General features: G+C 45.6%; 3 protein-coding genes across 3 annotated transcripts in view; all 3 read left to right on the top strand.

The window, feature by feature from the left end:
• LOC118772126 (coatomer subunit gamma-2) overlaps positions 1 to 9,202 on the top strand; it is a 12,136-nt gene extending 2,934 nt beyond the window's left edge. Inside the window, exons 8-23 of the mRNA XM_036520392.1 lie at positions 150 to 236; positions 860 to 1,017; positions 1,409 to 1,542; positions 1,759 to 1,826; positions 2,018 to 2,206; positions 2,632 to 2,727; positions 3,301 to 3,544; positions 3,907 to 3,982; positions 4,331 to 4,434; positions 4,728 to 4,853; positions 5,466 to 5,534; positions 6,064 to 6,375; positions 6,707 to 6,804; positions 7,195 to 7,333; positions 7,632 to 7,730; positions 8,075 to 9,202. Of these exons, the coding sequence (XP_036376285.1) occupies positions 150 to 236; positions 860 to 1,017; positions 1,409 to 1,542; positions 1,759 to 1,826; positions 2,018 to 2,206; positions 2,632 to 2,727; positions 3,301 to 3,544; positions 3,907 to 3,982; positions 4,331 to 4,434; positions 4,728 to 4,853; positions 5,466 to 5,534; positions 6,064 to 6,375; positions 6,707 to 6,804; positions 7,195 to 7,333; positions 7,632 to 7,730; positions 8,075 to 8,205 (2,130 nt within the window). The 3' untranslated portion in view covers positions 8,206 to 9,202. The remainder of the gene's footprint in view (positions 1 to 149; positions 237 to 859; positions 1,018 to 1,408; positions 1,543 to 1,758; positions 1,827 to 2,017; positions 2,207 to 2,631; positions 2,728 to 3,300; positions 3,545 to 3,906; positions 3,983 to 4,330; positions 4,435 to 4,727; positions 4,854 to 5,465; positions 5,535 to 6,063; positions 6,376 to 6,706; positions 6,805 to 7,194; positions 7,334 to 7,631; positions 7,731 to 8,074) is intronic.
• Positions 9,203 to 29,802: 20,600 nt separating this feature from the next.
• On the top strand, positions 29,803 to 48,407 carry LOC118772031 (decorin-like). The gene is made up of 8 exons (XM_036520269.1): positions 29,803 to 29,999; positions 37,647 to 37,962; positions 42,198 to 42,310; positions 43,940 to 44,153; positions 44,841 to 44,954; positions 45,216 to 45,309; positions 46,240 to 46,378; positions 46,758 to 48,407. Exons 2-8 carry the CDS (start codon positions 37,683 to 37,685, stop codon positions 46,956 to 46,958), a joined length of 1,155 nt encoding a protein of 384 aa, XP_036376162.1. The 5' UTR covers positions 29,803 to 29,999; positions 37,647 to 37,682; the 3' UTR covers positions 46,959 to 48,407.
• An 11,054-nt stretch (positions 48,408 to 59,461) lies between these two features.
• On the top strand, positions 59,462 to 63,735 carry LOC118772078 (lumican-like). Its single transcript, XM_036520330.1, has 3 exons — positions 59,462 to 59,612; positions 60,926 to 61,817; positions 62,796 to 63,735. Exons 2-3 carry the CDS (start codon positions 60,947 to 60,949, stop codon positions 62,957 to 62,959), a joined length of 1,035 nt encoding a protein of 344 aa, XP_036376223.1. The 5' UTR covers positions 59,462 to 59,612; positions 60,926 to 60,946; the 3' UTR covers positions 62,960 to 63,735.
• The last annotated feature ends 7,141 nt before the right edge of the window (positions 63,736 to 70,876 follow it).

Here is a 70,876-nt window from a genome sequence, read left to right as displayed (position 1 = left end):
ATTTTTTTACAGCTCTGTGCTGATGTCACTCGTGAGCATGAAATAAAGTTTAGATTGCTGAAGTGTACATGAGCTTGCGTGTAAAATGAGTGTGTTGGAAGGGTGACGTGCGTGCACGTGTGTGTAACATGCACGCTGTGTTCCTGCAGCACATGGTGAAGATGAGCTACGACGTGGTGAAACGCTGGGTGAACGAGGCACAGGAGGCAGCTTCCAGCGACAACATCATGGTGCAGGTGGGCGGGACTTCCTCCCGGAGCCAGGCCCTGGATTTTACAGCTCTGGAGTCAGTCACTGTCAATCAGTCATTCATGGCTTCACAGAGACCAGACCTGTTGGACGCATCCTCTGTGCCGATCATCAGTGCCTGCTCTCAGTTTCAATGTCCTGGTTAAAACAGCGTCATTGACACTGGCCTTCACAGTTTAGATCAGGGTCACAGTGTCGTAGCAGCACCACATTGTGAAGTTTCATTACATTGCATTACATTACAATCATTTAGCAGATACTCTTGTCCAGAGCGACTTCCAGCACAGTAGAGCATGAGTGTATCCAATGACCTTTCCCTGAGCTGCAGGGTACTGTACATTGAGTGTGAATCAGGATTTTGTAGGTCATCATGTCCATAATTGCTGTTTCATATTTAGCAGTAGCATTTGGTAAGTGGAGTAAAATCTGTTACAGCAGTGGTAAAAGCTTTGTGTCTCTTTTTGCTTCTTTAAAAGGATGTACTGGAAACTGTGGGTGTGAACATGTGTTTTTGTGCTGTTTCCCACTGGCGATGAGTGAAAATGTGCATTTTATGGCTGACATGTTTGCCGCCCCCCCCCCCCCCCCCCCCCCCACCTCTCCTGTGCAGTACCACGCCTTGGGCCTGCTGTACCACCTGCGGAAGAATGACCGCCTGGCCGTGTCCAAGATGCTCAACAAGTTCACCAAGTCCGGCCTCAAGTCCCCCTTCGCCTACTGCATGCTTATCCGCATCGCCAGCCGGCTGCTGGAGGAAACCGAGGCTGGGTGCGTATGGGGGGCGGGCGTGGCCCTGTGCCAGGCGTGGCCATGCAGTGGGTGTGGCCCTGTAGTAGGTGTGGTCATGTCATTGGTGTGGCCCTGAAGTAGGCGTGGCCCTATAGTATTGTATAAGGAGCAGCTGTATGGACCATTTGGCAGGGCTGCAGGGGACAGTGGTCTCTCATTAGCATGATCTTGCCCCTAAACAAGATTTATCGCCCTCTCAGTATCAGTGGGATAGCCATTTAGAGGCCAGTTAGTGGAATTTCTCCCTCCTCAGAGATGGGTGGATATTCTGAGATCAGTTGTCAAAACTCCTTGTGCTCGGTTTCATGTACTGAGTTTATTTCTGTTTGTGATGTGATGGCTGTGTGCTGACTGACTCTGTCGTTGGCAGGCACGACAGCCCGCTGTTCGACTTCATCGAGAGCTGCCTGAGGAACAAGCATGAGATGGTGGTGTACGAGGCAGCCTCCGCCATCGTGCACATGCCCAACTGCACCGCCCGAGAGCTCGCCCCCGCTGTCTCAGGTGAGTCCCCTTTACCTGTCTGCCCCACACTCTCAGGTGAGTCCCCTTTACCTGTCTGCCCCACACTCTCAGGTGAGTCCCCTTTACCTGTCTGCCCCGCCCTCTCAGGGGGTCCATTTACCTGACAGCAGCATCGGGTCTGTGAAAGTGATGTGATTAGGTTTGCGCGCATATTAGACAGCCAGTTCCAAACGTCTCTCCTGTGTCTCTGTCCAGTCCTCCAGCTCTTCTGCAGCTCCCCCAAAGCAGCCCTTCGCTATGCGGCTGTCAGGACCCTCAACAAGGTACGTCTAGGCCCATTACATCATGACATTACATCAGCATTACATCGCATGATCGGTGCATTACACTGCTGGATAGATGTAGGAGACACTGAGGCACTTGAATGGTTGAACTCTACAGAGACATGATACTCAGTTTGCTGGTGTGATATGGCCTGTCTGCGGGACTCTGCCATACCCCGCGTCCCCTGCAGGTGGCGATGAAGCACCCCTCCGCCGTGACGGCCTGCAACCTGGACCTGGAGAACCTGATCACGGACTCGAACCGCAGCATCGCCACGCTGGCCATCACCACGCTGCTGAAGACGGGCAGCGAGAGCAGCGTGGACCGCCTCATGAAGCAGATCTCCTCCTTCGTCTCCGAGATCTCCGACGAGTTCAAGGTCAACTGTCCCTCTGCCTGTGTCACACCTGTGCGTGTGTGTGTGTGAGAGAGAGAGAGAGAGAGAACGAGAGAAAGAACAGGTTCAGTGTGTGCTGTCGTGGGCAGATGATGCCCCTGTTTCAGGCTCCCTTAGACAGGAGGAGGATTTAAAACAGAATTACTGGAGTTGCAGGTACAATGGAGGTTTATCAGTAGAAGTGGGCATCTTGCATCTGTGTCCAGCCGGGGAAGGCCCTGGCTGGGATTCTCAGGCGTCTCTTCTCTCTTGGTTCATTCACGCCCTCTGAGGCGGTATTTCGTGGAAAGAGGAGTTGTTTCACTGGACCGAAATGCCCTGTGACAGCGCTGTTCATGAGAACATGAGCTCGATTGGCTGATATGATGGATGCGTCTGGTTGGCTGACTGTGCTGTCTGTCTTTCAGGTGGTGGTGGTGCAGGCCATCAGCGCGCTGTGTCAGAAGTATCCCAGGAAGCACAGCGTCATGATGAACTTCCTCTCCAACATGCTCCGAGACGACGTGAGTGTGCTTATGGCTCGGTGTGTGTGTGTGCTGGCATGATTGCTATAACACTGGGCCGGTGTTGAGGTTTAAAACCATTCATTAAAAACAGTTTAGACCAGTTGGCAATGATTCAGTTCAGTTGTCCAGATGCCTAAACTCAAGGTTCTAAGTTGATTGTAATTTTTCCATTCATACATGACGGCAATAAGGAGATGATACGAATGGGCTTTCTCAATGCTCTGGAGATTCACTGATGTTTATAGCATGTGGGTCAGATGATGTTTGAGGGCTCAGAGAATTTGGCGGGCCATTTAGATCAGTGGTTCTCAAACCTCTCTGGTGGAATATTGAGAAAATAATGTGTGTCTGTTTATTATGACAGGATCGTTAACCTCATTAATTATGGCATCTACACATACATTTTCTAAGTTGTATCAGATTTTAAAAACACAAATCTACATCTGCTGGTGGCCCACTTGGATTACATTTGCAGACATGTGGGCTGCAGACCACACTTTGAGAAGCACCCATCTAGATGATATAGAGATTGGTTGTCCCAGGTGATTGAGCCTCGTGTTTGCCCTGCAGGGCGGCTTTGAGTACAAGCGGGCCATCGTGGACTGCATCATCAGCATCATCGAGGAGAACCCCGAGAGCAAGGAGGCGGGGCTGGCGCACCTGTGCGAGTTCATCGAGGACTGCGAGCACACGGTGCTGGCCACCAAGATCCTGCACCTGCTGGGCAAGGAGGGCCCGCGCACCCCGACGCCCTCCAAGTACATCCGCTTCATCTTCAACCGCGTGGTGCTGGAGAGCGAGGCCGTGCGGGCCGGTGAGCCTGTCACTCAACGCTAACCCCTCCCCCTGCCCGTGTGCTGGCTCCGCCCCTCTCTGAATACACTGCTGCCTTTTTCCCATCACTGGCTCCAACCCCCTGTTTGTATCTCAGCCACTCCCCTTTCTGAATACATCCCCTCCCTCTTCCTGCTGACTCCTACCCCTTTACCCATTCTTAACTCTAACTCTTCCCATTCAGTCCTTTTCCTGTCATTAACTCATCCTTCTCACCCTGATTCCCACTCAAGACTCCACCCCATCTGTTCACATGGCCTGTCTCATATTTCATGTTCATACTTGCTCAGATGTGAATAAATGAATTAACCAGGTTGCTCTCTCTCTCCCCCCCCCCCCCAGCCGCCGTCAGCGCCTTGGCTAAGTTCGGAGCCCAGAACGATGACCTGCTGCCAAGTGTGCTTGTGCTGATGCAGAGGTAAGTGTCAGATCACATGATCAGGGGAAATGTGGGGGGATGGGGATTGTCATCATCAGGTCACATGACCACAGTAGAAAGGGGGGGGTAGGGTGGGGTTGTCATTAGCTCGTGTGGCCACAGTAGAAGGGAGTTCCATGTTTCCACCATGTTTACTTGTCCGAATGTGTCAATAGTAATGAAGCACACTCACAGGGGAATTCAGGTAAAGTTCAGGTGTCACTGCTGGATTAAAGCAGGAGAGGAGAGCAGTGGGTATTACAGTGTAAAATAACCCCTAGGAGGGTTGTGTGTTTGTGATTACCTGTGCAGGTGGGTCTAAAGGTCAGCCTGTGTTTTGTCCCGCAGGTGTATGATGGACAGTGATGATGAGGTTCGAGACCGCGCCACCTTCTACATGAATGTGCTACAGCAGAAGCAGAAGGCCCTCAATGCTGCCTACATCTTCAATGGTAATCCAGTTCAGTCCTTTTTATGATGCACCAATGCCATTAATTCATAAAACTGTAGCTTCTATTTTCAGTGCTACTTTGCGCTGGATGATTGATGATGACAGTGTATGGGATTGTGTTTGACATTTTCAAAGCCACTGGCTGTTGTGCTTTTGATTTTTTTTCTGGATTAGAAGGTCATGGTCATGTCTCTTCAAGTTTACTGCCAGTTGTGGTCATGTTTTTCCACCGGAATTGACCGTTGTGGTCATGTATTTCCAGTTACATTGATTGCTGCGGTCATGTATCCCCAGGTCTGACCGTCTCTGTTCCCGGTCTGGAGAAATCCCTTCACCAGTACACTCTGGAGCCCTCAGAGAAACCCTTTGACATGAAGACCGTTCCCCTGGTAACCGCGCCCATCACAGAACAGAAGACAGGTATGGCTGCCTTCACATCCTTGGAGAGCAGGAGACAGGGCAAAAATGGTGAAATCTACAAGCTTGGTTTTACTCTAAGTGCATTTTGGGGGATTTGTGTGTAATTGTGTCGCTGCCTTAGTGAGAGAGATGGCTGAAAGTCCAGCTAGTCATCTTGATTGGGGTGGACACCAGCATTCAGTGTGTGGTTATGTGCTTTGCTCTACTTGAGGGTAACTTAGTGGAGACACAACTACACTGTACCAGGATCAGCTCAGCAAGTCCAGCCCTGTAGTTTTAAAGGCCTATGGGGTGCACCTGGGCCAGTTGACACACAGGAACTTGTTTGGCCTTTGTCCTGCCATGTGTAGAAATGGGTATTTACAGTGGTGAGTCTTTGAGAATGAAACCCTGGGAAAGAGTTTGTTTGGACAAGTGAAGGATGGGCCACCTGCTGCTAAGTGCCTTTTATCCCCAAACGGTGAAGCCGCCTCACTAATCTTACAGTGACTCAGCCACTGCGTGTTTGGCCCTGAGGGGGCGGAGCATGCTGTTGCCAGTGGCAATGCCACGCCCTCCATCCTCCAGAAAGCAGTGGATTGGTGCATTAAAGCTACTCTGTGCTCCTTGCAGAAATCGCGCCGGTGGCCACCAGCAAACTTCCAGAGAAGCTGGCTCCCTCACGGCAGGACATTTACCAGGGTACGCTGCTTTTCACACAGCACCGGCATTTTCTTCCTGCCAGAATTCACTGTTTCCCTTCTCTGCCTTCATCACTATGCTCACATGACGTCATCAGTGTAACTCTTAACCAGATAGATTGCTGACTTTTCTCCTGTGTTGTTATATTACATGACACTACATTCATTTAGCAGATGCTCTTATCCAGAGCAACTTCCAGCACAAAACAACAGAAGAGTATCCATTCGAGTTGAATGAGCGGCAGTGTCAGACCAGACTAACAACGCTCCCAAACCAGCGAGTGTGACAATAACACTGTTCACTCACTGTTGGAGGATATCCACTGTCCTTTTTGCACACTTAATCTCTTATATTTACATTAAATTACATTATATTCATTTAGCAGGCAGTCTTATGCAGAGTGACTTCCAGCACAAAAGAACAGAAGTGTGTCCATTGAATGAGCAGCAGTGTCAGACCAGCCTAACCACACTCCCAGCAAAACATGTAAAACATTCAGACACCTTTTGTCTCTCTCTCTCCGCTGCAGAGCAACTGGCCGCTATCCCAGAGTTCCAGGGCCTGGGGCCGCTGTTCAAGTCGTCGGAGCCGGTGCAGCTGACGGAGGCGGAGACGGAGTATGTGGTGCGCTGCGTCAAGCACACCTTCGCCGGCCACATGGTGTTCCAGTTCGACTGCACCAACACGCTCAACGACCAGCTGCTGCAGAAGGTGCTGGTGCAGATGGAGCCGTCAGAGGCCTACGAGGTGGTGGCCTACGTGCCCGCCGCCAGCCTGCCCTACAGCCAGCCGGGCTCCTGCTACAGCCTGGTGCGCCTGCCCGAGGACGAGCCCACCGCAGGTAGGGGTGTGTGTGTGTGTGTGTGTGTGTGTGTGTGTGTGTGTGTGTGTGTATGTGTGTGTGTGTGTGTGTGAGTGTGCATGTGTCTGTGGGTTTCTGTGTGTGTGTGTGTGTGTGTGTGTGTGTGTGTGTGTGTGTGTGTGTGTGTGTGTGTGTGTGTGTGTGTGTGTGTGTGTGTGCGCGTGCGTGCGTGCGTGTGTCTGTGGGTTTTTGTGTGTGTGTGTGTGTGTGTGTGTGTGTGTGTGTGTGTGTGTGTGTGTGTGTGTGTCTGTCAGTGGGTGATCCGTGGCTTTGCGTGCAGGTTTATAATGGTTTTCCCCTGTGCTGCCAGTGTCCTGCACATTCAGCTGTACCATGAAGTACCTGGTCAGAGACTGCGACCCCAACACAGGAGAGCCGGATGACGACGGTTACGATGACGAATACGTGGTACGTGGTCTTAGACACCGTCACACGTGCAAAAAACCTGCCACATTCATCTGTGCTTTTAGTTGCATCTTCTCGTTTTCACATCCATTCTTGCTCCCTGGTATTGCTGTGGGTTTTAAAGACACTATATTGTAGCATTTTTAATCTTTATAAAGCAAGGTGAAGGCAGTAAGCTTTATGCAATGATTTTTGTAATGCAGCTGTATCATATTACCCTTCAAACTCTCAGTCTTCCCCTTGTCTGTGTTCCTCCCGGTCTGTCTCTCTCTCTTGCTTTTTATCTCCAACTTTTACTGGTTCCTTTTTATTAAACCGTTTCTGTCTTCCTTGGTTTCTTTTTCACCGACTCCCTCTTTGTGACTGTCTGTGCTCTCTGGTGCCCCCTGGCAGCTGGAGGACTTGGAGGTGACGGTCGCAGACCACATCCAGAAGGTGCTCAAACCCAACTTCAGTGCCGCCTGGGATGAGGTGGGCGACGAGTTCGAGAAAGAGGAGACTTTCGCCCTCGCCTCTGTCCGAACTCTAGAAGGTAATCTTTCCAAGTGACAAGTAAACACCAGGGATGTGTTAGGAGCGTCAGGGGTTACTGGAATAAGAAGAGAAGGAGGATGGTTTACTGTTAGCTTCATGGATACCATTTCACAAAATGAGTGGCACCAGGAGCCTACAGCACCAGGATAAGAAAACATGAGAAAACATTTTGACCTCCCGTATGGTTGTAATTGTGCATTGCTCATCAAGACTTCCCCATAAAATATTTGCAATGAGGGGGCACACCTCCACTTGGGTTAAATTAACACTCTACACTTTGACCTTCGACCCTGCAGAGGCCGTCAGTAACATCATCAGCTTCCTGGGCATGCAGCCGTGCGAGCGCTCGGACAAGGTCCCCGAAAACAAGAACTCCCACGTCCTGGTGCTGTCCGGTAAGCCCCGCCTGAAAGCACCGAGCAGAACTCGGCTCCTTCCTGTCACTCCCAGTTTCTTCAATGTCTGGGAATTAGGCTGTATTAAGCAGCTGTTCTTTATGAACGCTGATGAGAGACAAGAAGAGGCTAGGCTGTTGTTTGGTTAATTAACAGGCTTCATGTATGACTGAGTATAATGAACCAATCAGGGTGTCTCATTGTTTGAGAGGGATGCATTTTGATTGGTTCAGCTTTGCCTTTGTGTGTCAGTAATGTTTGCTCAGTGGTCGGCGGAGCCCAGTTCTGCCCAGCGACAGCTGAAGCCCCGCCCCCGACTGACAGGTGTTGCTCCTGTCGCGCAGGTGTGTTCCGGGGGGGCCACGACGTGCTGGTGCGCTCGCGCCTCGCCCTGGCCGACGGGGTGACCATGCAGGTGACCGTGCGGAGCGGGGAGGAGACCGTCGTCGACGTCATCCTGGCGTCCGTGGGGTAGTCCCGCGGCAACCCCAAACCACGCCCCCTCCCCCATCCCTGGTGAACACGGCCTCTGTATAGCTTTCAAATCAGTGGTTCTCAAACCTTTTTTTGGGTGGTGAGCCATTTTACCAGTAGAACTGCCCCTACCCCCCCTGGAAGTGCATACATAAAGAAATACTCCTGCTTATTTTTGCAATGCAAACTCAGCTCAAAGTGATTGTTGTCAAATAATTTTCTTTAAAAAGCAGCTAAATGGCGCTTAGGTCCTGACTTGCAGCCAGGTGACTTGCAGTGTGGAAAAGTCTCATTGGTGTGTGAGCGTATCAGAGCATTCCTTTCACCACACCCTGCTCATGTTTGGGTGCATTGCTCACGATGAGGTGACAGTGTCCTTCGAGCGAAATTCCAAAAAATGGGCACAGAAAGGGGGGGGGGGGGGGAGCATTAAAAGTGGTTAAATAGTTGTCACTGCTCTCACCCTATCCTCTCCCAGTTGGCATCCAAACAGACTGTGCTTTGAGAACCACTGGTTTAAATAAAGAGATTTCCTTTTTCACCTTACCCCCCCCCACCCTCATCACATGCACCGTCCATCGTTGTGTTGGTGTTCTTTGGTTTGGGGACTGTGCTGTCTGGTGGGACAGCACTGAATGGGTTGCCATGTTACCATACAATTTAGTCATTTTCAAAAGGGATTGGTGTCTGACATGGCAACCACAACAGACTTGGGATGTTGTGCACCTGCCTGCATGGGAAAGGTGACCAGGGCCATTGTCACTGAACCCCCCACCTTCGATCCCCCTCAGAAAAGGACTTTTGGCCAAAGTTTCAGTATGACACATAAACATGTCCTGTTGCTCTGAACTCTGCAGTGGTTTTGTATGGCAATGTGACTCTGGATTGGTGTCCTTCCTAAACTCTCTCCATCTGTCTTTTATCATGTAATTGTGACCAGGGAAGCAGATGAGTCTTTCTTGGGGTCTGGAGATGTTATTAAAGTTCTGCCACATAACTGGCAGAAATACACAGAAAGTTTGCTTTGTTTGTAATTTTGAGTTTGTGTTATTGAATTTTCACTTGTGTTATACAGGTATGTCATAGAATGGAAGTTTCTCACCACTCAGATGGTAACTTTGGCTTCATGTCTCATACACAATACTATTACAGCACAATTAGATGGCTTTTGCTCAAAGTGTATCTCCACGACATAATATAAATTCTTTATGAATGAATTTCGTTTATAAAATGAAATTAATTGGAGCGTGAAATTGAAATTAAAAAAGTAAACTTGATTGGCTAGGATGAGATTTCAAACTCCTCGCTCCAGCTTGACACGCTACACTTACAGATTCTGAAACGGGTCAGGGTTGTTACCTGGCATGCCTGCAGTTCATCAGAGGAAGCACTCCCCTGATCTTGTGTGTTGTGAACGGTCACACACCTGGATGTGGAAATGGCCGCCCTCACAGAATGAGGTGAGTTTGGAGCTAAAGGTATGTCCTCCGTTTGGGCAGCAGGTGGCACCAGTGGGCAGCTGTGCCCTGCCAACACCGGCTTGTAAAGCCCTGCTCTCCAGGCAGCCAGTGAATGTGCATCTGTTGCAGGCCTGGCTCACACCTGGCACAGCTATTCCCACTACAGTACAGGCTAAAACAGATGCCATCCAAATGTCTGGGTGGCCGCATGTCCAACACATCAGTTATTTGTTACAGTTTCCAGTATTTCATAAACAAGCAAGATGCCGTGATGTTTTTGAGGTTTCAGTCCCCTTGTCTTCACAGTGTCCAAGTGAGGGTTTTGATTTGGAGTTCCCAGATGGAAAATTACAAATTTGAGCGCTGTTTTAAAGCTGCCCTGGATTGCGCTTGTAGTTATCTGACCACTAGATGGCAGTAATCTGTGACAAAGAGGAAAAGGGATGCAAGTCAAACAGCACCAGCCCTGACATGATTTGTATGATATGTGCCTCAGTTTCTGTATAAATATTGATGCTATTATTTCAGTTCCACCAGTGTATTTATACAAATGATGCACAGTTACAACGACCATGGCTGCAGGAATCCAATGCTCTGATGCTAAAGCCTGCTTTAAATTAGCTTTGAATTTGAAGAGTTTTATACATTGTGACACCCCGATTCCACACCTGCACATGTCTGCTTGTTTACTTGAACAGTCTCAAACACACACACGCACACACACCCTCATGGAGGGATCTGTTGAAATGTCTTCACAGTGAGATCAGGAGACTGAAGAAGAGGTCTTACGATCGGCATGCGTGTGTCGGAGAGTGCAAAAGAGAAAAAGAGGAGGCCAGAGGGGAGAAAAAATAAGATGAGACACACAGGCAAATAAGGAGGGGAGAGGGTGAGTGTGAGAGGAAGCAGAGAGGGAGGTGACTGCCTGCAGGTGTTCAGAGCGTCCAGCCTCTCGCTGCACGGTGGTTCTTCTCTGTGACGTGGCGCGGCAGGTCTGCATTCCATTCTCTCGCACCCTGCTCCTGCCAGCACCCGCTCACCAGCGCTCCGTAGAGGTCCCAGCGGACCCTCAGACTCTCTGTAAAGCCCTGCTCCCCTTTGCCCCGTCTCTCTCTCTGAATGAGGATGCAAATGAAGGGGTAAAGGACATAAATATGTAAAAAGAGAACATTAAAGAATATGCACAGCTGAGTTCTGTGAATTCTGCTTTGGGGATTTTTTAATTTCTTGGTCTGCACAGATAACACTGCTCTTTACATAAAGGGCATTCAGAAATCCAAATTTCTGCCCCTCTCCTTTTTTTCGGTGAGTTTTCTCTTGATGTCTCTGTCTCCCGCTGGTGGGAGGAGCTTTCCAGCGGAATCTTCCGTGTATTCCTACCGCCACTGGGCCACAGGTGTGCTACAGCAGACAGAGGGGCAAATATCCATAAGGAAACAGGAGTGTGGCAGCTCTGGTAATCCCTTCCCCTGCCCCTAGGGGGTGCTCTCATACCATTCACAAAGAGAACCTCTCTAGTGCTGGGATAGGCCACACCCCTACTCACACACTCATTTCACTTTTTCTACTGCAGAAAAAAAATTTTGCACACTCACACACACACACACACATATACAGGCATATGTATATATGTATGCATGTTTGTGGATACATATGCAGTTAATTTTAAACTTACACACACTAATAATATTGTGCAGATGGGAGAGGGCACAGCTGGTACCCTGCCTGGTTAGGCCTCTTGTGTCTGTCCATTTACCCCCCGCCCCCGCCCCCCCGCCCCCCCTCCCCATGTTGTTAATTCCTGTGTTTATTGGTGGCAGGCAGATGCACAGCATAGATATATTGGCCTGTAGTAGCGAGAGGAAGACAAGGTCCTGGTTATATATTTTTGTATTGTTTGTGCTGAAAGTGTCTTACTGAAAACAGGTGTTTGGCGACCCAAAAACATGAGCCTGGACTCAAGCTAAAGGCACCGCAGGGGCCAGCAGATCCACTGTTACCGGTGCCTGTGCTGAATCTGAAAAACTGAAATCACAGGTCTGAAATGAAGCATGCCTGCAGAGATGAGCTCTCACCCCAGATCTCCCCAGAGGCAGGTGACACCTTTGTGATGAGCCACACATGTGCTCTAAAGGGAATATAATGCGCTAATGTGGGCTCTGATCCCCTACTGGCTGGAGGTCCCCAGCTGGCTGTGTGAAAGTCCACAGCAGGTCCTGTACAGCACCAGGGACAAGTGCCTCAGCCGGGACAGTAGGTCCTGTATAGAGCCATTCATGAGTATCCCAGCTGGGACAGTAGCTATTGTATAGAGCCATGCACAAGGCAGGTCATTCAGTTCAGGAAAGCAACCCGCAGGGACACCGGGGATGAGAGAGGAAATTAAAGTGGTGGTACTGTGAGGAAGCCGTTATCAGAGCGGAGAGGTGCTCCTTCACCCTTTGGGGGAGATGGGAAGTGTGATTTCACAGCCCAGTTTCCTGAGGGGAGCCCTCTTCTGACTGCCTGCTGGAATCTCCAGAGGAATGCCTCATTTTTTCCCCAACTTCTTTTGAATGTTAATTCTGTTTTTGTGTAGCTTTGTATTTTGATGATCCCAGTAGAGTTGAAAGGGTATGTTTTGCAGAACCTGCACTATTCTGTGAGAGAGGGTTGTTGACACCCCGTGCTAGGGGTTGGGGTCATGGTTAGGGTTAAGGTTAAGAGTTGGGATAGGCTCAGGATTAGGATGAAGAATCAGGTTAAGGTTAAGGCTAGGGGAAGGGTTGGTCTGTCTTCTTTTAGTTGTTGCAGCTCTGCTGCATCTAGGTCGTTACCCTGACCCTGCATGTGCTGTGTCCTTGAAAGTCCTGTCCTGTGGAGCTGCTGTGTGTTGGGCTGGCTGACCTCAGACCTGTTTTTGCACCTTTGACTGATTGAGAACAGAGAGAGGGCTCATGAGCACCCCCTACAGTATGTAGACATGCCTGAGGTATGTCATTCGTCAGTAAATCTAGCAAATACAATGTGCCATTGCATTGCTATGACAAACATCTAAATCAGTTAGTAACACTTTTAATTTCACTGTCACAATTTTGTTTTTATTAACGCTATAGGCAGAAGCAGTGGTTAAACGTTGTGTTGTTGGATTTTGTATGTTTGCAGACTGACTCCCACAGAGTAAAGTTCCAGAAGCACAGAGCACAGATAGGAGAGAAACAGGTAAAACTGTGTCTTCCTGTGTGTGCAAGAGGGGGCGCTAGAGTCAGCAGAACTGCAGGGAAAAGGAGAGGGGGGGGGTTGAGGGGGGAGGAAAGCAGGAGAGAGAGAGAGCCATGGGAGCCAGGCGGACCTCCACACACATACACACCGCTGTAGTCCCTTACAGCCTATCCCAAATGCATTAATTCACACACACACCCACACTCAATACTGCCTCACACACATACACACACACACTTCAGTGCAGCTTGTGTCAAACACATGCACGCATACACACACACACACACACGCGCACACACACGCGCACACACACACACACTCCTTTAAAGCCTTTCTCAAGCATAGGCACTCACACACACTTGCATGCAGACATACACACATATGCACACACTCACATGCGCGTACACACACTCCTGGATGGGGCGGGTGGGATTGGACCATGTGTCAAACTTGGGATCTGTAATATCTCCGCCCGTGCAGCTCCAGAATTCCTCCCAAAATAGGACGCTGTGTGTGTGTGTGTGTGTGTGTGTGTGTGTGTGTGTGTGTGTACGCGTGTACGCGCACACGCACGTGCATGCACATGCATGCATGGTTGTGTGTGTGAGAGAGAGGCATTAGGTCAGAAAGAGACATTGTGTGTGAGAGAAAAATACAGAGAGGGTGTGTGTTTGTGTGTGTGTGTGTGTGTGTGTGTGTGTCTGTGTCTGTCTGTATGTGTGAGAGATGGAGAGAGAGTTTGTGTGTGTGTGTGTGTGTCTGTGTCTGTCTATATGTGTGAGTGTGAGAGAGAGTTTGTGTGTGTGAGTGTGTGTGTCTGTGTCTGTCTGTATGTGTGAGTGTGAGAGAGAGAGTTTGTGTGTGTGTGTGTGTGTGTCTGTGTCTGTCTGTTTGTATGAGAGATGGAGAGAGAGAGTTTGTGTGTGTGAGTGTGTGTGTGTGTGTGTGTGTGTGTGTGTGTGTCTGTCTGTATGTGTGAGTGTGAGAGAGAGAGAGTTTGTGTGTGTGAGTGTGTGTGTCTGTGTCTGTCTGTCTGTATGTGTGAGTGTGAGAGAGAGTTTGTGTGTGTGAGTGTGTGTGTCTGTGTCTGTCTGTATGTGTGAGTGTGAGAGAGAGAGTTTGTGTGTGTGAGTGTGTGTGTCTGTGTCTGTCTGTCTGTATGTGTGAGTGTGAGAGAGAGAGTTTGTGTGTGTGAGTGTGTGTGTCTGTGTCTGTCTGTATGTGTGAGTGTGAGAGAGAGAGTTTGTGTGTGTGAGTGTGTGTCTGTATCTGTGTCTGTCTGTATGTGTGAGTGTGAGAGAGAGAGTTTGTGTGTGTGTGAGTGTGAGAGAGAGAGTTTGTGTGTGTGTGAGTGTGAGAGAGAGAGTGTGTGTGTGTGAGTGTGTGTGTCTGTGTCTGTCTGTATGTGTGAGTGTGAGAGAGAGAGTGTGTGTGTGTGTGTGTGTGTCTGTGTCTGTCTGTATGTGTGAGTGTGAGAGAGAGAGTTTGTGTGTGTGAGTGTGTGTGTCTGTGTCTGTCTGTATGTGTGAGTGTGAGAGAGAGAGTTTGTGTGTGTTTGAGTGTGAGAGAGAGAGAAAGGGAGAGAGAACCTCAATGTAATTTCGCTGTGGTTTGACATTTTCAGGGCTTCTTAAACGGGATTAAGACGCCATTTATGTTTGGCGCTCAAATTCTAGCCTCTCACCTTCTGAGCCTGCCGAAAATGCTGTTTGCTTCCCTCTAGATACGGGATATAATATGCAAATACAATTCTCAAAATTGCATTAATTATGCAAGGAAGCAGCTCATTGAAGAAGTATTGCTAATTTGTGGTATCACGGGACTGCCAAAACCCGAAAAATACATTGCGTCCAAAGTATTGCTTTGTGCAAGCCCTGCTCCATGTGCCCGAGCCAGCACTGGTGCAAAGCTGCTAGATCATGTTACAACCTCAGTGCCGATGCTAAATGTTTGGAACTGTGTGTTCGTCCAAACCAGTGCCGCTGAAATGTCCTTGTACACTTTTAAAATCCTTTTTCATGAATTGGTGAATGTATTAGCAAATGTTCTTGTGATTACAAATATATAGAACAATAACTGTGTGTTTAAACAGTAGCATCAGTTAGGGGACAGAGAATTTAAGGAACTAAATTGTGATTTAGTCAGACTGTTAATGAACTCTCATTACAGTATCATAACCACAGTTAAGATATCATAACATGTCATGCAGGGGTGTTCATATTGTTGACAACATCATACATATTTGACTTGTGTACATGGCAACACTGAGATGTCATGTTTTGCCTGTAGGGGGCAGCCTACCCCCTCTGTCTTTATGTGGAGGGGCCAAGCTCGTTAAAAGGCTGATTAAAAACCCCACTACCTCATAAGATAACTTGCCAACGTATTTATATTTTATGCATTGCGAGCAGCTGGTCCAGAGTTCTAGGTGTCCAGGTGCATACTCCCTTTTAAAAGGGTCAAGAACTCAGAGCATTCCCTGGAGATTAGAGCCACTTCACAACCAGCAGGGACATTGACAGCTGGGGGAGTGGGGGGGGTAAGACCTGTCCACTTCCCCTTAACCGATAAGCTCCCCTCACAGGTTATGGGTTAAACCCTCCCACTCGCCTTCCTGAGATCCTGACCCTCTGAGCCTGACTGACAGGGTGAGATATGAGGTCCCCTTCTCATTCTGCCAAACCGCAAGACCGTGTTTCTCTCCACTGTGTTGCCATCCTTCACAGGGGGGGGTTGCAGAACTGTGCAATATGGCAACCCATTTACTCATTGTGTCTGTTTAAAGGCCAGTGCAGACTCAGCGTTCATTGTGCTGGCTGAGGGAAGCACGTATGAACTATTCTAAAATTAAAGCCACGGCAAATCTGCCAGCCTTACACAGACACTCAGATATAAACATAAGTACTGTATGTGGTTAGATTCATGTTTTGAATTATATGGTTAAATTGACCCCTGCTCAAGCTAATGACCTTTCGAGGCACCTGGCGTTGCTGTTACAACAGATTGTGATGCAGGGTAACCGAGTGTGAAGCAGGGATATAAACTTTTCTTGTCGTTGTTGGAGTGGCATCTCAATGTTAACTCTGTCCCAAGAAGACAAATCAACACCATTAAGTATGTCAGTCTAGGAAGCATTTTGGTTCAGCTTTCCTGTTGTGGTGATGCCCCTCATCAGTGTCTTTAATGGGTATGGTGCCGTAGAGAGAAGTGGAAAATATTTATCCATGAAAAGTGACAGTAATTAAAGGGTCTTGTTCTCTGTTTGTTGCCTAACAAACTTTCTCAGACCAAATCCTTTCCGTTAGAAAAGAGAAGCTGTTACCAGAGCACTGCATGTACCGCGGGAGCAGACGTTAGCTAAGACTTTACCATGACCCCATTTTGTAACCGTTGAGGAGTCCAACTGTCTGTAAAGAGAAACAGATGAAACGGAGGCAGTCCCTTTATGCGACGCTGCAAACCGTGGCTGTATGACAGTGTTTCTGGAAGACGGTGTTAAATACCCACTCCTTACCCAGGAGTCACTAAAACAAAAGGATTCTTCCATCTCAGTCTGCAGTGTCCCCTGCGTGGTTTCATGACTCTGTGATTGATGTAGTAATGACATTTAAATCAGCAGTTAGGATGGCATTTGACAAATTATAGGTGATGGTTTAACAGGTCAAATTACATCCCAGTGTTTAAATGTTTAAATGTATGCTAGCAGTCTGAGAAGCATTTGACTAATTAAAGGTGTCGGTTTTAAACGTCAGTTTAAGCACTGATTTGTTCGTGTTATACACGTTTATGTGAACAAAACATTTTTGTTGTGCCTGTGTTGTGCTTGGTCCTTTGAGAAAAAGAGAAGAGTAAAGCCCAGTCAGAACTACACAGAGCACAAACAGAAATCATTAAGTGTTTTAAAATCTCTCACAGAAGGGCAAGAAGTTTCATTTGTACATTTCACATGTTGTCACATTTCTCTACTCTGCAATGTGAAGACTCCTTAAATCCATCACTGCACTGTAAATCTATCAACACCTGACAGAAGGTCCAACCGTGACCTCAGTATTATTTTTTTTTTCGACACCACTTTCACACCAATCGCTCTCTGAGGTACACACCCTCACAGCTGACGTGTCAGAGTCATCAGTGCCCTCTCCATAATGCGACCAGATATTTATTTTCCAGAAACTTCATATTTGCAGTGGAGAGTGAGTGAAACCAGATGTGTCAGGGGAGTGGTGTGTGTTGGATATTCGCGTTTGGGTTCGAGGCCAAGCTTGCGTGGTGTTTCTGAGGACACGGGGACCTTGCTGAGATAAGCGATGATCAATCACACACTGAATGACACAAGAAGTGGAGAAATGATGCACCTATTTGCTTAAATGTAGCCATATTGCAGACACATGCACATCTAATTGACGCCCACTGTCTCCTCTATATTTAGATACTAACCAATTGCGTAACAGCTCCGAAGGCTTCATATTGACTGTCGTGTGGAAAAATTCTAACAGTGAGAGCGATTCATTCAAATATTATTTTTAAATGAGCTTCTGTATCCTTGTGGAAGAAAACTGTAGAGCCAAAATGAAGGCTGCTCTTCATGGGCTCCAGGAACATCAAAGTCACACACGGATGTGATCAGGAAATCTGGGCGAGGGCAGCGGGGGACTGTGACACCCTCCTCCCCCTGAAAGCTCTCCAAATGGAGACCTGACAGGGCCTGTTTAGCTCAGGGTTCTGCCTTTAATTAGGAGTTTATTCACTCTCACAGAGCGCGTCAGCCTCTCCGTCTGCGCTCCCCTTCCTGTGGGTTCGGTTCCAGTAAATAGGATGTGTTTCGCTGACTCAGTGATTTCCCAGCGTCCTTTGCAGGTCACCTGCCTGTTGAGTCTGCTGTGGCGAGGCCGTAAACAAGAGCAGCCTAAAATGGACTTCATGAAAAAGAAAGGGCTGCTGTAACCTCTCAGTGAGGGGGCTGTGTCTCTCTCTGACTCACACAGCAATACACAGCATCTTCACAGAGAGGTGACTATCACTGTGAATCCACAACCCCTCTGTGCGAAGGCTGCGTCTCTCTGACTCCGTAACCCATAGCCCTCAGAGGAGTCTCTCTCTCTCTCTCTCTCTCTCTCTCTCTCTCTCTCTCTCTCACTGATTCTCTCTCTCTCTCTCTGATTCTCTCTCTCTCTGACTCTATAACCCTATATGTAACATAGTGGTCAAGGAGCAGAACTTGTAACTGAAATGTTGCCAGTTCAATTCTCCACTGGGGCACTGCTGCTGTACCCTTGGGCAAGGTACTTAACCCAGAATTGCCTCAGTAAATATCCAGCTGTATAAATGGACACTATTTAAAAAAAACTGAAACCAATGTAAGTCGCTCTAGATAACAGCATCTGCTAAAATGCCAATAATAATCATAACTCATCTGTGAGGAGACAGTGTCTCTCTCTGACTGCGTAACCTCTCTGTGAGGAGGTGGTGTGTGTCTCCGACTCTCTGACTCTGGGGGAAAATAATCAGGGAAGAACAGGGTGAACACTAAGGCAGCTTGCAGCAGCTGCTTTACAGAGGAGTCTAACACTAAAATAACCCTAAATTAAAACGTGTTTAAAGAGCATTCCAAAGCCACAGTGAGGAGGACTGATAATAGCTGATTGTGTTCTGAGTGGGACCTCTCCTTTTCCAGCAGTGAGCTCAAAGTAAGGACTGCTCTGTAAACAGTTTAAACTGAGGTAAAGAGTTTCAGGGGGGAAAAGCAAAGTGAAGACCCTCTGATTAAATTATATTGTGTGTTGCTGATGTTGCCAAGGCTTTGCGATTTTGCCTATTTGGTATCTCTTGTTTTTTTCATGCATTTTCGCCTCTGGCTTACTGACCAGCTTTGGGATGTTGGGATCAGTTTGTATGTAGTCGGTATACTTATGAGCCACTATTTAGCAGCCACTTTTAATGGCTAATGGCTGCATCATTTCACCGGAATGTGCTGTGCTCATCCGGCTGTGTGCCGGCTCTGATGTGTCTGTGTCTGCCGTGGACACCCCTGATCATGGAGCCCTGCTGTTGACTTACTGGCTGGCTAGCAAGGGCATCCGTCCTGTGTGTTTCATCCCCCGACCTTTTCTCCAGAGCCCCTCGGGATCCTGTCTCTGCAACGCTGAAAGGGCCGGAGAGTCACCCTGTGTCACAGTGCTCGTAACTGGCTCTGTACTTCCCACACTCTGCCTCACAACCACCTCTGCCCTGCTGCAGGCCCATCCATCCAGCCCACCAGAGAGCAACAGATGTGGTAGGTATAAAAAATTATAAAAACACAGGAAGTCTTTGTTATAATTTTTTTTTTAATTTAAGATAAGTAATAGGATTTGTAACAAGAAAATAGGAAGGCTAATGGGTTTTTACTCCCCTCTTCCCAGCAGCCCTACACCCCTGGCCCAAAAGTGCCATCTATAGGTAAAGTGTGTTGCACACTGTTCACCTACTGGCTAAGAGTATGCATTGCAGCCTTAGATTTATTCCTATATGCTGTATGGCACTCTAATCACACTGCACCTCACCACTAGGGTCCACCAAGGCCCCGGTCATGACCCATACTGAGACAACCCCCATCCTCCCAGTTCTATGCCAGGAGCAGAGCTATTGGGGAACACTTCCCCGCACATGCATGGCATGCTGTAGGGAGGAAATCATTTCTTTCCCATGTCCATCCGTATCCCACAAAGATCCCACATTCCTGCTGTGCGCACAGAACAATGTTTCCAAGCTATACATGTGGATATTAGCTAAATATGCCTGGAAACTTTGAACATGCGCCATTATAGGTATAATTATTGTTTGCGTGTCCTAAAAAGAGTGGGAACACAAGTAGGAGTTTATGCAATTATATAAAAAGCTGAAGGAAAGGGCTGGTAACTTTGTGTGATGTACTATGGCAAATAAATGCAGACAGCTGCTCCTTTTTGAAGCTGGTCTCCTCAGACCACCACCACATGTCAGGCTGGTGGTCTGAGAGCACAGTATTTGGCCATGAGACGAAGTCCAGACTTTGTCGTGAAAGGGAGGCTATCAGAAGAGCTGATCGGGATAAGAATCGCCGCGGTCCGTTAGCGGTAAGACTGAAGGAATGTTGAGTCATGGCCCTCACATCAGGCGGGACCCGCAAGCCTGCAGAGAGGGGGACGGAAAGCGTGAGACTCAGAACAGGTTGGGGCGAGCCCGGTTCTGGCCATTATCATCCATACGCATGTCAGACTTCTGCAGGATACAGTAACAAAACCAAGATGAGCAACATTTGAGCATATAGACATATTCTCCGATGACGTTTTTATTTACTTTAGTTTTCCTGCCTCTGTGTCCAGAGAAAATTTCTCCGTCTGGACCTTGACTCTGTGGCTCTGAGGTCTTTTCCCTTCCGGACATGAAGAATAGTTCACTGGTGAGGCTATCTGTGTGTGAGTGTTTTTCTTGGCACTTCTTTATTTGTTCTTTTCATCAGGCCAATGTTGAGTCATAAGCAGTTGTGTGCATATTAAAGGCTAATGTCCGAGCTTCAGGGGCCAAGACTTACCCAGAATCCCCCTGTCCATCATCCCACAGATTGACCCTCAGTTGACCTATGGCTAGGTCATGTCAGATGACTTCCACGTGCCTGTTAGACTATATAACACTTATCCGTCTGAGTCAAGCATGCTATCTGCGTGTGTGCGTGTGTGCGTGTGCGCGCGCATACAGGGGCCATCTGTTAAGTATGCATCGCAGAAAATATTCTCTCCAGTAAAGAAACAGAACAGGGGGAATGTAACCACTGCAACCCGTAAGAGAATCTTTCTTCTGTTTCCTTGGGCACTGCAGAAAGAGTTCACCTCTCATCATGCTGTATTTTTCCCCGAATAGACAAGACTTTCATCCTAGCAGCCACAGGACAATAACCCAAGAGCCGGAGAGGAAAGGGAACATGTCATACGGAGTTTTACGAGCCCAAGAAACATTCTCTCTCATGTAATGCAAAGAGACCAGAAAGAATACATTTACCTCTGGAATATGCATCAGGAGGCATTTTGTATGAAATGTGGTGTTAAGCCTCACGTTGTACCCTTTCCATTAGTGACTTGTAGGAATAGGAGCAACAGGAGGCTGAAAAGAGAATACCTGACCACAGTGGAAAAGTCATAAATAAAGGAGCACCCTGACAGAGTGCGGGTGGCGACGGGCAGACCTGGCAACCCGGAGAGTACAGGCAGTGCTCCCACTGTCAGCGCCAGGGAGGAGGGGCCAGAGCAGTGAAAAATAAGGAAAATAAAAGGAAGTCTTTCCCGCTAAAAAGTACTTTGGTTGTACCCCAAATCCCACCCTTTTGTATTTGGAAAGGAAGCAAACAGCACAGGCTGTTACCACTTTCCACAGCCAGCGCCGACATTTTAAACCCACCTCTGCACTGCATAGTTATTTATTCTTCATTCTTCTGTTAACTATTATTATCAGAACTAGTAGTTGTGGTTTCAATACTGAGATCAAAAGCAATATTACCATTACCGTTAACGGGATCATGGGTTTGTATCCCACCAGTTTGGGTGGCAGTGTAGCATAGTGGTTAGGCAGGCTGGTATCCAGAAGGTTGCTGGTTTGATCCCCCAGTGGGGAACTACTTCAGTACCCTTGGGTAAGATAGATACCCCAGAACTGCCTCAGTACATTTTCAGCTATATAAATGGGTAATGTGTAAACATCGTAACATATGTGAGTCGCTCCAGATAAGAGCGTCTGCTAAATGACTGTAATGTTCCACTACTAGTGGTAATAATTTTAAGTAAACAAGTTTGTTGTGTGTAATCTGACAGTAAATCGTTGGCCTTTGTCTATTAACTTTGGCAATATATTCAAATATGTCCTGACGTTAGGGCAGAGAAAAGGTCATGCAGAGGGAGACATTTCCAGCTGCTGTCTCAAATAGCCAAAGTCAAACCCACCCGCCCCCACCCGCCACCCGCAAGCTGGGGCCGTGCATTCTGCACTGTGAGTGCACACCTGGGAGAGGTGATACCGTGCCATCCTCCCCCAGAACCAGAGAAAAGATCCGCTGGGATCAAATGACTCCAAATCAAACAGGAGCCGAGCCCTAATCTCTCCAGCACCGTGGGGTGCGAGGGTGAGGGAGGGAGGGGGGAGGGGAGGGGGGGGCCGGGCAGCTTTGAAATGACTCAGTTTGGAAATTAGAAGCTGAACGGTTAACACTGCTAATGAAAGAGTGGTGAAACGAGGGTGGCTTTGATCGCCCCCCTTTTCCCCGCCCGTGGCAAGCTGATCAGAACGGAGCAGCCGAGCCCGTCACGTGTAACGCCGCTGCCTGGCACATAGTGAATACAAAGCTCTGTAATGTACTGAAGTGTGAGGGAATAATGCACCTCTGTTATGAAGGGAGGCCTTCACAGTGCAGATGCAAGCGAGCTGTACAGACCTTGCCATCTCAATCCTTTCAGCTTCCAGCTGCATGGACCACTGTGCTGCCATGGGCCAGGCCTGTCCTGTCAGGCCCCACCCCAATGAGGCTCGGCCACAAAGCTTGGCTGGATACCAGTGAACAGGGCTGGAGGGTTAGCACAGAACAAAGAATCCATTTGAATGATTAGATTGGGCTAGGCTCTAACCCTCTCATTGTTGGAAACGGCACAGGTGAGCCATTTTGTTTTACAGTTGTACTCACTGTCCCTGTGCCTGCATGCGTACCTGTGCCCCCCTTTCACATTCATATGTATAGCAGTCATATGTGGCAGTCATGATGCAAGCATGTAGAGGTGGCCCTCTTCCCCTCTGATTGGACGTCTCTAGAATCATAAACATTACGTTTATAACTATCTATTACTTAAAAAGTGGGAACCCAGGTAACGGTACTTTGCTTAAGTGAGAACCTTGCAGAAAAAGAAGTCTTCTGTGGCAATGTGCATGGAATTATCATCTGACAACAGCAGGCCAACTCCTGTTCTAGGTTGTTTTGTTTTTTTTTTTTCTTTTAACTTACCAGCATGTTGTGGATAGATTTCCTGTGGCGGATGTTTTAGTGCTAAACGGTTGCTGTCTTACACTGATCGGAAATTCTTGTTAATAAGAACAATATTTTTGAGTAGAATCTCAAATTTTTTCCCTCCCAGATAAATTCCTGTTAGGTAACATTGGAAGTGTGCATATGGTGTGGTCTTAATGGCATGTCTGTCTTAGAACAGAGTGTTCCTTTTGGTATTCATAAAGCCTTCTTAGGAAATGGCAAGTGGAGAGTTAAGAGAGAGAGAGAGAGAGAGAGAGAGTGTGTGTGTGTGTGTGTGTGTGTGTGTGTGTGTGTGTGTGTGTGTGTGTGTGTGTGTGTGTGCGCGCGCGCGCGTGTGTGTGTGTGCGTGTGTGTGTGTGTGCGTGTGTGTGTGTGTGTGTGTGCGTGTGTGTGTGTGTGCGTGTGTGTGTGCGTGTGTGTGTGTGTGCGTGTGTGTGTGCGTGTGTGTGTGTGTGCGTGTGTGTGTGTGTGTGTGCGCGCCTATGTGAGTATAAGTGCGTGTGTGCACGCATTTGTGTGTGTGTGTGTGAGAGAGAGATTGTGGGTGTATAGGTGTAAGTGGGATATGAAACAGTTTCAGGAGTTACACCACACAGAAGCAGAACCATAAGAAGGCCGTCATCTTGAGGTGAACCATCCTACCAGCAGTAGTTTCCCCTGTGTCGGTTTCCTCTGTGTCTGACCGCATTCCTGACGGACACACTGCACTAACAGGGATTCTGGAGCACGGCCCTGCGTGCGGCTGTTTTTGCGATTTTGTCTCTCTCTCTCCCCATCACCCCCTTGACTCTCTTCCTTCTCCCACCCACACCCACAATGATTTGAATAAATGTCCCACAATTGCTTGAAGCAGTACATTCCAGTCTTGCAAAACTAAAAAAAAAAAAAAAACACCCAACATATTTGCAGTACTTGTTGATAGGGCCAGGAGGAACATTCTGTTTTATTTTCGTCATCACCACCTGCCTTTAGGATGTGATTGCTTTCTCTTTGTAATGTTTTTCCCACATTTGCTCCATTTTTTTGATATATCATGACACTGGGTGCTGGGTGTAGTCCTCCAATACATTCACACACATTGGGCGACCATTTTTTTATACTACAAGCCCCACAATGCACTGTATGCTGATTGGAGGATGGGTGTGTCTCCTATGGTATCGCATTAGAGGCTCATAGCTGCCTGACAATTCACAGGGTACCTTAGAGCAATCAAACAAGGAAGTCTTCCCAACAAACCTACCCCTATCTCTGGAAGAATAAATGTTCTGCCACTTTGGGCTTCCGGTTAATGTTGCCTACATGCATGGGTGGGCTTGAACCCGAGCCATAGGGCTCAACCTGCACTTGGGACAGGCACCTTAGATGAATAACGACCTTACTTTTTAATCACAATGATGTATTTCGTTCTGTTGCCAAGTCAGATACATAATACTGCAGCTAATTTTTGGGGTACCTGTACTCCACAGTGCCAGACATCTTATTTCAGGTGAATTCAGGTGAAGTGTCTTCTTTTGATTAGCTTCAGTCTGGCTTATATAAGGGAAAATCAAGCGCAAAGTTTCTCCACAGAAGTACAAAAAGAAGAGCCATCTTGAGGTATAATGCAGTCAAAGAGATCTACTTTAATTCATATTCACAGTCCATGTGAATTCCAGAAGGTTTCACCCAAATATGCCAGCAGAAACAATGATTTAAAAGCAGCAGACTGCAGCAGTTTTCATGTTAGCTAGACGTTGGATGAATAATCATTTTGAATCAAGGCATTATACTGCTCAATTTACTGTTCACATTGGAAATAAATGGCCTGAATAATGAACTCTAATAAGCATGAGCTTAGACACTGGTGCTGTTTTACGCTTTTGATTTGATGTTGTTAAGCAAATGCATGTCTTAGCAAAGCTTTGAGGAAGTAATCCCTAATGTTACTGAGCACCTTGATAACATTTGAGAAATGCCGTTAAATCGTCATGACAAAATGTGTTGGTGAAGGTATAAAAAGGCGTCTGTCTTATTGAATTAGTAGAATGCATTGCAATATGTGGTGCGGGTTATCCTGCAATTAGAATGATTGAAGGGAAATGAAGAAGCAACTTTATGAGACGTAGTTTTGATGTTTGGCCGTCTTTGCATGGGGTCCTCTGAGGTCTGAACCCAGGGCTGAAAGCCTGCTGCTTGTGCTGTGTGAACACTGTACAAAGGTCTGTGTGTGTAAGGGGGCAGAGCCATGGCTTTCTGCTGGGTCACTCTCACGAGGCCACAAATGAGCATGCTAGTCTTTTTACTGCCCGTCTGGGCATGGTTAGCGTGACTCTGGTGTCTCGCTGTGGCAGCAATCTGACATACCGTCCAGTCTTGGTTTGGCTTGTGCATACATGGTGTCCTAACCGTGAAACCCCAATTTGGAGCGATCACAATGCTAACGCTAATTAGCACATGAAAAAGGCACGGTCTGTGGATGGGGAGGATGGAATCTTTTTCCCGTAGCCATGTTGGCTCTGTGCTTCTGGTTTCCTCTTCCTCAATACTCGGCGTGGCAGTTGCCTGCCGCTTTCCATTTCGGAGCCAATCTCCCCCTGCTCGCAGTCGCCTTCGGAAATCTGTTTTGTCTATCATTCATGGCTTCTCTCCCAAGACTTTTAGATGACTTTAACAGAGTTACTGCACTCATCTGCTGCCAGATTGCGTTCCTTTTTTTTTTTAAGGTATTTAAAGGCTGGATATAAACGACAGGCATTCTTTACAACCACAGAGCTTCAATCTACAGGAGCTGAAAGGAATTTCAGTCAGAGAGAGCTGGGAGGATTTTCTCTCCCGAGGTCTGACAGGGGTTTCAGTCACCAAGTGAAATAAGAGGAGTATCACTTACCACTGCACAAATCTCAGTCACTCGGACCTGAGAGATTCAGCTAGTCAGAGAGAGCGGAGGTTGAATTCAGTGTTCAGGAAATGACACGAGTTTCATTCAGAGGAAGAAACGAGTGGATGTTTCACCCACAGCTGCAAAAGGAGTTTCAGTCACCAGGACTTTCAGTGAGGGAGCTGGGAGTAATCATGCACCATAATGCTGTCCAGGCCCTACACAGAAGTCACTTCCAGACCTGCAGGTGATCCAGCTGGCTCTGCTTAGAGAGACCACAGCCCTTTAGGCAGCAGGCAGAACTCGGCCACATCAGAGATGATTCACTTCCAACAGGAGCATCAGCGTGGACTTGCTGGGAAGCAGCATAGGTGCAGACATCCCAGAAATCCCCTCTGATGACCGTTGTACCACACACTCAGGGTGCGCCCTCCTTTGCGAGGGCGAGCCCCTCTGCATTTCCTGTCTAAACAAAATCTCGTTGAAAATTTGCGACCCGCTCCACAATTCTTACTCGGTCTGCGTACCCATAGTGAAATGCTTTCCTTTTTCCACTCCGCTACACCTCTCTGTCCAAACGGCTGCTGTTAATGGAACTGATACAGGATCAGTTTCTGAGTGTGAAATATGCGTTGGAGCACAGGAGGCTCACTCATTATAGTGCTGCTTGTGAGGCAGAGAGCCATGATCTGTGGGCTTTATCATCACAGAGGTGGTTTGAAAGGCAAGCTGATATTATTGACACATACAGGGCACGTTATGGATAGGACCCTTCACATAATTGAGAGCCACCATTAGAGGAAGACTTGTGGATGTCTGACCAGGAGACGTCCCATGATGCTCTCTGGTCTGGAGTCACGGCCAACACACGTCAGAGCTGGCACCCATCTCCTCAAATCGAAGAAACGAGCCAGACAATCATAACAGCACCGGACCACAGGAAATCGAAAGAACAAACAAGGAACAGTCACGTCAGCACACGAAACACTGCCATTTGGATTCCACAAACAGCTTTTAATTTACCACTTCTCTGTAATCAGCAGTTGGATGGGCATAGTTTCGCACAAGTACATTTTTGGAAAGACGAGCAGAGTGCGAGGATATATCCTGTGGTTTCAGGCATCTGTGATCTAGGACACAAACTCTGAAGAAGCGCTCCTGGCTTAAACTTTAATTTCATGTTTCGGTGATTTTTGATGAGGCACTGTGCCTAATAGACTAAATCTGCAGATACTCTTTACCTGGTGTTAGTTACCAAAATGAGCCCTGACTGTCTGTACAGAGACCAGTGTTGGCAAACAATCTCTGCCATTCAGTATGGAATGGGTTTAAAGGTGTTTATTTGAGACATTTCCTGTTTAAGCAATGTGGCAGATCTAGGTGGTGTTTATTTAATGTAGACTTTCAACAAAACACAGGGCCCCAGAGATAAAATATGTCTCCTATGTGTCTGTGGTGCAACGCCTTTTTCATCCTGTCATTACATTGCTGTATATTACATTATATTCATTTAGCAGACATCCTTATCCAGAGTGACTTCCAGCACAAAAGAACAGAGGTGTACCCATTCAAGCTGAGTGAGCGACAGTGTCGGACCAGGCCAACAACACTCCCAGACCAGTGAATGTGAGCACAACACCATTCAAACCCTGCCACACACTAAATTGTGCAATCTGACTAGACAACGCAAGCCAAGTATACTACCATACATCACAGTCACTAGATCACAGAATGCAAAACACATAGCAATACTACGTCACTGTAGCTTTTAAAATAATGACAGGCAATAGTCATTTTGGCAGATTAGAATGTGTTCCCACGGATGTGTATCTGTATCCACAGATGTGGGCCCGTTCCCACTGGATTTCCATCCGGATGTACTGGTGGGAAGCAGCTCAGGAGAGACCATTTGGCTCCCTAGCAGCCCATCCTGCTGAAATGCAGATCGGTGGGCATGCTCTTGTCTGAAATGAAGTGGCATTCAGTACAGCCATTCTGAAAAGCAGACATGAACTGGATGGCAGTGTCATGCTTGCAGTGGAGCCCTTGCTTGGATTTCCCCTATCCTTTCCAACTTTGAAGTCAAAATGTGCTCTGTGCGGAATGAACACAGAAGACCTCCCCCTCCGCAATAAAACTCTTTATAACTCCACAAAAAACACAATAAATCACATTTTCTCAAGACATAGTTTAGAGTAGGTTCAGGGTCAGTTTGTGCTTTGTTTAATATGGGGCAATAATGTTTTTTACTGTTATTTGCCAAAACACTCTCATCTTGGACCCATTAAGTGACTCTCTCTCGCTCGTCCTCCTTCTGTTAAAATTCCAGCCCTGATTTCCTTTTCCTGGAGCGAAAAGGGGACACACCTGGACCCGGCCAGAGTGGTCAGTCCTGAGCTCAAACCTGGAGGACCCCCTGTGACCGCGCTGCGGGTGCGTCCGAGGGAGTGGGGGGTCTCAGAGCCAGTCTGCAGGACTCACTCTGTCCTCTGTGAGGACAGAGTGAGTAAAGGTAAATATTTCTATCAAAGAGATTTTTCGGGATTTTCCCTCAAGGCACCGGCATTGGAAGGTGTGACTCACAGCAGGCTGAGGTGTGGTGAACCACTCTGTCATGTGTGGCACAGGTTGGCACTCTCAGGTGTCAAAGGTCAAAGGTCAGGATCCCAAGGAGCCCCCACGCCTCCCCCCCGGTCGTTTCCTGAAATGCTCTGCTGTGAAGTTCTGTCCCACTCTGTGGAACTTTGAGCAAAGCCACAGATTTGCAGCGGTAAGTAAATGTGACTGACATCGAACCGCACTGGGGGGTGACTCGGGCTCTGTTGTGTCAGAAGAAATCCGAATACAGTTTAAGTGACGTGTGGAGTGTAAAAATCTCAAGCCAAAAAAAACCTTTCGTTTTCAGTAGGATCAGCGCTCCTATACTTTTATGCTTTTTTAATGCTTTTCTGTTTAATGTGTGTTATGGTTCCCCATCATTTCCGTTAATTAAACAGCACACACATCATTAAAATGCACATTTGCATTTTGCATAGGTGGTATTTTATTTTGGTGTCTGGGTAATGTTGTTGTCCTTACAGTCTGTAATGTCACCTATTACATTCTAACTCAAAATGAATGCCTGTGATCAGTCATCTCAATACCTGTGAGGTCTGGAAAATGATGTATTTCCATATAATGTTTAGGTGATTTTTCTTTGGGAAGGTGATTTCACAGCAGCAGTTGTTTGCTCCGTGCTCCAAGTGAAGTACTAAAAAGCACTGGCTGCACATTATACGACTCCATGAGTGTATTCAAACCTCTAGCCTCTCTCAGCCAGTTGAATTTAGTGAGCCGATTCTCTAAGAGATGGATGCGTCCACTGAGTACAATGTACTGCCTCTTACCAGCAGCTGACCCTTTTGCACAGTTTGATTCTGAGTCTGAGTGTAAGCTGAAGTGTTTGGTGAGCGTTAAGACCATCGTCAGCTCTCTGATCTGAGAATGACATGGGTACAGGAAGACTGGAGCAGAGAGCAGGTCCTGACAGCGCAGGGAGAAACCCATGCCACAGGCAGCAGTTTCTTAGGTGGTCCTGATTAAGAGCGAGGACTCCCCCTATGGCTTTGTGTAAATAAACAGAAGGAGAGGGGGATGGGGCCCAGATTGAGTAGATCTGGGTTCAGACAAAAACGTGGGCTGCGAGAGGGGAAGCCTCTCTGGATAAGAGCGTCTGCTAAATGCACGTAATGTAGCAGTGTAATGTAAGAAAGAGCGTGTGGACCCGCCCACAGGCACAGCCCGAGCAGTGGCACGCTGCCAGCGCAACCTCACAGCGGCCGAGCAGGGGTGCAAGCTTGCCTGTGCTTCTCTCCTTTTGTTCTCCTCTTTTTTTTTTTTTTTTGGGGGGGGGGGGGGGGGGTGCAGAAACTTTTCCCTCAACAATTGTCTCATACGTTCAGGAACAACATAGTAATGGGACCCTCCCCCTCCCTCTCTCTCACTTTCTCCCTCCCTCCCCCCCTCTCCCTGGCTCTCTCCGTGTCTCCCCTTCTCTCTCTCCCTCCCTCTGCCTCTCCCTCTCTCCTTCCCTCCCTCCCTCTCTCTCTGTCTCTGTCAGCCCCTGCCTCTTCCTCTGGTGACTGCACACACCTGCCTGTCTTGGCCACGCACGTTTTTGAGTGCCATTACCCCAGAGCCTTCAGAGCAGCAGAGCAATCCTCGCCCCCCACTGGACTTTGGGAGTCACACTCACCCATCTCTAAGCAGCACAGGTAGGCATCGGCTAACGCTGGAAGGAGGGCAGGGGAACCGAGAGGGAGAGAGAGGGGAAAGGGAAGGGGAGATCTCGGATCTGAGACCAGTGGAAGACTGACAGTGTCTGAGGTTTGGTTCCTGTGGTTCTGTGAGGGGAAGATGCAGAACGTTTGGATCGCGCTGCGAGGCTTGATGCACGATTTGCAGACAGAGCTGACGGGAACAGAGGCGCTGGCCGTGCCTTCTGGGTTCGCTTAGCGACGCGGTTAGAACCCATCCTGTGCTGGTGCTGTAACAGTGCAGACCTGATGCACAGCAGACCGGTACCCCCGTGCAGGTGTGGCGTGTGTGTGTGTGCGCTTGTATGTTGGGAGGGTGGTACTGATGTTGTGCTGGTTTCTCTCAGTGAGTCAGCTGAGAGTGTTATGTGTGTTTCTCTGCCTATAGGTTTGTGATCCACACCCACACACATGGCTGATAGTGGTGCGGTGGCAGTGTGTTACTGTGCGGGGGGGAGAGGAGTGTGAGGGTCGCTGCTTTTATCCCATTTCGTTCTTCAGTTGCTCAGTCTGAGGCAGAGTCATCAGGTGTAAATGTGTTCTCTTTTTCCCGTCACCCGCCTTGACTTGTTTAGACGTTTTCAGAAAGCCAAGGATTTCTGTGTTCTATTTTGTCTTCAATAATTACTGAACTGTTGAGGTTGTCCGTGGTTATCCATGATGTGTCTGCTGTTATGGCAACATCAGTGCATCTGGAGATGAAACAAGATCTGTAATTAAACGCAAAAGAGTATCAGCCGTGTAACGCAGGGTTCTGTTTGGTCGTGCTCTGTTTAGTTTGCGGTCTGTTTCATGCCTGTTTCGGCCCCGTTCCAGCCTTGCTTCGTCCTGCTTCGTCCTGCTTCGTCCTGCTTCGTCCTGCTTCGTCCTGCTTCAGCCCTGTTCAGCCCTGTTCAGATTGCTTTCGCTTTTCTGTCTGACAGCAGTGGTGCCAGCGTGTACCGCCCCCGGCCACTGGCAGTAAAGAGGGTAAGCTCTTTTGAAGTAAATGAAGAAAAATCCCTGGCACCTGTGTCCCATTAATCCTTTAATAAGCACCGCTTCCTGTACAGCTTGGCTGAGGTTTCGGGGCGAGATGGTAATGGCCTCGCTTAACGTAAAGGGGAGGGGGGGGGGGTTCATCACAGCTTCTACACGGGACATTGCAACTCTAGGGAAATGCCCCGTGTTCGCTTGCCCCCCCCCCCCCCCCCCATCTGATTGGACAGGAGGCTGGGCTGCAGTTCGTTTTGGCAGACCATGCTGGACCACGGCTTTCGGGGGTGGAGTCTGAACATCGCCCCGCGTGGATGGGAGCCACGAGGGAGTCTTCCTTCCACCCCCCCCCCCCACTAAAATAATAGAATTTTCCAGAACCTGGTGCGTTGTGAGAGGGCTGATATTGTTGCAAAGAGACATACCTGAAAATCCTCTATTCTGGAATGATGGGGATGGAAAAAGGCAGCGTGACAGTGAGGGAAGGGTGATGGTGGGAGAAGAGAGAAGAGAAAGAAAGAGAAGAGAAAGGGGGGGTGAGGGAGGGGGGGCGTGGGAGGGAGGCAAACAGAGCTCGAGTTGATTTCAGTCCAAACTTCTCTGCAGATGACACAGCTGTGGCTAATGATAAGCTATTTCTTGTGGAATGTTCCAGAAGTGCTTTAACCATTCAGGGGTCTCCGTCACGTACAGATTTGTTAAAAGCATAACATTCCCAAAGCAGTGAGATGACCTGGGCACACAGTCTCTTCTGGCGGGAAAAACCCAATACCTGCTCACCGTGGCTGTTGTCCCATGCTAATGGATAAATGTTCCTATCCTGCTGGGGATTGTGCAGGACTCTGCATGCAGTGAATGAGATTCAGTGAATGACTCAAAACACCAAAAGCTATGCGCAACAAACCAGATTTTATGGAACAACTGCCTGTAATGAACAAACAAATACCCTGTTGAGGAGTTTGCATGGGGTCACATGGGGTCTAACAAGTAACGTGACTGAGTGACACTGTCAGCTCCTTGGACAGGGCGGGGATGTGGGCGTGGCATGCCTGGGCACAGCTGTATGTCTGAGACTCACACAGATGCTGACATAAACACACGTGCACACACACGCTCACACACACACACACACACGGTCATATCAGCTGTTGGACTAAAATGATGTTTCCGTCATTTTCCAGTGACATTTATTCAGCATTATGCCCATACAGACAATGCTTACAGGACATTCTGGGTCACAAACTCCACTGCTACAGCAACATTTCAGCAATGTTTTAATGACAGATATGCTGGGAGTTTGAATCATGTGTTCCTTACCAATTTCAGACACAATAAACCCCATGAAATGATTTTGCTCTAGTGAAAATGTTCATTCCAATCCAGTAGGATAGTACTGTCTGAGAAGTATGGGAGCAATGCTGCTTATTCCACAGCATGGTGTAAATAAGAGATCAAAAGAGAGGGCTATTGCAGGATGCTGGAGGTTCCATGAAGGAGAGAAGCAGTTAATCAGAGTGGGGTCCAAAGGCAGCATAACCTCACCATCTGAGACATGTCACAGGAGGAACGCAAGAGGAAAAACAGAGAGAGAGAGAGAGAAAAAAATGTGTCTTTTCAAAACAAGTCAAGGGAGGAGGAGGAAGGGGAGATGGAGACACTGGGGCTGCACTGAAAGAGGGGATGTGCTTTATCTTTCCTGCGTTTCCCCCCAGAGTGCAGTCCTCAGACTCGACTGGGCATGCCCAGGCAGACGGCCTAAAGAGGGCGGGGCTGTCCATTGCCATAGCTCCACCCCATTGAGAGAGACCAAACTTCTCCCACATAACACGGGTGCAGGGTACAGAAAGAGAAAGGGAGGGAAGGAGATGAAGAATAATTCTGTTCTAAAGTAGCTGAAAACCTTGCCCTAACAATCCTCTCTGATCAGAGGAGCCTCACTAATCTACAGAGGCTCTCGTCCAGCCTCTGAAAGACCCAGCCTCTAAGGCCCTAACATCTCTAATACTCTCCACTAGGCCTCTAAGGTTCCAGCCTCTGTAACACTCTCCATTGGTCCCCAGAAAGGTTCAGGGCTCTGAAATACTCTCTGCTGGTCTTAATAAGGTTCTGACCTCTGTATGACTTTGGCCTCTGTGAGGCTGCCTTTCAGACTGTAAGGCATACGTATATCAAGCCTGGGAGAGCTGGAAAAGAGTTCATATATGTCCTCAGAGGAGGATGAATGGCTCTATTTAAAGTGTAATGAAGGAGCATTAATGGCTCAGCAAGCAGTGATGAGGCTTCCCTGACACCTCGTTTTCTGTTGGGTAAGAACTGTGTGTGAGGGTCTGTATGTCTTTATCAGCCCCTTGCCCATAAACACTTTGGTAACTCCACTGGGACTTTTGGCACAGCTCTTTCCCATTATTTACTGAGCAGACGCTCTCGCACTGCGACTTGCTGCTGCTTTCATTTTGTCTGGTAAGTTGGGATCAAGATGTCTGGCAGGTTGTCTGGCGGAATGAGTTAGAACAAGACTCTTTTGCATCATGTCTTGAGAGAGTGGAACAGAGAGGCTGTATTGTGGTTTGAAAGCTTCCATGAGTGGAGTGACCTCTGTCTGATACAGATACTGACTACACGTATGTGATCAAACACTGGTAGCCACATAGGGAACAATGTATGTATTCAAACCTAGACTGACCTGCTAACTCTCATACAATGTAATCACTGCCTCTTATTCAAACGCCCTCAGCACCCTAAAGCAGTTTCAAGCAACATCAAAAATAACTATGACTTTGAAGCTTGTAGTTGCTGTTAGTTGTTTATGCAGGATCATAATTAGTAAATAAAATGTTTGGCAGAGGTTTCTTAGGATCAGTTGCCTCTGGAACATTAAATTGGAACTGAAAAGTTCCTTTATTCAGATACTATGCCTTATGGATTTAACACAGGGTAAAGAATAAATCCCATAACCGGAGGGAAAACACACAGTATTCTGGGTACCCTGACATATGAGGGCCATTACAGCTTTCAGAAATGTCAGCAAACAAATCAGTCGAAACTATTCTTAAACCACTGCCAGCATTCTTTAAAATTCACTGCAAACAAACCAAAACTAGCAAAATTCCTCGCAGGGTCTGTTCCTCTTGCCCACCGTGTTTATGGAACGTTCCCATTAAAAGGCTAAGCATTCGGATTGGTGGCCACGCCCTCACACTGTGGCATGGTTTGTTGGGGGGGCTTTGGCACGATCGTTGTCTGATGGTCCCTCAGGTGTAAAGGCTGAGGCTGTGCCTCTTGTCAGCCTGACCTCTCGACTGCCAAAGAGGTGTGCCAGTTCTTCACTGTACCTGGCCAGTGGAAGGAGGAGGAGCTCCTTTCAGCCTCGGTCTGCGTGATGCATGGCAGACATCTGTTCTGCGTCAGTCCAAATAAGCGTGTAAAGTTACTTTCGCTTTGGCCCGGGTGCACTAGCTTTGAAGGGAGTGCCTCATATGTTAGCGCTATTCCAGTGTATTTCCTATAGTATCTATTACACAAGTACACCTTTTTTGTTTTTCTTTTTATGCATTTTTCCAACTTTTTAGCCTTAGTTTGGAATAGCTAATTAGACACTGAGCTCATCTTACCATGAAACTCCCTGAACTCTTGAAACAGTATGGGGACATAGCAAATGCAATCCTCCAATACACTTGCACTTAACCTTAGATAAACTTAAACCCAAACCCAATCCTAATTCCTTTGTAAATAAAATTGTACAAAAAAGTGCATTTGCATAATATACACATCATACTTGCACAGTTCTTCTGGTGCACTCTGACACTAAACCTAAAGCCACCCCAAATCTTTCTCACACTTCACATCACAGGAGGCTCTTGATATGGCCTGAGATATTTCATTTGTTGATACACCATTTTACAACGCAACACCTTGCTGCAAACACACATTTTCCCAAAGGCGTAGTGTCATAAATGGGTCCCTGAACATGGGCTAGAAATTGCTTTTATAAAGTGATTAAGTCAAATATTCATAACATATTAATATTTAATATCAAGTATAAATGTTTGTTATTTAAACACAAAATTGAAGTAGGGTATAAATATTCAGTATTATTAGACTGCATGATGACTCACCAATGGCAAGGATGTGGAGACCAGCAAGAGGTAAATTACTCCATAATGCACTTTTAATTCTTCTCACAGGCGTTTATTTCTGAAGAGAAAGTGCACTCTATTAGAGGATAAAATAATCATATCCTCCGCTCCCCTTACAATTCACTGAATGAAAACCACAGTAATAACAGAGATGGGGAAAGAAATCTTTGCTACCTTTTCAGATTTGTATTGTATTGTAACACCTCTCTGATCATTAATCAGGATTTTGTTTCATAAATCGTTCAATGCCAGTATTTCATAAATGCAGAACATTTTAAAAAACTTTTTTACAGTGTATTATCTCCAAAAATGATTTCTTACTGTGTGCAATACTTCTTGTGTAGAAGAATACTCAAGACTTGTAATTACACAGGTTTAGAACCACTGTGACCGCAGACTTTGTTGTTCACAATAATATGTATTTGCAGTACATGTAAATTACTGGCTGTTACATGGGAATTACATGTGTAACTACATAGTAATAAGACAGGTTTGAGGCCTGCCTCCAGAATGTGGCTCCATTCTGTGGTGAGCTGATGAGAATATTTACTTCTGTGAAGAGGTACTGGGAAGCCCAGACCCAGAGTCACACCAAAGTTGTGTTATCAGCTGGTTTCCCCCAGCAGTCCAAGAACCAATGCCATTATCAAATTATCAGAACCAGGACTTCATTTGACTTCCATGTTTTTTCATGTGACTGTGTTTTTGTTTTTATTATTATTTTTATTTTTTGCTGGCGTCATTTGGGTTTGGCCAGGTTGAAGTACATGGCCAGTGCCTATCAGGGTTTCCACAAATCAGAGCAAGGGCTGGTTGCACTATTCCAAATTTAGCACTTATTATGTTGGGGGGTGGGACTTGCATATCAGCAGATTCTACACAGGTGGAAACAGGTAAGAATTATCCAGAGCTACATCAAGTCAATCAGACTCATAATGCTAATGGCTTGCCTGGATCATTCCATTTGAGACATACCATTTCTACAGGCTTTCTGTGCCACTGTATCAGTGTTCTAATGTTACTAAAATGCTGTAGGAATGTTGTGATACACCGTAAGAAGAGCATAGAAACTCCGGAGAAAGCACAGAGAAGGCCAGTGAGACTAGTCCCAGGGCTCAGGCACATGTATTCTGAGATTTTACGTAAACAGCCTCAACAGAAAGAGACTCAAGATGGTTTTTAAATGGTTATTAAAAGATGTCATAGAGGGCATAGGTGGACTTTTGAGGACTGACACTAGGTAGATTTTTTTTTGTTTTCACGTAGAGTGTTATTAATTCATGGAACAGTTTACAGTATTCCTAGTGGAGACAGATCAAAAGATAATTCAGAACCAGGTCTGGTACAATATTAGCTAGGACTGTAGACCATAGGTGAAATGACAAGCCAAGTTGGTCTGAAATGCCTGTTCACATTGTTAAACGACCAGTGTTCTCCTGTTCCAGTCTGAGTTACAGCCAGGCTGTAATTCCCTCTCTAACCATTTTTTGCTGTTGTGGGTTTTTGGCTGATCTGTAATTTCGTGGGATGTAGAAATACACCATGCAGCCATTCACCCATCAGCCTGATGTGATCCCGAAAATGGCTGGCTGGCGACAGTGGCCCAGCAATCAGCATGTCACCAAGGAGTCCATGGCCACGTCTTAATCTGTGGGGTGCTGTGTGTTCGTCCGGGGCAGGGAGAGACTGTGACTGGCTCTAGAGAAATTATGGAGCTACCTAATTGCAGGGACTGTGACTTCAATGTGTTACAGCAAGACAGTGGTGGGTCAAAGGGGTGTGCTGGGGTCATCAAGAGTTGCTGAGTTCAGCAGAGTGATGATTGGCTGTCCAGCCTAAAGGCCTGACCCCAGAGAGAGAGGTATCAGTCTCTATTCTTCTGAGCTTTATTGTCTTACAAAGACATAACTGTCATGTGGAACTTATTCCTGTTAATTACTCATTTATCCCTCATCTATTAGCTCGTTATGATGTTCCCAACTTGATAGTGACAAAGCAGGAACAGTTAGCATATTATCCAGCTGTATCACCTTGGGTTAAGAAGAATGAAACTTGGGTGATTTAAAAAATTTTAAGTTTAGGTTCAGAATTGTGTCCTATTACAGAATTGTATTCCTGTTATTGTATTAGTGACATACAGGAGCTCATTTGATGTCTTTGTAACACTTGCACTTCATGTCTCTGCTGTGTGAAAACAAATATTATTATTTAAAAATCAATGTTCATATGATTATCGGTGATCAGGGAGGGTTTACTCTTTTATTTTTTAAGTTTCCAAATATTTTAAGTTTCCAAATCAAGGGAAACTATTATGCCCTCCTCAGAAGAAAAGCCACAGATGCCCTCACAAAGCCAACTGCTTGGCACTTTTAACTGTAAAGTTAGGCATTTTCAGGATGATTTCGGAATTTCTCAGGAGCTGATTGATGTCAGTCTGAAGTAACTGTGTGGGTAGGAGTGGTTTGCGCTGACCTTTGACCCCTGGTCGTTGCAGGTGCTTCCAGCCCCCTCCCTCCCCCCCGGCAGCAGTATGAAATCGGCCTGTCTCTTCCTGCTCCTGGCGTCGGCCTGCTGGGCCCTGCCCTTCCACCAGTCCGGCTTTCTGGATTTCATGATGGAGGATGATGCCGGCTCCGGCCTGCCCACGGTACCGGTGGAGGAGGAGGTGACAGCTAAGCCACCCAAGGTGGTGCCACCCAGGGTAGTGCCGCCCAGGGAAGAGCAGCCGGAGTTCCCCTGGGCCCCGGAGCCACCCCCGTGCCCCTTCCGGTGCCAGTGTCACCTGCGGGTCACGCAGTGCTCGGATTTAGGTGAGACGCATCGCCCTCCCACATCAAACCTGCTGGTACCTCATAGGAGGGGCGGCTCCTGTATCAGTGGCAGGGGGATCGCATGACAAATTATTTACATTGCATAACATTACAGTCATTTAACAGACGCTCTTATTCGGAGAGACGGTTACAGGTTTTTTACAATGTTATCTATTTATACAGCTGGATATTTACTGAGGTAAGCTGGATATTTACTGAGGTAATTCTGGGTTAAGTACCTTGCCTAAGGGTATAGCAGCAGTGCCCTAGCGGGGAATCGAACTGGCAACCTTACGAGTCCTGCTCCTTAGCCACTATGTTACACTGCCACCCTCACCCACACCCACAGCCAAATGCAGGGCATTGGAAACATGTAAGAAGCTCAATAAAAGCAATGACATAAAAGGACAAAAAGAAACAGCCTTGATACTGGGGATGGGCTTGAGAGTCACTTTAGGAGTGATTGGCAGGTGTCTGGGGCAATAATTTGACTGGAAAAGCAGTTTTTAATGATTAAGAATGTTGAGTAGAAGTACAGCCCAGCAAAATCTGTCAAAAAAGGGAATATTTGTTCTGTGAGATTTTTAAGGATGGGTGCGATCATTTCTGAAACATCCTGCATGGTTCAGTCCTGCAGTCATACACTGTATATTTGTGTTTGCACTGAGCATTTTGTGCCCTCATATTCCAGTGGGTTGACCGGTATCTGGGGCTCGATTGCACCTGTGATCTCTTCTCTTTCGGTGACAACGATGAACGAAGAAAACTTCCTCTCAAAAAGCTGATAATACTAAACGATACTAATACCAGATAATAAAACTGAAACAGCCCACGCCCATAGACTGGTGTAAGGTCCCAGAAGCATTTGATCAAGTACTACAGACGTGGCTTTGGCTGCAAGGGGACTTTGCAGACTTCCAGATGTGGTCAAAACGTTCCATTGTAGAGGCGTCTGTGTCCCTTAGCTTCCTGCCCCAGCACCTGTGCTTTTTGGACGTGCGCGCGCCCTCTCCTTGTTTGAGATCAGGCCTTAAATACTCTCGGGAGCTGGGAATGCTGCTCATTCCCACATAGAAGTTGTCCAGAAGTCAGCACTTTTATCCTCCTAATAGTATTTGCAGGGGTTTTTTTTTTCTTTAAAGAAGGAAGCAAGGATGCGCTCTTTTTCATTATGCCGATGTCCAAAAATAGTTTCTCTCTAAAAAAGTATCCCTTGCTCCCCTGCCAAAGCCAGCTATTCTAAATTCTGTGACAAATGCCCCATTATCCTGTTTTCATACAGCTAAACAGATTGAGTTGATCCCTTTAACACTTTGGGGATTATCCTGGTTTTTGGCAAGGGCTGAAAAACAATTTGCCTGCAATTTGCTTATTTATGAGAATTTAAAACTGCCCTATTAATTACCATATGTAATGTGCCAAAGACACCTCTCTCTCCCCCTAACCTCTTCTTACTGCTGCCTTTCCTCCGTGCAGAACACTTTGTTGTTACTTTCCTATTCAAGAAAAATTACAGATTGTTAATATATTTTAGAGAATATATTATTAGCTCAATAAATGTATGAAATATATTGCCGATTTCCATTAATATCATTCTTGTGTGGATTGTAGAGAAGCATTATCAGCTGGCTTATTTGATGTGGTTTAGGCTGTGTAATGTTATCTTACATATACAGTGCATATGATCAGTAGACTAGTATGATGCTTATGAATATGATTATGGTTATTATTTTTTCAGCCAATAGAAGCACTGATTCCAATCCTCATGTACTAACCTAAGGTGAAGTGCAAGACATGTGCCTATAGTGCTTCTCATTATGTTCTTAGTAACATACAGAACCTGTAGAAGATGCTATACACCTAGGGACAGGAAAAAGATCAGACAGACAAACAGATAAAAAGGTCTGTTCTGTGACCCTACTCATATAACCAGGATATATAGCTCTTATGTAATAGTTCAGGCCATTAAACTAGACATTCAACCATGCATTCATTTAATTAATAAACTCAATAAATCAAAACATTTCATCTGAAGACATTTAAACACTGTAAATTGAATAATTTCAGTACCAGCATCCCCTCAGAATATTGTCTTCTTCCACAGCTTCTCATTTGTACCTGTTATCTATTCATACGGCTGGATATTTACTGAGGCAATTCGGGTCTTACCCAAATTCACATCACAAAAAAAATTGGCTTTTAAAAACACTTCAGTGTTATTTTTCAGCTTATTAAAAGCTAACTTAAGTCATAGTCTGGCTGCATGTGGCATTTTTAAACCATGACACATCATTGGACTTCCTGTCTATTCTTGTGCAATTGTGAAATTGGCAGTTTTCATTGGCCGAGTATGAAATGGATCAGTTTAGACCGCTGTCTCCCACTGTCATTTGTATTTGGGATCCTACCCGTTTGAGGAGTATTCCTTATTACAACAGCCTTACATTTTGTGTCCTATAATCCTATAATCCTGTTACATGGTGTACACAGTGATTGGACTCGTGTATGCTTTTTGTTTTTTTTTTTGTTTTTTTTTTTGGGGGGGGGGGCACTTGTGCGGTCACCCCTGTGGTCACATCTGTAGGTGCTCTCGCTCTCTCTCTCTCTCTCTCTCTCTCTCTCTTTCTCTCTCTCACTCTCTGACTCCCTCCCCCTGTTGTGGAAAAAGGATGGCTAATGTCCAAGTCCTTTAAGAACACACGTGGCAAAGAGGGAAAAAAAAAAGAAAAGCAAAAAGTGCAAACAGGTGTGGGAGCTGCGGGTGCTTCAGAGCGACCTCATGCTCACTGACCTGAAGGAGGTCATTACAGCAGTGTCTCCTCAGGGCACTGGGCCAACACTGTGCCCTGTGAGGAAGCTGGAACCGCAGAGCCAGAGAGGCCCAAACGCATAGCAACCGCGCCCAGGTTATACGCATCTCTCTCTACCAGTGCTTTTCTCCCCACTAAAACCATACTGTTAGCATTCAGGCGCCCAACAGACCAAGGGTGACCATGTAGAGCAATGGCCATGTTACGCTGGTGTCGTGTTACGTTTGTTCTTAATGGAGCAGATTAAAGGTGATTCGGATGAGATAACCTCTATTAAAGTTAGTGGAAAATCACAGTACAGTATCTGCAACCATCAGACCTTCACAAGACAAATAGCTGCAGCATGTCTCCTGAGGTGCAGCAGAGTGAGTCACACACACACACACACACACACACACACACACACACATATACATATACACGTACACACATTCCACGACAACCGGTTCTTCAAACTAACCGTGTGCAGTGACCATCAGCGCCCAGCTGTATGTGACATTTAGCAATATTGTTGGACTGTGACTTGTTAAAGAAATGTAGCTTCATAATTTAGTCTCATCTTCCAATCTGTTTACTCCGTCTATAGATTTATTCTATGAAATCCCGTTTCTCATATGTATATGTATATACTTCTCATATCTCTAAATGTCATACACACCTATCTGTGACTGTCACAATATCCCAGATGGTGCCCTAAGAGACTAAACAGGACCCCTCTCGTAAACATGTCTGACACAGTGAGGTGGACGTGCCTCATATCTAAATCAGTGCCTCTGGCTGCTCTGGCCTCTCCACCTCGTTTTTACACAAAGACAGATGTGCAACAATCCCGTCTCCCATTCTCTCTAAACTGTTTATACTCCACGTAGACGCTGTGCGCCCGCTGGGAGTCCGGGAAGGGCCGCTCACCACAAACATCTGCACGAAAAAAAACTATGGTTTCCAGGAAATGACACAACACGTTGCTCGTTGGTACAGTATATCTGTGTTGGAAGCCCTCCAACAGTGTCTCAGCTGATGTGCATTTTGCAGATTGCTTGGTGAGCTGTACTGTAGATTCTTCCTCAACCCATCCACACCATCCATTTTGAAGACATGCATCTCCTTAAATGCAACCCACATGCTGTGATCCCGCTCCCTGTGTCAGGATTTTGTTGTTTAACCACAGACAAGAATATTTTCCATTGTGGTGACTGCTGCTCTTTGGCCTAGTTTTCACTCTACCCAGAAGCCTCATTCTTGGGCAGTTGTTGACAAGTGAGGAGTGGGACAGACTCATTGTGTACATGGGTGTATGTGTGTGTGTGTGTGTGTGTGTATGTGTGTGTGTGTGTGTGTGTGTCTCTCTCTCTCTCTCATGTGTGAATGCACAGTGGGACAGGAGCTCACTATATTTTACCGTGCGATTTTTGTGTGCACCTCCAGGCTTGACAAAAGTCCCAGACAAGCTCTCCCCAGATACGACACTGCTGGACCTGCAGAACAACAAGATCACTGAGATCCGGGAGAACGACTTTAAGATGCTGAAAGGCCTGCACGTAAGCCTGCCTGACTTCTGACCTCTGACGTTTGTCACTAACCCCATTGGACCACATCACAGTCATTAAGAGAAATCATCTGGTGCTCAATAACGTGATAACAGATAACAGACCTTCTGCATAAACACTGTAAGATGATCACTTTGCAGTCAGCATCCGTAACATGCGAATACCTCACTGTCTAGTTGTAAAATGTTCTCTGTCTCAGTTCAAACTACTCCATCATCCTGTGATGCCACATGGCCTGTTCTCACAATTAAATCTATCTTCTGAAGTTCTTATGTGGCGCCCACATGCATTAGCAGTGAAATCAAAAGAAAAAAAAAACATTTTTGGCTGTTTTGTTGCTATTTACTTCCAAAAAAACCCTGATTCAGAGATTCCTCAGTATGAAAGCATTCAATCTCGCCAGTGTCATTATACAGTACATATTCCCCGAAACCACAATATCTGGAGTACTGCTGAGTTCAAAAACAATAGCTGTGACTTACGAATTCTTTCCAGAGAATTTGGTGGTAACACCAGCTCTTGTTGTTGAAGGCGAGCGTTCAACCAATCCCAGTCTGTCCACTCTGGATTGTTGTGTTAAAGTCAGGTTTTACAATAGTCTGGATATTAAACAAACCTAGCAATGTAACTTTGGCCAGCATCCTAACAGGCATATTGTATACGCCCAAGTGTTCAGACTAAACCGTGTCCAAGAGTGCTTGGCTGGAGCAAGCGGGTACAAATAAAGATTTATTCTGGAAAGGTTTGGAAAGAGCTGGAATGGAGCGTGTTCTGCTACAGAAAGCCAATCTATTGATTGTATTCCAGACAGTTTATGTGCTGAGGGAACTGCAGATAGTATTTCTACTGCGCCACTCATCTATCAGTATTCAGTGAGCAGTCACTGAGGGTCCCAGGCAAATTAAAAATGAATTTTGCTTGAACAGGGCAGATCTTCAGCATAATGGATGACCCAAAGTAGTCTCCATTGCTCTCTACCTGTCCTCCAGGGCGGTAGCACATACTCTGAATTCCTTCTTGTCTGATGGCATATGAATGCACTGTGCAGTGTGCTAGAAGCAGCACCCCGAACACAGCTCTGCACAGGCAACCCGATGTCTGCATTTATCAGACACATGAAGAACCCGTGGCACCATGTTTTCACACAATCTATCAAGGGCTTTGGAATGACCTCATTCTGAAAACAACTTTTGGGTTTCATGTCTGTAAGCTATTAATATAGTTAGACACAGCCAATGGACCACAAATATACTTTCTGGACAAAATGACCACTGATCACTAACTAAATCTAAACCCTTTGCATGCCATTATATTTTTACAGAAAAATCACAGTACTTCCCATACAGTATGTAGACATCAAATGCACTGTGTTAAATTCCTCGTACCCTAGTTCCTATCTCGCTATCAGTCTACCCGTGTTATACTGAGCCAGCCCGTGCATCACCCCCGCTTAGATTATACAAAGGAATATTTGGCTCAGTTCTACCCCTAATGCTTTTGGGAAATTTATATGGCTAAATAGCTGCCAGGTATCAACCAGATGGGGCGTAAAGCACCCCTCAACGCCTATGTGAAAAGCAATGGTGTGATTTGGTCTATATGGGCTTTGTTTCTCGAAAGGCCCTCATTCTGGTCAACAACAAGATCACGGTCATCCACGCCAAGGCCTTCCTGCCCTTGGGAAAGCTCCAGAGGCTCTACCTCTCCAAGAACCTCCTGAAGGAAATCCCGTCCAACATGCCCAAGAGCCTGCAGGAGCTCCGTATCCACGAGAACGAGATCGCCAAGATCAAGAAGGCCACCTTCCAGGGCATGGCCCATGTCATCGTCATGGGTACGGACGCACGTCACAGCTGTGCTATCTGATAGGCCCAGGACGGGACGCTGAGTGAGGGCAGGGGGCGTGTCCTGCCACTGCATGCATTGACTCTGTTAAGGCCCTAAGAATCTGATTGGCTGATGGACCAGTCTGGGATGAGGGGACAAAGGGGTGTATTCTATTGGTTAACTGTCTCTGTTTTTCTTTTTTTTTAATTTATTTTATTTTGCATCAGAGCCTGTTCATCTGGATAATTCATACTCACTGAGTGCTCACTCTGTAAGCTGACACATATACTATACACGTCAATAAAACAGCACATAGCCTGATCAAAGAACAGCAATGATGCAAAACAAGCCCATCCTTGAAGAACTTTGATAATAATTGGCTAATGATCCAGAGTTAGATTGTGGGGGTGTACACTGTACTGTGTCTCTGAGGAGCTCCCAGCAGTAGAGGTCATTCACCTCTCTGTTCCTGGCCACAGACTGGAGCAGAAGTTGTTTTTTCCATCTGGACCTCAGTAGCAAAAGAGTAGTTTGTGCCATTACAGCATGGGTTAGGAGCATGTAGCATCACACGCATTGATCTACAGCAAACTTTCCAACATGACAAAAGTCTCCCTCTCTGTCTCTCACTCTCGCTCCCCTCCCCCCCCTCTCTCTCTCTGTCTCCCTCTCTTTCTCTGCTTCTCTTCATCAGAGCTGGGCTCCAACCCACTCAAGAGTTCTGGGATTGATGCTGGGGCCTTTGCAGACCTGAAACGGGTCTCCTACATCCGGATCGCAGACACCAACCTCACGGAGATCCCCAAAGGTACACAGCTGTCAATCAGGCTGATTTAAGCAGGCTGAGATTAGAATATTCTGGGACTATCATGTCTGAAATGGAGTCCTGTATCCAGATACCAAACTTTGAAATTTCTGCAGTGGAACATTTATATTTGTAGTTCTTCATGCTCTGAAGTGGTGTTAAGATCCACGGCAGTTTGAGCAGTGCAAACGCTTTAGCGCAGGTCACATGATCAAAAGCGACGCTGCATGGCTGACGTTCTTGCTGTCGTTGCGTGATCACCAGGGCTCCCCAGCTCCCTGTCCGAGCTTCATCTGGATGGCAACAAGATCACCAAGATCCAGGCAGAGAGACTGAAGGGCCTGAAAAACCTGGCTAAGTAAAAAAAAAAAAAAAACTTCCCTTTCAGCAGCCTCACCCTCAGCTGTATGCTCCACTGCAGTATAAAATACAATACATTACATTCATTTAGCAGACACTCTTATCCAGGGCATTTTCCAGCACAAAAGAACAGAACTGCATCCATTCAAGTTAAATGACCAACAGCACCAGACCAGGCTAAAAACACTCCCAGACCAGTGAGTGTGAGCATAGCACCATTCAAGCCCTAACACCAGGTAACTAGTGAAACCTGACTTATAAAGTAAGGGAAGCCAAGTGCACACACTACCATACATCACAGTCAGATATGCTCAGCGTGGGGGAGTCAGCATGTGGCAGTGGTTAAGGAGTTGTGCTTATGACATAAGGGCTGTAGGTTTACTTCCCACATACGACAGGGAAACTGGACCCTACAGCAAAGTGCAGTAGATATGGATAATGTGTAGACTGCATTGCTCTGAATGAGGGGATCTGCCGAAACAAATGTAATGAAACCAGCTTCTCAGGGCTTGTCAGTGCTGTTTTGAGCTAAACTGGAACAGGCTACTACATGACCTTGCAATGAAGGCCCATGAATCTCGCTCGTTCAACTCTAAACCATAATTCAGAACACAAAAATATAATGTATACATTGTATATGTTGTATACTTGCTGCCAACCAATAGAAATATGAGCTAGTCTTCATATCATCACTCTGCCATTGGTTCCTGAATGTAAACTAATCCTGCCATTGCCTTCTAACACTGTATGCTTTATCTAATGCAATATTTGGTTCCTGATTCATGTCACTCAACTTTACCATTGGCTTCTGAATATTCCCTGGCTGTCCAATTGGCTCTTGATGTATGCTGCATGGCTTTCCCCTATTGGCTCTTGAATACCACTCAGTGTTCCTATTGGCTGCTGACGTGCTGCTCCCGCCCCCCAGGCTGGGTCTGAGTGAAAATTCCATCAGCGTTGTGGAGAACGGCTCTCTGGCCAATGTGCCTCATCTGCGGGAGCTGCACATGGACAGCAACGCCCTCACCAGTGTGCCCCCGGGCCTGCCTGACCACAAGTACATCCAGGTGAGTGAAAAATGATGGAGGGGGGCATCTGTGTGTGACTGGGGTGGGGGGCAGAAAGACCTGAGTTCAGGGTTGGCAGCGAACAGACCTAGATCTGGCACACAGAGGTCACGCAGATGTTCATTATTAAAGTCATCCAGGGCTGAATAGCTTGAAGGCACTTTCACCCCATCTGGTAACAATTCAGACCCTTAAACACCGTGGAACCGTAAAGCCACTCTGTTGCGCTCATATCTAGGTGTGGTTTGCTGCTGTCTGAGAAAACAAAGCAACACAGAAGAAGCACTGAAACATGGGAAAAGCACGACTTTCAGCTGCTGTTAATAATCGACTGGATGTCTCTTTCCCCCCTCCACCCACTGTGCTCACCTGGATGTAGGTGGTTTATCTCCATAACAACAAGATTGCGGCAGTCGGCACCGAGGACTTTTGCCCTCCCGGCTTCAACACCAAGAAGGCCATGTACTCAGGGATCAGCCTGTTCGGCAACCCTGTCCCCTACTGGGAGGTCCAGCCCACCACCTTCCGCTGCGTCTTCGACCGCTCCGCCATCCAACTCGGAAACTACCGGAAGAAGTAGACCTTCCCCCCACCACACCACGCCTCCACCTCCCCAACCCCCCACCCCCCTCCACAACCTCCAGACCAAAACACAACATCAAACCATGACTCCGTGCTCCCCCTCTTCCAGAGAGTGTATGTTGCATACACTTCTCACCAATGACACACCAGAAAGCCAGTTTACAGTCTACGCACCTCATAATACAAACATACTACACTCCTTACAGCAATAACCGAATCAATCATCAAATCAAAAACCAGCACCAGAATGGCATTGCACACTTTCCTTCCACACACACAAATTTTTTCAGCTATGGAGTAAAGTTATGGAAAGATGGTTGTGAATACGTCAAGGCGAATACAAATAAAATAAAACTATGACCACTTAAAAATGATGAAGAACACACTTAACCTTTAACCCTCACATGCCAGCTAAACGATTTAGCCATAACAATTCCCGAGGACCCACGCCAGCATGTTGATAGCCTGCACATGATTGGACCAGCCTACCTGTAGAACAGGCAGCGAAAAGGTAAAAACGCAGTCTTTAAAAAAAGCCATCAGGAAGAGCAGGCGTAATAGAATGTACTAGAATATTTGTGTGTAGAGCTAGCATTCAGAGTGCGCCATTGTGATATGGAGAACACCCTGATGTCTACCGTTGTCATATCGTAGTCAAGTGAAGTAGAAGAAAATGAGTATTTTTATGCTGTCACACTTCCGTATCTTCTGCTTTGCATACGCTTACACTTTTTCAGATGTTCCTTAAAAAGACTCTGCGAATCTGAATCACCACTGCATTGTAATGTCCTGCAGGAAATAAGGGCAGGGTCAACACAGTTCTCAACGATGTAGAATAAACAGTATATACTTTTTCATGGAAGAGCTGTCGTTTACATCTGTTGGCATGCTTCCTTCCCTGTACCGTCAGCTGATGGTGGCCCATGGATTGCAGTGTTCCTGTGTATTTTCTGTATGTTTGGTTTCCTTAAGTCTGAAAAAGGAGGATGAGGCTAGAGGGTGGACAGCCGTGGCCGCCACGCTCATGCCGCTTTGAATGTCTGATGTATAAACGCTTGTACATAAACGCTGTATAAAACCCTGCATTGCTTTCAAGCACCAGAACTTACCATAAAACAGGCTGAGTATAACAGTGATAAACATGAAGCTTTCCATCAGTGGCTCCGCCCACACTGTCCTGAAACTAATAAAAGTCAAATAAAGACAAATCAAACAAAACTAAAAACTTCTGAGTTTTCACAAATGGGTCGACTGTCCACAGCAAGTCACAGATATGTTCATCCATTGAATGGGGTTGAGATTAAATGCACTTCCACTAGAGGGTGCTGCAGTATCTCCCACAGAGGAAACCTGAACCACATTAGATTGATCACAGGGATGGCCTGAGGTCAGAGGTCAAGGCAAGCACATGCCTTCTGACAGATAATTTTTCCCAGCCATTGGTGTAGGCACAAGGTTACGTTAACTACTGATCCGAAGAAGAAGTAATACTGATTTGGCTCTCTTTCAAGTTTGGTTTCAACCATGTGCATTTCATGGCCAGTGGAGTTTGCAAACTGGTTGTTTGGGTGGTGTGTTTTGGCTATGTATCAGTGTGAATCAGTATGTTTTGCTTAATGTGAAGTGCGTATGTATTTGTGGAAAGCAATATGTGTTTGTTTATATGCGGAGGGTATGTGTTCCCCGATAGAAAATGGTTGTTACACTTTGTCTATGCTAGTAGCCTTGATAGCCTGACGTTCTCTTTAAAGACAGTTTCCTTCAAGTCATTACTGGATTTTGTCTAACATATTTGAGACTAAAATATAAGTGGTTCCCCACAAAGGAGGGCATACATCAGCTGAGCTGAGATTTTAATGCCTAAAGGGTAAAATTCATCATCACATTACATTACATTGCTTTCATTTATCAGACTCTTATCCAGAGCGACTTCCAGCACAAAAGAATAGAAGTGTACCCATTTAAGCTGAATGAACAACAGTCTCAAACCAGGCTAACAACACTCCCAAAATGTCATGCTTATTATGGACCCAATTCACCTACATTGAAAAATATAGACATCACATTACATTACATGCATTTAGCAGACACTCTCATCCAGGGCAACTTCCAAGTGCTTCAAAGTGTATCCATTAAAGTTAAAGTTAGAGAATAACAATAAAGAATAACAATATTAATTTAAGGGCACATAAAACTGCATCCATTAGCAGAATGTCCTGCATTTAGTGTATGTGTACAAAGATTGTATTAGAACACCATTACACATAAGAAATTCATAGTTTTGTACAAAAGCAACAGTGTCAAAAGGCATTGTATTCTGCGTTGGCTCTGGTCATTTATGTTTCTAAGATTAAAACATTTAGAGATAAAATGATGTGGCTGTTTCAAGAGAATTTGTTTCACACCAACAGGATAGAAAGGCATTTCCTGTTTTGCTTTCACTGGGGTGAATGTATTCTCGCCTTTTCGTATTTTTCCTCTGAAGACCGATGGCTTTGGCTCTCGGACCCAACAGGAGACATGTAGCATCTGGTAATGATACAATTTCAGAATTACACAACCAGGCCATTCTGGAATTTGATGTTACTCCCTTATGAAACCAACTACGTCTGCAAAAAAAAATTCCCTAAAACACCCGATTCACACACCCAAATTAATTGAAGATGATTGTCCACTATTCAAGGTTTTTTTTTCCAGTTTAGGGTTTGTAAGGTATGCTGAAACAGAAAGTCATTTATTTTTTATATTTTTACATAAATATCTGCAAAACATTGAAGCCAAGTTGCTTTGATCTTATATGTGCTTTTATGTGTGCATTATATAATTGTCATTTTATATAATGCAAACATCAAAAATGTATTCAGGAGCACAGGGCACAGACCACATCGCACTGGAATTTAGCCATTTCGGAGAGGATTATGCACAAAGAGGAGAAGTGTGCACGTGAGAGACGAGCGTGCACGTGGGAGACGAGCGTGCACGTGGAAGAATACTGTGCTCCCGGAAAGTGCGAGCATGTCAGTCTGAAAAGAAAAGTGTGACCACAAAACAGACAAGAGGGATCTAGGTAGGTACTTGTGCTAAAATACACCTGCATGTGATTGTGCTTTTTTTGGAATGCACAACAGTGGTATACTACACAGTCACTGCACACCAGGTGATGAGGACCACTTGAATAAAAAAAGTAACACAAGCACCAGTTCAATTTAGTTCACTTCAACAAACTTTAATATGCTTTATGTATGCCATGAACATTTAGTCAACCAAAGCATAGTACACAGTACAAAAAGAAACTAATAACAAATCAATATCAAATTACGTTTAAGTCATTGATTATGTACACAAATGTCTCTCCCTTCCCTCTTTCCCTTTCTCTTAGTTTCTCTCTGGCCCATTCTCTAGCTCCCCCTTGTGGATGCTGTTGTATTGCACACAATCCTCTCTTTGCTTCTCCTCTTGACGCTCCCCCAGCATACAGTATGCTCAACCCTGACCCCTCCCTTCCATCTGACAGTGTTGTAAGTACATGTGGGTATATGGGTGTGTGTGTGTGTGTGAGTGAGAGAGCTGCTGTTTATATAACGGGTGAAATTTGAGCAGGTGCACTCAGGGCCAAAAGCCTCTCACGCCTGCAAAGACGAGCCCTGATCGCGCAGTCTAAGCCTCCAGCGAAAGTTTCCCAGCTGCCAGAGCGTGTCTGAATTCAGTCCAGATTAGCTCTCAGCTCCCATTATCCCTGTCCCCGCTGGTCCAACCGCTCCACGGTCTGCACAGACAGGTCGGACAGCCCGTGCTGTGTTAGTTTTGACTGCCGTTGATGTGTTACGTTGCAATACGTGTAGCATTGTGATGTATTTGGGATTCTGTGTTCTAGCGGCTGATGTGTGGTAGTATACCTGACTTCCCTTGCCTCGTCAGCTTGCACAAGTTAACTTGTGGTAGGGATTGATTAGTGTTATGCTCTCACTCACTGGGAGTGTTAGCCTGGTCTGACACTGTTGCTCATCCGGTTTGAATGGATTCACTTTGTTTCTTTTGTGCTGGAAGTTGCTCTGGATCGGGAACAGCATCTGCTAAATGCATGTTATGAAATGAAATGTAATGTAATGTTATGTATGTGTACACATCCTGATAAACTCAATTACACAGCATGCAAAACAGACCCTGTCCATATCAGTGTACCAGTTCCTATATGTTACCAACCTTCCACATTGTAGCCCTATACAGTTTAGAACCAGATGCTCAATAAAACGCCTCAGCTGGTGCTCTGCTCAATCTAAGCTGACATTGTTTCATGTTTGTGAAAGTAATTAAGTTGACCATTAGTTTTAATGGTGGAATTCCAAATGACCCCTTTGCATCATAATCACAGTGCCTAGATTTGCTGTGGGGAGTGAGGAGCTATTGGGAATAGCAGAACAAAGTTTCATTGCTTCCTTTTAGGTCACGGCTTTATCGTGCTGTGATGGTTACACTGAATCCTGTTTACTCCCCCTAATGTTCTGTTCTCACATACCAGCAGCATTAAGCAAGCATTCACATTAAATTATTAACACAATTTAATGATAACAAGGTGATTGGGGTATATTAATGATGAGCTCAGAGCTCAGTTTTGACTTCAAATCATATTTTCCCCTTTGTAACCAAAACAATATAAACTGCTCAAATGATAATTGACATTGGCTTGTTAATATAAACTTCAGTCAAAAACAGGAACAGGTCAGTATCAGGTAGAGGTACGTTCCTCCATTATATACCTTTGAATGTAAAAAAAGAGAAGGCAGGTATTGCACAATATAAGAGCCATTACAATGTGTGGCCCTCTACCGTCCAAATTTCTGCTCATCAACATCAACATAACCCTGTGTAAACAGTGGCACAAAACCGGCAACCGCAGAGCAGTGTTTTTCCAGAGAGAGACTTACAGTAGACATGATGTGGGAGAAACCTGTTTTGCTTTGATTTGCCCTAGCGAATCAGGGATATGTGAAAGAAGAGGGGGGTGCAGTGAAGGCATGTAGTCCATTCTCTTTCAGGTCAGTTTATAAGGTCAATGTAAGTGCTGTTGCAAGTCAATGATAAATTGACACTTCAGAATATAAGCCATCTCTCGGCACTGTCCGTGAGTCGCTTCAAGGTAAAAGCCTGCATTAAGCACACCTGCAATGTCTTGGAAGTAGTCTGAGGCCTTCGGCTTTGCTCCCCTCAGCAAAGGAGAGACAGACACTCACAGATGTGCTCCTTATTTACTTAGCAGACACTGACATCCGAGCCAACTTACGCAGCTTAAATTTATGTGGCTGGATTTGCACTGAGGCAGTACAGGTAAAGCGCATCGCTGAAGGGTACAACGGCACTGATAAGTCCTGAACACAGGCTGATATTTATGACTCTCAGCCCCTCGGCGTTTGGTGCGCTCCCAAACGGGGAATAACGCCGCATCCTCAGTGTCTGACACACAGTCCGTCCCACATGGCCAACAGACACAGAGAGAATCTCAGTTCAAACGGAGATCCATATCTTCCTTAGGAAGTGAGAGCATGAATGGGGCCATTTTGAGGGGCATTTGCCTGGATTCAAAAACAAGACAGACCGTATCCCTCCAAAACTGGCAGTAACAGTAACAGAGCATTCAGCAGCAAAATCCAGCTCTGGACACCAGCCTGCAAAACTATGTTACGCCAGTTTTCTCCACACTAGGACTCTTTGTAATGATTTAAGATAAGTATTACTGAGTTTCCCTCAGATGTGAATGGCGCCTTAACTAGATCTTTTTATGAATATCTAAATATTTTCTTTATCAGATTGCTAATTGCAAAAGGTATACGTATACAATATGCAGTTTAAACCTTAAACATGTATATTTTAGGTTCCACTAATTTTAAAAGTAATTATAATAAGCTATCATTTACATTGCCAATACAAAGATTTGCCAAATAAATATATCATTTTAAATCCAAATTTAGAAATGAAAGCATACATTTATTTTTCTATTAAATCTGACTTCCAGTTGAATATTGTAGAAAATATCTTAATATTCATTTATGGTGTTCAGGTGTATTTATTAACAAACCCTTGGTTTAAATTAAGGCTGCCAACTGACTGGTGACTGAGAGTAGAATGAGACATGTAAGACACGATGTTACCATAGTGATAAAGAGACAATATGGAACCCTCTTACTCACAGAGTCTCTTCAAGTAAAATGGTTTAGATTTCTGCAAGAAGGTGGAGTCACATGTGGAAAACAAAGATATTCAGAGATAAACTTTCTGTATTATAATGGAAACCTATGGATGCATGCCTTGGTAGACTGACCAGGACTAAATTTTTATTATAATGAACAAAAAAAAATGCATGCGCATGATGTTCTGTTGCAATTATGATTCTAAGCAAGGAAGAATATGAATTCTTTATACCATATTTATACTGTATGAGCGTATTCTTGTCCTAATTATAGTCTAACAGCGGCACCAACTTTGGCCACCTCAGTACATTTTATAGTACACCTTGTGGTGTCCTTTTAGCTTGCAGGGTCTTCTGCCGCTGCTCCAGTTCTGTTTTATTAAAACAGCTACCCTGAATCTAGTTACTGATGCATATTTACTACAACCCATGGCGCAAACCTATGACCGTAATCACAAGATCTTTTTGTAGTTACTTCCTTCTGTGTTGTTGAGGTATCTTCCACCAGGCATGTCATTGTCACGCTGTCATTCCTGTGTCAAACCAGGTTACATCGCTGTCAACAGTCTCATTCACTCAGACCATGATGTAAATGTCAGGCCATGACTGTTTGGCCCGTGGGCCACTCAGACACCCTGGCCTCAGATCTTGTGGATGTGTTGTGGTTGCGAGACAATCCAGCCCAAACAAATCAATCGCAGTCAGATGTTTCAGACTGATCCTTTGAGAGCGGCGTGCATAAATCTCAGCTTCACTGTCCGCCCACAAACCCAGCAAGCATTTACGCACTGCCCTGCAAAACAGCTGTTAAAACGTGTAAAAAGGAATGCTGGTATGCACTTAAATCGGGTAAGAAATGAAACACAGTCACACAGGAAACTGAAATCATATGCAAAGGCAAATCTTTGCTTTTTTTTGCAGAGGAAAATGGTGGGGATGGGTGGGTGGAATAAGGACACGTGGAATGTGTGTATGCGAGTGTGCGTGTGTGTGTATCTGTGTGTGTGAGTGTGAGTGTGGTGTATGGTAGTGAGTGTGTGTGCGGATTTGTGTGAATGTGAGTGCAGTTTATGGTAGTGATAGTGTTTGTGGGTGTGTGTGTATGTGAAGTATATGGTAGTGATTGTGTGTGTGTGTAGTATATGGTTGTGATAGTGTGTTTGTATGTATGTAGGTGTGTGTGTGTGTGTAGTATATGGTTGTGATAGTATGTTTGTATGTATGTATGTGTGTGTGTGTGTGAGTGTGTGTGGGTGGGTGGGTGTGTAGTATATGGTTGTGATAGTGTGTTTGTATGTGTGTGTGTGTGTGTGTAGTATATGGTAGTGATAGTGTGTATGTGTGTGTGTGTGTGTGTGGGTGGTAGGTGTGTTTGTGTGTGGGGGGTGTTCTGGGTCCTGAGAGAAGAATGGGGAAAGAGAGTGAGAGGGAGAGGGTTAGGGTGCAGTTATGAGGCATGTTCCAAGGCTTCAGATTAGCAGGGCGGGGAAGCTGAGCAGGGAAATGACCAGCTGTGCTCTCGAGAGCCGCCACGTTTCTGCCTGCGGAGCCGTACACCCTGGCGGAGCAGGAGGAGGAGGAGCACACGGACAGAGATCCGCGTGGCGCTCGGAGGGGTGATTTACGGGTCACACCAGCGGCCAGGACATGACATCATCTACGTGCAGCGCTTCTCCTGAGATCCAGAGCAGGTCCGATTTATCTCTCTCATGACTGAGTGCAGAGGTGCAGGCCCATTGCTCACAAGCCTCTGAGAGTCCAAAGGACCCACGCAAAGTCTGTTTCCTCACAGAAGACTCTCTGACCTGCTTTGATCTCACTTCTGTTTATGAATCTCTGCTTCCTGTACACTGCACAGTTTAGGAGGTTCAGACAGATCTCCGGATGAGTGCAGCTTCATTTCAGCACATTTGAAGTTATTTTTGTTCTTCAAAATGGATGTTGCATGTACATATTACACATAACATCAGAGCCATCTTTCTTTGTTTTATGTAGATAACATCTGCTGTGTTGGTGGTTAGCTGGAGAAATGCTGTACCACGCAACTTGGATTTAGATTTCTTTTTGGTTTTTTAAATTTGTTTGTATGTCCCCCTGTTTGCTCGTGAGGCCTGGTGTTCAGTGTCTGATTTCCTGTGATACTGGTGGCTGCCCCAAGATTGAGTGCTGCGTAAGTGTTCTGTAATGCCGCAGGTAAACCTAATAAACCGTTATTGCTGCCAATCCGCTCCCCTGGTTGAGTGAATCGTGCGACTTTCAGGATACTGCATGTTCCCACACAGAAAAAAAATGAACCTGGAACTCAAGGGTCCCTCCCCCAACAGAGGGTGGCATAGTCTGGCTACATTGAGCTACATTTTTTCTCTGCCGTTACAACTATTGCTGATTGGTATTTGCCGTATGAAGAGGAGGTGGAGTTTATTTGAATGGAACTGCTAACTGCCAGCAATTGTTAGGAGGCAGTTTACTGGATTTAGCTGATTCTTGCATGCTGGGTCTGTCCTGATATGAGAAATAGTTCACTGTGGTCATGTGTTTGGAGGAAGAGGGTGATGAAGGTGGGGACCAGCTGAAATCTGTTTCACATCTGCTGCCCATTGGATAAGTGGCCATTACAAGGATGGGCAGTTCACCCCATCAGAAGAAACAGTAGAAATCTACCAGTTTTGTTTCCTTCTTTGAGCTGTCAGACACTAAATGCCATACACTGATAAGGAGAAACCAAGGTGACCTCAAAGAAATCACATCACCATGAAACAAACCTCTCACCATAACCCCACATTGTTTCACTTTAATCACAAAGGCATTTCATCATGATCATTTCCAGACGGTAATGACTCAGTAACAGACCTGAAAATGATGGTAACTACTCATGAGATTAACTTTGTTTTTCACAAACAAATCTTTACAGAATACACACTTTGGTTGACTTTGTCCTCCAAGCCTGACCTCAAATGCTAAGATGTCTGTAAACCACAATTATACAATTTGAGCACAAGGGGACCTGGGAATTTCCAAATGTTTATGAGTGTTTTTCACTCTTGAAAAATATAGCTAAGTGAATGTTTTGCTTCCATGCTCCAAAGCTTGGTGGGTCATGGAACATTTTTAAATAAAACTCAACCCGACAAAGTCTGGACATTACCAAAATAAAAAAAAAAATCATTTGATATTTTAAAAATCTGTGGGTATCAACCTTAACAGACTTTAAAAGATGTGGAGGTGGAAAACATCCTTTATAGGGAACAGAAAAATACGAAAAGGAAATTGTAAAAAAAGGGAAAAGATGGTGTTCGTCAAAAGTGCAGAAGTGTTTCCATTACATTCAAGCAGGGACACAACCTTGTTACGAAACTTATGGCCATTAAAAAAATCAAAACAGCAAGGAATTACTGGCGCAAAGAAAACATCACAGAGAGGGACAACGTAAAAAAACATGGCACAAAATAAACTCTTTGGACATGGTGAAGTGGTGAAGTGTACCAAAATGACCTGGAGTGAGCCCATGGAAAGCACTGTGAGTAATGTCTCTGCGTTTTCATTGGTTCCCGTGCTGACCGTTTTACAGTTTCCATTCTTTTGGCGTAGATGATTTGAAGATTAACAAACGGCATCCAAATTGCCTTACTGAATACTCCGTGTTATGGTTAGAAAGTGTTTGTGTAATGTCTGGAGGAAGGAGTGGTGTATGAAACTTTCTCAAAAGGAGGCAGGAAGAGATGGCTGGATAAAGAGAAACGGAGAAGGGGTAAACACAGGTGGGCCCGTGGATGGGCTCCAACGCATACAACTCAAACACACAAGTCTGCACAATGGTACAGTTGGGGCTTCTGACCTCTGACCTTTGCTGTGACCAAAGACATTAGCAGCTGTACCACTGCCCTCAGAGGCATGACCCAAAACACTAACTACCGCACCATTGCTTACAGACCCTTGACCCGAAACAAAAACTACTCTACCACTGCGCGCAGAACCATGACCCAAACACAAATTACCACACTGTTGCTTATAAAACCATGGCCCAAAACACCAAGTTGTCAGAAGTACCATTTTACAGTGTGAGGCTTTTGATGGTAGACACTCAGGGTATTTTCTTCTGTCAACAATAAAAAATATTCAGGTGAAAATAAGAACAAAGAACACGTTCTCCTTAATTTGGCCTACTTTGGCAAGTTAACTATGAATATTGTAGAAGCATCTAACATATACATCACCCTACCATAGATATTCTACTTACCAATCAGATAACCATCTCAGTGTGTTTGCAAGCAAATGGAAGTAGATTTTTCTGCCATAGATGAAGCTAAAAGTTTTCTGATTTGATTTCTCTTCATGAATATTCATAAAGACATCACAAAAGGCAGATTAGCCATAGCTATTTCAGGTCAAGTGAGCTCAAGACTATGACTACGATGGGTTTTGAAATCCCACTGTCTCTGTGGCATGGAACAGACATAGAGGATACTCTTTGCCTTGGTATTTTGCACACAGCCCATAACATTGCTTTTTGATAAAAACCACCGGGGAAAGGAATGCGCAAGAAAGTCCCATACTGCCTTTCTGGAGCATTTCTAGAGGTTGTGACTTATGGTTGGAATATTTTACATTTTCCTATTAGGGGCGGTTCAATTATTAAATCCAAGATTGATGGGCAACTCTGGAATCTGAAGTGCTCCCCAGAAATGGACTAGAACCTACTGATCACATCCTATATCAACAACAATTGTTCTACAAATGACAGGTGGCTTACTAAGTGGCTTTTTAGCCACAGAAACTGCTCTGGGACATCCTCTAAAAGTCCACTGCAGACCTTTTATTACATAGCTAAATGTGTTTTAGCTTTCAGATAAAACAAGGTTACAAGTTTCTAGCCCTTCGCTAGTACTGTGCATTTCACATTGCATCTTCTCTGCCTATGTCTCCACAACCTTCATTCTGATACTTAGAATAAACTTAGCGATTCCACCCAGTTCTGAGAATATTTGTCTTGAAGTTTTGGGGAATCACTCTATATCATAGGAATGCTGCCCCAAGCTTAGATCCAAATAGTAGTAGAAGATTAATATTGGAACAGGTAGTGTTGACGCAGGTAGGCTGAAGAATCATGGAAAAGTTCTTCAGAATGGGTTTCGTCGAAATGCTTGGATGAAGAGGAGCCTTTATCCAAAACAAACCCGCACTAAATTTGCTAATAGAAACTATCTGTGAAAGAATGTGCTTCCTTCATCCAAACTCATATATTTGCATGCCATTTACAAAGAAAGACAAATGTGGATTTATTTGGTCCAAGCCTGACTTTGGTAAACTTCTGGGGGGGCATTGAAGGTCATCAGTGTGTTCTATAGTCATACACTTGCTGATGCAGGGCAGACGGTCTTTTGATGTGTATGAAGATGAAAAGAGGCCATAATGATTGGAATGATTTACACCAAGCACCTGCCAGGATTGGAAATGGGCCATACCATTTGGTCTTCATGGAATGTACCATGTCTGGAAAAAAGAAGAGGGGAGGAGGGAAGACGGAGTCGCTGCATGTATATCTGCTCATTCCACGTTGTTTTTCCCCCGGACGTTTATTTACAGATGCAGACTTTAATTAGATGCAGGTTCTTAGACACAGGCAGCTGGTTTCCAGTACAAGGACACATTTCAAACAGCCATTTTCCATTTACAGAAAAATTTAAAAAATAAATACGTTTACCTGAAATCTTCTAATTACCTTTCTAGCTCAAACGTTTTTGCAGGCACATGCTCCAAAAAACACTAAGCTTCATTTTACCTCAAATGGCTACTTTGATTTTCTTTCAAGTCATGGTGAAGCACAGAAAAACAAAATGTGATATTTTCCTGTTTGCTATTCTCCTAAAACTTTTGCTCAACCAAGCTTTGCTTTACAAGGAGGCATCTGCGGGTGTCAGTCGACACAGTATCTAATTTAATTCAAAATGACTGGATGTCTGGAGGGGTCATTTAAGTTTTCAGAAGAGGAAAATAGGGAAGAGGGGAAAAAGTGAGCCAAGGAGAGAAAAATTCCTGAGAGGCAGACAGGTATATATGGTCCTGCCGGAACAAAACCCTACGGCTTCATCCAAGTGGCAGACGTTCCTCGCGGGTTGGGTGCACCTGCACCTCGTTAGAGAGATCTTATTTTTGTGGATGCCCCACCATAAAAGCCCATATTGACGACATCACTGCTTTATAGTACAGCACAACTCCAATTTGGCGGCTCCGTCTTTGTCAGGCCAGTACCACAGAGGTTTGGCAAAGCTTCCCTTACTCGCTCAGTCTCTGTCTCTCTCTCTCTCTCTCTCTCTCTCTCTGTCTCTCTCTCTCTCCCTCTCTCTCTCTCTGTCTGCCTTTTTGCTTCTCTCTTCCTCCTGAGACCTGCTCTTGCACTCACCACATTTCTCTGCTGGCTGACGAGGTCAGGGTGAGAGTCCTTCCATCCACACAGAGAGAGAGAGAAAGGTAAGCCAGTCCACACACCTGGGCAAGCTGGTGGTCATTCAGTTCTTTTCTCTTCTTTTGTTTCCCAGCTACACGTTTGCATTTAGCATGAGCCCACAGACTTGGCTTGCTTCATTATACAGTAGAGCTCAGTGTCTGGAGTTGTTTTTGGGTTTTTTTTTAAGGAAACTTGTGGAGGTCCAGTTTAATCAATGCTGTTTGAAGGTAGCAGATGCTGGAAGTGTTTTGCATGTTTATGTAGCATCGGGGTTTAGCATAAGTCTGTACAGTGTCTTCCACTGCTGTTGCTTAGATCTGTATCATAAGATGTAGCTGAGTCATATGCGTGATCCTGGATCTCCCCACTCAGCTTGAGCTAACTGTCCAAATCTCAGGTTCTGTTTTTAGTTTTGTTTTTGTAGTGCTTCAGTATTGAAATGGATTTACTATAATATATCCTATATGAGCAGTACAAGTGCAAGGGGCTTTTGGAAGGTTATTTCAGGTCAAATATCACTTTGTCAGTTGTGTTTGGTTGAAATAAGCCACAGCTAATTGTTTTCATGTAAATGGCCGTGGAATGATATAATGCTTTTTGTACTTCTGCTGAGACACCTTATTCATAATAAGCTTCATGTTCATGGGGCACCTAAGTATATATAGCTGAGAGCGAGGTCCCCTGCTAGACTTTGTGTTGCATTTTCCTACTTTTTTACTGTCATTTTCCAGATGATCCATTTTGGGGATTTTAAGAAGGTTTTACTAATGCAGCATATTTTTTTGTGTATAACGTAAATTATTTATTACTGAATTTTCCATTTGTTTTATGCCTGCTAGGTGCAGACGAAACCTGTCCTTAACTGACTTGAGCTTGTCCTTGAATGTAAATTGAATTGCACTTGCAATGTCATACAAACAACACTATCAGTGGTGGTGTGACCATTTACGGGAAGGCCTGCTGAACAATTGAGGGTCTGTTTCTGTGATTAGGGGGGAAATGGGATGGGAGCTTCTGTTAGAATGGCAAAGCCGTATACCATGTTCCAACTTCTGAGTCAGAGGCACGGAGGTACGAAGTTATGGAGCTTTGAAGGAGAGGAGATGTAGAGATGAGGCGGTTTGAAGTATAGAGGTACAGAGATGGAGTCAACAGAGTTTTCCGTGCTTCCATGGAGGGGAATGAATCTGGACCCTCCCTGGCTGGAGGCCAGAGGCTCACTCTCTTTGTCCATCCATGTTATCCTGACGACCTTGGTCCAGCAGTTTGCTTGTCAATATGACTTTTCTTCTGTCTCACATGGGTTTAAGTCTTTGTTCTCTGTTGTCCCTGACAGGTGTGACAGTACAGTGGAGAAATGAGTCCTCTTCGTGTGGCTCTTTTGGCCGTGTTCATCGGCAGCACCCTTTGCCAGTACTACGACTACGACTACCATCCCTCCATGATGCTGGGCCCATCAGGGCCAAACTGTGCTCAGGAGTGTGAGTGTCCCATCAGATTTTCCAGCGCCATGTACTGCGAAAATCGCCGCCTCAAAACCATCCCCGTCATCCCCAGAGGCATCAAGTACCTTTACCTGCAGAACAACAACATCGAGGAGATCAAAGCCGCGTCTTTCGTGAACGCCACTGACCTCCTCTGGCTCGTGCTGGACAACAACCAGATCACCAACGGGGCCATAGAGAAGGCCGCTTTTGCCAAGATGGTCCACCTGGAGAAGCTGTTCTTCAGCTACAACAACCTGACGGAGCCCGTGGGCCCGCTGGCCAAGTCCATGACCGAGCTAAAGATGATAAAGAACAAACTGGCCAAGTTCCCCGCGGGCACGCTCTCCGGGCTGGAGAACCTGACCTCGGTGCATCTGCAGGAGAATGAGCTCACCTCAGACGGCATCGCCGGGGCCTTCAAGGGGCTGAAGTCACTGATCTACCTGGACGTCAGCCAGAACAAGCTGACCAAGATGCCGACGGGGCTGCCCAGCAGCATGGAGGTGCTCTACGCTGACCACAACGACATCGGGAGCCTCCCCAAGGACTACCTGAATAAGCTGCCCTCCCTGCAGTACCTGAGGATCTCCCACAACAAGCTGCAGGACTCCGGCATTCCCGCGGGGGTCTTCAACGTGTCCTCCCTCATTGAGCTGGACCTCTCCTTTAACAGGCTCCAGACCATCCCGGAGGTCCATGAGAACTTGGAAAACCTTTACCTGCAGGTCAACTTGATCAAGAGTGAGTTTCTCCCTTGTATCTTTCTCTCTTCTCTCTCTCACCCTCTCTCATCTCTCTTTCTCCCGTCATTTTAGCCTGGTCCTATTTCCTGTTGTTCTTGTCTTTCACACCCACTCTCAGACTCAGCCATCTCTTCCTTCTCACACTAAAATATGCTTTTAGTGGGAGGGAAGAGTCCACAGGCCTGACAAACTTTCCGTTGTATTGTGGCATTTAGATAGTTGAAAGGTCACTTGAATGTGTAATGGACATGAGATTTCTTTAGTGCCTGAATAATTTTATGGCTCATTGATTCACAGCCCTAAACCACTTCTTTTTACTGTTATTTTCAAACAGGCTTTTTCAAATACCAGGAAATTCAGGCTTTCCACTCCTTTAGCTTTGGAGTTTGGATTGAATTCCATTTGAAGAACTAAGGATAACAGTACAGAATAGTCATATATTACAGTGAAGAGGTGTGGGTAATTTACATAGTACTTGTTGTCTATAACATCAATTTGTATTGTATGAAATGTAGGCTTTTAACTTTTTTTCCAAAATTTTTCCAAAATGTTATATACTCTTAATGCTTTTCATTAGTCGTATAGTGTTTGGTTATTGTGGAATCCTATGGTTAGTGTGACTGCAACTGGTTTAAACCAGAATGTTGAGCATGAACTCAGACGAACACTGCTACTCTGCTTTCATATCCAACAATGCAGTTTCAGTGACATTCTGAATGCACAGAAAAGCTGATGTAAAAGCAAATCAAACTGTATTTTGCTAAGCATATTTTACCAATATATTCTATATAAAAATAATGTTAATAGTATTAACAAAAACAGTAGTAATAATAATGTGAAACGATGCTAGAAAATATGATACAGTGATTCATATGTTATTGAATCACAGTCTTGTTTCCTCACTGAAGCCTGTAAGAGAATGGGAAAGTGATCTGTGGGACAGCTGTCAGACAAGCCTATCCCCTGTGTTCCTCAGAGTTCGACGTGGGGAGCTTCTGCAAGTTCCCCGGGATGCTCAGCTACTCCAAGCTGAAACACCTGCGCCTGGACGGGAATAACTTAACGCGCACCAGCGTGCCCTTCGAGGCGGCAAACTGCCTTCGTCAGGCCACCGAAGTCACCGTGGAGGACACCGATTAGACGCTTTCCTCAGTCCTCCTCCTCCTTCTTAGTCTTCCTCCTCTCCCTCCTCCTCTTCCTCCTTGTGGACCACACCTAAAGCAAATTGTCACCCACCCACCTCTCTCTCTCTCTCTCTCTCCCTCTCTCTCCTGCCACTAACAGGCAGAAACCATTCCTCTTTCTTTTTTGCCAAAACACTCTGCGATCCAGGGACACCAAGGGCAGGATTCTGTCAGGCTTATGAGACCACAGAGAGAGCCGTTTTCCACAATTCATAGTCAAATAAAATAATCTCACACGACAAGAGCTACACCTAACCTAATCCACAATGTAGCTCTCACAAAGCATCTGAAGTGGAGGATTTGGTGAGTTTCATTTGGTGAGAACATCATGTTGAGAACAGCTGATTTTTTTTTTTTTTTTGGCCAGAGCCTTTTATCCAGACAGTTCCTGTTACCCCTGTGCAATTGCTCAGCAGGAAAAAAAAAAACAAAAAGGTATGCATGACACAAGCACGCATCTGCATTCAGGCTTGGCGTTACCCAGGCAATCACACAATAGCAATCTTTAGCCACTAAGCCTACTGCAGTCCACCACAGCTCTAGCTCACAGCTCACAGGGGTATAACAGAACTGTACTGCACATGAGTAATGACGATTTGTCTGATAATCTACGTTGAACATTAATGAACAAAACACACCCCAAAAGCAGACGCTCATACAGTTTCAACTCAAGCAGGAAAATTCACATTATGAAACAACTCAGAAATGTAACATGGCAAAGCTTTATACATATCGCACAATTTTTCTTAAGAGTCTGGTTGCTCTGTCATTCTTTGTATTTTTTTCCCTCATTTTGATTTCAATAGCTTTTATTTCAGATGGTATATTTCTTTTATATGCATCAATGCTGTATCTTAAGTAGGCCTTCAGGTAAGGAAAAGAGAAATATAGAATCACCTGGACACATTGTCCATGTTTGGGAAACTTTGTGCCATCCACAGATAACAGGATGTCTGTTGGGAGGCAGAAATGACTGAATTGATTTCAGAGGCTGACACCCTTGATGTGGACATCTCTGCATACTCAGAGATCCGATATCTAACATTGAATTAGCATGGTATCACTGGACATAGCCATTGTAGTCAGCTTACACCTCTGAATTAATGTTGTAAAATTCTGCTTAATGTGAATATTTGCCTCTTTGTAAGCTTTAACAATAATAAAGAAGAACCAAAAAGCGCTGGACAGCTAAAAATTTGTTGATTAAAATTATTCCGAGGTTGAATTTAATGTTTTGCGTTGCGAAGGTTTGAACTCAAAACAATGAACCCAAAGTCAGACGCACTCCATTCATTAAGCAATAGCAAGAGCATCAATTAATATATTTTGTTAATCCTTTCTGCATCTCCCTTTACCTGCATGCATTGCATGGTATGTTTGTATAAAAATAAAAAATAGCATTTCAAGTTTTTTGTGTTCATAGTTACCTTGTTTTGTTATATTGTGGGGCGCAGTGAGGTTGTAGACTCTGTCTTGTCGCTTCATCATGACTATCAAGCCATTCAATGTTGGGGTATCTACTGTAAGGGCATACAAGACAAATCAATAAAACTCATTCCCAAAACATCTGGTTTGTTAGACGTCTGTTAGATACATATGTGAGGGCTGGAAAATGCATGCAATGGTTATTTCTGAGTATATGCAGGCACGTCCTGGAAGTTACATAATGGTCATCTTTCTGATTTATACTGACATTACATTTTTCTCACAAATGTTTTCCTCCTCTCTCTTGACGAATTCCTGATTAAGACCATTTTACCATTTATTTTAAGAGTGAATGTCTACACTATTGGAGACAGATTAATGCTCTGGATAAAGACCTCATTTTTCATCACCTACAGTATTTTACAGAGGTTATGTAAGTGTGAGATAATAGTATTATGTAATAACGTGTACAATAAAAATGGTATGTTTTTGTGCAGCGAAGCAGCTGCGGTGTCACAGCAACACTTCTCTCCCTGAATGTTTTGGGTTCATAAAGTGGTCCGCAGTTCAGAAACAACTCCGGAGTTTCAATGCTTGTACGACTCCACTGCACTGTGTGGTAGCGTTACCTGGGCTCATGCCATCGGTGGAGATGCGCCGCTGACAGAAAAGGGCGTGGCCCTGCCTGGAAGAGGCAGTTGGACGGCTTGGATAGAGTAGTAACGGCACAGTCTGTTGATGTTGGATATGAACACCCGGGCTGTAAGAAAGATTAAAAAGAGGAAGGGCGCGGCGGTCGAAGGTTCGACTCTGCAGGGTCTGTGGGCCTGTTCTCCCCCCAGGCGTTTCATAAACCCCCGGCTCCGTGTCTGGGCCTCGTTAGCCTCTGGCAGGTCCTGCGTTTCAGCCCATCTGCCATCCAGTCCCCTCCGCCGCGGCCAGAGTCTGGAGGAGAGAGCCATGTGCGCGCATTCCTCCCATCGGAAAGAAGGAAAAAAAAGAGAAGGAAAACAGGACCCACTTGCCTCTCTTCTCTCCGACTGCTCCAGTCTCCCCAGAGTGGGGGTTACAGGGCGGCCGCATCTTGGTAACAGACTCACAGGCTTTATCTGAGCTGAAGCCGCTGTCCCCGTGGCTGGAAGGGGATCCTCTTGTGATCTCTCACTGCAGTCCAGCTTGTGACCCTGTAGGGGTATTGGTAAGGGTATTCTATGGTATGAAGAATGCTTTATGGTATGGAGAACACTCTATGGTGTGGGGATCACTCTATGGTTCTCAGTGTGAGCTCTCTTGAGCATCCAAACATGTTCCTGGGATGGAGTCAGTTGCAGGTAAGGAGCAGATAAAAGGGCATAGAGAAACGAAAAGACCGACCGGCTGTTGTTTACATCATATTCCGTCATGGTGAAGCAAAAAAGTCATAAACATTACTTATTTAATAATCCAAACCAGGCCTTTCCCAGGAAGGAAGTGCGAAACATGTTATTACTGTGCAACAACACTTTACGTCGTCCACTGAGACATCAAGGAGGATGGGGGTAGTGGTGTTAAAACATACACCATATTTCAGAAATATGTTTGGAAGGGAGGAGAGGAGAAGAAATAAGATGCTTTTGGCATTCGGTAGCACACACATTGAGGGCCAATAGCGCTAATAAGTATTCCACATTATGCAGCTTCAGACATTGTGATGCCTTTTTTCCGAGCACAGGCTTGGCTTATTCTCTCCACCAACATAAACAGCCTTCTTTTCCATGAATGAGTCTGATAGGCTGGGTGAGTGGGCCCACGGTCCCAACCGCCTGACGCAGTCCAACAAAACCGCACATGTCCTCCTGGCACCGGAACAACTGTTTCTGTGGTCTGAGCTTTCTCCCCCGATGTGTCTGCACATGGTTACAGAGCCGACTGGTACAGTTACACTGTACCGAGGATCTCTCGGGCAACAGCTCTGCCAAATGTTCCCTTTACAGGACAGCATGTGCTTCTCTCCCTTGTGTGATTCCTTCAAATGGTGGGTGTGTCTCTGGGATACCTGCTGGTGCTGTGTGATGGGAATTCTGAGGTGCCTGCATGTGTGTCTCATCAGGGCTACTGTTGTCATTGCTTAACCCTTAAACACCCAACCACATTGCCGTAGATGGCTGGAACAGTCACGCAACGGCTGTGCTGGAGTGGAACAGGGCAGCAGTCAGCTCTCTGATACGTCCTTCTGTTATATGTCATTTTTTAAATGCAACAGAAGACATTTGGTCTATTTTGTTTTTGCGTTCTCAGAAGGCACTTGGTTATTTGGAGCAGAGACAATGAAAAAGTGTTTGAAAATGAGTACAAAGTCAAGTCACTGACTTGCAAGGCAAAGGCACTGGCCATCTGTACAGCCAGTAACCCGAGGACAGGATTTCTTATTTGGGAAAGTTTTGATCAGCTTTTTCCTAAAGCCCAGTACATAAAACATGCGCCTTACAGTCAACTGAGTCTGTGATTCTGGCATGACTGCATTCACACTTTGGACAGGACAGCCTGGTCCTAACGGCAAACCTGTGTCATCGCGGGTCTTAAAGAGGTGCTCCAGGCCACAAAACCGATTTGCAACATCAGCAGCAAAGCAAAGACAGCAATGGCAGTTTAAACAGCAAGAGCTTGGAGATGCTCTGGTTTTCAACCAGACCGGGCGTGTAAGCAATGCTCACTGTTTCTCAAATGGAAAGGACAACATACAGACCGTTTGAGTGGTTTTTCTATATATTATCCAACACTATTCTCATTACTGACGGCTTGTTGAAAATGGACAAACGGACTACATATGGTTGAGTCAACAGCAGAAGACTAATGAAACGTGACAGAAGAATGTATCACAAGTACACAGAGCACGGGTATGTGGACAGCTGCTCTCAGCACGCGCACAGACTCCTCGTTTCGGGATGCTCTCGCCCTGAGCGGTAACATTCCCGGCTTCACACAAAACTGCAAACCGTGCAACTCGGCACTCAGAGAGCTTCTTTCATCTGAGGCTGCTGAAGTTGACAAAAAAGACTACAGCTTGTTTTTGTTGTTAAACAATAAATGCTAAAAAAGCTTCCTCCCCACCCTAAATTCTGGCAGGGGGGAGACTTCTCCATCTGTTTTCTGTCTCTCTCACTCTGAAACACCAACCAGCCTGAGGGGCCAGATGTTCCTGCTCTCTTCCTGGTCCTGTGGCTGGAGCTGACTCTTGGAGAGGGCCACTGTCACAGCTGAATACTAAAAGAAAATATGGGCCTACTGCTCAATGGAGATCCCTTCTCCCCTAACACTGTGCAACAGAGAACCTCCCCATCTCTGCTCAGCAGAGAACACTCCAGTTACTGCTCAACAGAAAATTTCCCCATTCCTGCTCAATAGAGAACCCTCCATTTACGGCTCAACAGAGAACTTCCCCATTCCTGCTTGACTGAGAACCCACTTATTGCTCAATATAGCACCCACCATGACTTCTCAATAGAGAACCCCCCAGATACTACTCAACAGAGAACCCCCCAATTACTTCTCAGTAGAGAACTCTCCCATTAATGCTGAACAGAGAATCTCTCCATCCCTGCTCAACAGATTACCCTCCAGTTACTGCTCAAAGGGAGAACTGCCCCCAATTACTTGGCAATAGAGTACCCTCCCATCATTGCTCAACGGAGAATTCTCAGTGCTCAATAAAGATCTCACCCATCGCTCTGCCCCACAAAGTGTGACCCCCGCCCATACCTTTAATGGAGTCCTTCTCTCTCCCTGTCTGCAGGACAGAAATGCCCTGCATTCTTCAATCGGACATGTTCAAGCAGTTCTCCCCCTCCACTCCCCCTCAGACTCCTCTCCTCTCCCCGACAACCCCTGCCCCCTCCCCCTCCTCCCAGGGGTTAAATCCATCACAAACAACCGCAGGATGCGACGAGCATGGCTTTTCTCCCGCACCCACGCAAAGGGTTAACCCATCCCCCATCACCACCTGTCAGAACACACGCACAGGGGCCTGTTTCTACTTCCACTGCACAGACTGGACTCTTTTTTTTTCAGAAAGGGTGAAAAAAAAAACGAAAAAGAGGAACACAGACCCACGGGCTGGTAATAAGCAGCCAATGCAGGCTCACGAAAGACCACCCCCCCAAACACACACACCCCCGTCCTACCAGCCAGTGTCAAAGGTACAGCCCTGAGGGGATTTGACTGAAAACAATACAAATGTAATAAGGATCGCCCCGCGTGCATGGGGAGCACTGTGAGCTGTGCAGCTGCTGTGGAGAGCTTCCTCTGCAGTTAGGACCAGAAGCTCCGGCCGAAAGGGGCCCGCTGCACACCCCGAGCCCCTTCTCACACGCCCCACCTGAGAGCGCACCGCTGGGCCACACGTTCTGGAAAACCAGGTACCGTTTTCAGCTTTTTAGAAGAGGTGGGGGTGGAGGATGGGGGGGTCATGCCTCTACTGAAGGGTAGATATGAACATACCACTTATGTATATATACACACTTGTTTATATTTGATTATACATATATACATATATGTAATATATATACACATATACATATACACAGCTATAGATGTGTTTTTCTTCATGCTTCTTTCTGTTTTCCTCAGTCATGCCTGGCTGTTAGGGTTTGTCTCTTCACCTCATCACTCAGGACACATTATAATTGGCATGTAATCAATGGCTCATTTAAAATCAATCCAACGGCTAACGAGCGCTCTGAGATGTGTTGTGACGCAAATATGGCAATTTCTAAACCCGCTGATTGCTGAGCCTTTGATGCTGAGCATTTGCGTGCCTTCCTCCAATGACTAACCTCTGCACCATGAGCAAGCCTCTTCATGCTCCTTTTATTAGCGGAAGAGAAGAAAGCAGAGGGACTAATGTGAATCTCAGCCCTATGAATGTCCTCCTTTTCCTGCCGCTTCCACAGCTGTCGCGTCCACATTGCCGTTATCTGCACAATGATTAGAATCACCTGACCGTGGTGTCTGCACGTGCATTTTGGAATTTTGAGAAGTGCAATGCATGTGTATTTATTTGAACTTTTTGACACTTGTATTTAAATTCTGGATTGCAGATCGAATCTTTTATTCCTCAATATGTTTTACGCACGTAATAGCTATGTTCTGTTAAAAGACAAGAAAAAAAAATAAGCAATGCAAACATAATTTTAGATAGAAAGAATATGTGCTCATACTGGTTCTCATCATTTCTTGCTGAAATGAAGGCCTTGCTCCAGTATCTCTAATGCTCTGTGCTGGAAATTATTATACTGTAACTCTGCAGCATCATAACACAGAGCCCTTGCTAGTGATACACTTGATGAAATTATCATACTTGGCTCAATCAAAAAAGACCTTTTCCAGGAAATTACTGTGCTCATATCCATGCGTCCATTTCTTCTTAACTGGAGGGCCAACATTTGTTTCCAATAGAATTTCCATTTTATTTTGTTCATGAAAAATGGCTTGTAATTGCATTAACCCTGTTCTTTCAGAGATCGGGCTGAACAGTGCTGACTTTGCAGCCTCATTATTTAGCTTCTCACCTTTGGATTCATATTTATGGATATTCCGTCAATGATGGAAATTATTTTACATTTCAAACAACAGTGGTTTACGTTACTTTGTTTGCCTTGATCCTTGAGCACAGCTGAAGATAGAGTTTTTCTTTCAAATGCATTTATTTCCACGACTCACTGTAACACAAGTATCGAGCTGATGATAAATTTTTAGATGACCTCATGTCTTAGCGACTGCTGAAATTACTTCCAGACGGTTGCTTTAATGTGGTATGTTGTGTGGGTGAGGCCACATCTTGCTTTTTCATATAGGTGAAATTCCTCAACTCTGAGGGGTGTGTCCAATGAGGGCCAGGTTAACAGCTGAGAAGCAGACAGGAGAATGTCACAAATCCTTGTTAAGTGATTGGCGGGTCAATGGGTCAATGGGCTTAGCCCCTAACGCTCCAGTTGTTTTCAGCTTGTCTTGAGAGAGAATATTGTATTAGTGGCTCCTGTGTGTTCATAGGAGGTTGTTGGTTCCCAGAATTGCTGTTCAGAAGTAATTCCACATATAATAGCAAAATATTGTCTGCACGTTTGCTTGAGTGTCAGGTAAAGTGTCAACACATTATTTTGACAATGAGGTTCACTTTAATTTCTTCCGTCCAGTTTAATTCATCCACCTCGTTTAGTCAAACTAAGAATGCTTGAATGCTTGACAAGTCTGTGTTTTGAAGGTTTTCTATTCAAAGTACTTGCATAACGTACCTCCACCTACAGTCACAGTCTGTGTTCATTAGTATTAGGGGTGTGCCAGAAGTGAGGATTTGGCTCTCTTTATGAGTACACAAACAATGCGAGTATTTACACCTTTGGAGAGTTTGCACATTCTCATCCTGGTATTTCTCCCATCTCCCATTTCTCCTTAACCTCTTATTGCTTCCCAC

The sequence above is a fragment of the Megalops cyprinoides genome, chromosome 25 (genome assembly GCF_013368585.1).
Source record: "Megalops cyprinoides isolate fMegCyp1 chromosome 25, fMegCyp1.pri, whole genome shotgun sequence".
Taxonomy (NCBI): Eukaryota; Metazoa; Chordata; class Actinopteri; order Elopiformes; family Megalopidae; genus Megalops; species Megalops cyprinoides.
This window is presented reverse-complemented; position numbering and strand designations above follow the sequence as displayed.

Coding starts and splice junctions, on each gene's coding strand:
- LOC118772031 (XM_036520269.1), top strand. CDS start 37,683: ATGAAATCGGCCTGTCTCTTCCTGCTCCTGGCGTCGGCCTGCTGGGCC. Junction 37,963..42,197: donor CACGCAGTGCTCGGATTTAG/GTGAGACGCATC, acceptor GTGCACCTCCAG/GCTTGACAAAAGTCCCAGAC. Junction 42,311..43,939: donor AGATGCTGAAAGGCCTGCAC/GTAAGCCTGCCT, acceptor GTTTCTCGAAAG/GCCCTCATTCTGGTCAACAA.
- LOC118772078 (XM_036520330.1), top strand. CDS start 60,947: ATGAGTCCTCTTCGTGTGGCTCTTTTGGCCGTGTTCATCGGCAGCACC. Junction 61,818..62,795: donor GCAGGTCAACTTGATCAAGA/GTGAGTTTCTCC, acceptor TGTGTTCCTCAG/AGTTCGACGTGGGGAGCTTC.